This window comes from Centruroides vittatus, unplaced genomic scaffold (genome assembly GCF_030686945.1).
Source record: "Centruroides vittatus isolate TY-2023 unplaced genomic scaffold, ASM3068694v2 contig_926, whole genome shotgun sequence".
Classification (NCBI taxonomy): Eukaryota; Metazoa; Arthropoda; class Arachnida; order Scorpiones; family Buthidae; genus Centruroides; species Centruroides vittatus.
In genome coordinates, this window is record NW_027122612.1 from 618,618 (window position 1) to 690,706 (window position 72,089).

General features: G+C 27.2%; 1 protein-coding gene across 1 annotated transcript; it reads left to right on the forward strand.

Moving 5' to 3' along the window:
* Positions 1-5,376: 5,376 nt before the first annotated feature.
* On the forward strand, positions 5,377-41,858 carry LOC136984644 (protein O-mannosyl-transferase TMTC1-like). Its single transcript, XM_067281711.1, has 18 exons — positions 5,377-5,767; positions 14,265-14,442; positions 14,773-14,846; positions 16,173-16,334; positions 19,109-19,172; positions 19,875-19,978; positions 20,910-21,096; positions 26,633-26,754; positions 27,292-27,456; positions 28,155-28,268; positions 37,122-37,265; positions 37,484-37,695; positions 38,327-38,462; positions 38,587-38,731; positions 39,590-39,724; positions 40,790-40,912; positions 41,025-41,102; positions 41,206-41,858. Exons 1-18 carry the CDS (start codon positions 5,505-5,507, stop codon positions 41,338-41,340), a joined length of 2,541 nt encoding a protein of 846 aa, XP_067137812.1. The 5' UTR covers positions 5,377-5,504; the 3' UTR covers positions 41,341-41,858.
* Positions 41,859-72,089: the final 30,231 nt, after the last annotated feature.

Consider the following 72,089-nt stretch of genomic DNA (forward strand, 5'->3'; position numbering starts at 1 on the left):
AAAATATGTTTTTAATAAGACTACAACTAATGCAATTTGTTGTCTCTATTCTTCAATTACATTCGACATTGGTTAAAATTTCTTTTAATAAATACGACTTACCTAAATATAAATTAATCAAATATGATTTACAAGTAGTTTTTTCCAATAAAAATAAACTTAAATATTAATTTCGTGCAGTGAGTTGAGGAATATTTATGAAGTAATTTTTACATACGACACAGTATCTTTTATACAATAAAATATTTATAAAAACGATAAATTTTTACTTTATATTATATATATATTTTTTTCAAGTAATACAATATTTGTGTTTGGACAAAATTCAGGGGAAAAAAGAAGGAAACAAGTATAATCCGTCTTGAACATTTCCCACGAAAAGTGCTGATGGTGAAGTCTGAGCCGATGCGTTTGCTATCTTTGATCCTCTTCTTCACTTGGTCTTCGGGTTTATGTCTTATTTAATTGGCTCCAACAATTGCTGAATAAGCGCAATTCGTTGGATACGACAAAATCTTTCTCTGCATAGACAACTTGTATTTCCTCTAACTGTTTTCTACCGATTATTAAAAAAATCAGAATATATTTTTTTCATAATATTTAATTTAAACTTAGTAATAAAAGTACTTATCTTACTTTCTTTATATATATATTGAATTTTATTTAAGAATTTTCTAATTTTATAAAGTAATTTTTCAAAAAATTAAGGGCCTTTTAACATTGATAAATCTGTTTAAATTATTTTAATTCCTTTCCTCCATTTATTCACGTTTACTATATTTTCTAATTAAACTCATATTAAAATTTATTTAAGAGTATACGGAATTAAATTACGGTAGAACTTCCAATAACAGTAATTTTTTTTTTATATTTCGATAAATGGACGTTGTTAAGAGATTTCACTGTATATAAAAATACCAAATTTCATGCTTAAAAAGCATTATAAAAGCATGAAATAATACAAATAAAATAATAATAAAACGAAATTAATACAAATTTTATAGTAAATTACTATTATTATTGAGCTGCAGTTTTCAAATTACAGGACTATATATTCATTCCTAGTGTCGTCCGTCTGTTCGTCCGTCCTTCGTTAATATCCAGAACGGAATTAGATAGATGAAAGTTGAGAGCAGAAATGAAAATATTAGGGACCGGAAGCACCAATTAACTATATAGGAACTTCCGGTATGAACCAAATGTCACGTGATTTTCATTCAAAGTTCTTACCTTACAATGTAGAGCGATAAATTTGGTATAGAATTGATCCTTACGATAAACTGAGATCAATAATATACCATTCGATCCTATATACTCACGTGATCTCACTTTTTAAGAATTAAGTTTATTTTATAATAAATTACAAAACACACTATATTGTATTTTACTTTTAATTTTTTTCTAATAAATAAACCAAATTAATTTTAAATTAATTAATTACACTCAAAGCATAAAAATTGATTGATAAATAGATCAAAATATAAGATAAGATGAGACGAAAACGTTAATATGACATATAAAATTTTTCCTATTTTTACAAGGCACCTCGTAAATGGCTATATTGAATTATAAAATTTTAAACTATTCTCGTAACGAAAATGTGTTGAAAATGCTAACATGTGTGTCATTAATGTCAAGTAGAGGTGATAAAAAGGCAGATAACGTGCAAACCAATCTCGGATGCACTCTGCTCTTGATAACCTTACAGATGGGCGCACATCACCTTCAGAAATTGTCAGAATCTCATTCAACCAGGTCCTGTGTAACCCTCGAGGGATCAGTTTGCCCGTGACCTTCTCCATCATCTCTAAATACTCTTCCTGAATGAGCATGTGGAGCACTGTGTCGTCTATTACTCTACTTATCTCCATCTTCCCTAGAGGTATACTAAGTACTTGAAAGGCGCATATTATCAATGGGCTACATGCTGCTACTTGAATACAAGTTGCACTTCAACATTTGTTGCATAATACCACTCAGTTTGCCATTGTCTGTTTGTTATTTAAACTTAAATCAGTTTGAATTTCAATTCATTTGCATCTCTTTAATGAAAACATTTCAACTTTGAATGTGTTTTTATTCAAAACTTTCAGGAAATTATTAACTATTCTGTATACTAAGTAATTTTTCATTTAGTTTTTCTAGTGGAGAAGGGAAGAAAGCAATTTTAAAAAGAATACGAAGATTTAAATAATAAAAATATTAATCAAAATTAAAAAGGAAATTAGAAATATTAATACGAATTTAAATTATAACGAGTAAAAATTTATTTAATTTAAAATATATGCGTTCGATCTCAAAATAGTAGTGTCTTACCCCTGTATATCATGTTTTTCCTGATAACAGAGATATTTATGTAACGCCGTTCTGGGGGAAATTTTGAATTAAAATCACATGACTTTCGGTATGGATCATAAGGTTCTATATAGTTAATCAGAGTCTTCCTTTCCTGCGAATTCCATATTTATCTCGAATTTCATCTATCTAACACATTTCTCTAGATTAAGAAAGGACAGACAGACAGACAGCTGGATGGACGATAGTGGGAATTTATAGGTTTACAATTTTTTCACATTGCAGCCAAATAAACAATGTAATAAAGAACTAATTTATAAAGTAATTTTTAAAATAAACTTTTCTTTTCATGTTTAATTTTAATTATACAGTAAAACCCGTCTAAAGCGGAACCTAAATAAAACGGAAACCTGTTTAAGAGGAAAAGTTCTTCGAAACGGAGCGACTTTTTATGTTTAAAAATATCTGTTCAAAACGGAAACCTGCCAAACCGGACAAAAAAATTAAGTATCGTGCGAGTCCGTTTTACACAGGTTTTACTGTATTTTAAAATATAATATATACTTATATACGTATTTAGAAGTAAATAATAAAAATACATCATTGATATTTTAACAAGTACAAGTTTTAAATATTAAATATTATGAAAAAGTAATTTTTTCTTACTTAATCATAAAAAAATTATCTTATTTTAATATATTTATAAATTAAAAAATCTTTTTAATAAAATTTGGTATTAAAATATTATATTTGATTAGTTTACAACATATTTTGTATTATTTTTATATTAAAAAGCTATTTAAATTCATCAAAATTTTTTTTATTAATAGATTAATTAATAAATATATTTAAAATTCTTATTTTAAATGCCTGCATATATTTATTTTTTTTTAAAAAAAAGAAGTATATTTACGTTAAATAAATTAAATTAATTTTTGTTATTGAATATAAATATAATTTTTAATTGAATTTAAAAAAAATACTAATAAAAATACACGAGAGAGTTTAAAAAAAATTGTAAACTAGCTTTATAAAATAACGCAATTTTTAATTTATAATATTTATATAAGAAAATATAAAAATTAAACGAATTTAACTTTTAATTAATATAAAATTCCTATAGCTAACTTCATTGGTTTAGTTTAGATCAGCTCTTTTCCTTATTCACTACTCTGGGAATTGCTAGGAAATTACTTTCAAATAGGATAATATCAGATTAGCTCATGTAAATGAAATTCTTTCTTTACACTTCAATTGTTTCTTTCTAATTATTATGCATCAATAGCATGGTTGAACCCTTTCAACGATCCGAAACTCTACGAAAATATTCTTATATTACAGTCAAATTTTCAATTATATTTTATTTTTACATTTTACAATTAATACAATAAGAACTGTCCAAAAAAAGAACCTGTTTAAAACGGAACTTGCCAAAATATCCGTTGCCGTGCTAGTCCGGTTAACGCAGGTTTTACTGTATTACATAACTTTATAAATATCTATATTGAAAAAATAATATGGTAACTAAACACATTCACAGAGGCCCTATTAACGCGCATATTTAACAATTTAAATAACGTTAATATTTTCATTAATACGTAACTAAAACATAGTTTATTCTTTAAATTTCTTCCCGTGTAAGTAGAGTTGCATAATATAGCCTACCTAAATTATTATCATTGGATAAGCCCGGGAGAGATGCACCATAAGCGCATCTCTCCGGAACTTATCTGAAATTAATATGTATAGAATGCATCTATGTATATATAATAACATATCTCATACTTATTAATATATTAATAGATGACAGATCATAGAATAGATTGGTATAAAGTAGGTGTGGAAGAGATGCCCCGATAACCTACCTGGTGTATTAGATAAACTTGATAAGCACGCTTCTTTCGCACTTATCTTCTCTCTTTCTCTCTATCTAATTTACAATAATAATTTAATTTTTAATGTTTTAATAAATAAATTGTCTTGTAATTCTCTAAAAACGTGAGGAATTTAATGTTAATTAATAATAATAATAATAATTATTAAGAATTGAAAAAGTTGTTCCTCGTCTTAAATGTGTATTGTTGTGTTTTAAACGGGGTTGATTCAGAAATACGTCATTAGAAAAAGTATATATGTAACGTTAAAAAGTTGAAAGTGTAAATTTAATGAAGATTAATAATCATAATTATCTCGACAATTTAATAAATTAGTCTCATTATCAGCAATCGGAATCAAAACATTAATAACTTTGATTCATTAATCTTATTTAATGATCTTATCTTTAATAATTAATACTTATTTAATTGTAATTCAGTGGAAAATAATAAGAAAATTCGTATTAAAATAATTCGTATTTATATTTATAACTTAATTTTTATTTATTAAATGAAATTATATAATATAACAGATTATTATTATTATTATTATTTTCTTTCAAATTAATTTATTATCGAAAATAATATTAGAATTTTAACACAGTAATTGTTGTCATCTGTGATTGTCTAATTAATTAAAGTCAGTTAGTTAATCATTTAAATAATTAAGTAATCTTTAAGTAATTAATTTTCGATTTTTGATTGCTACATCATTGTTTTAAATTAAGTATATAATTTTTTTTATTTCGAATATTTTTTTTAATTTTAATTTAGAAAAAAAATTATTATTATTATTATTTTAAATTTTGTAATATTTTTAATTTAAATAATTTTTTTTTTGTGATTCACGATTTTAATCTTCCTTTATTTAATGTTATCCCTTACCTTTTAGCCCCATTTTACATGTAAAATTTATTAAGTTTTTCTAGTTTTTAAGTCATTAATAACTTTATTTTTATCGTAAAAAATACGACTTTTTTAAATTATAAGGAAGCTAATATAAAAATAATGCTAAAAATTAATTTAAAGTCACAAAGTAATTACACTTTACGATTTATAGTAAAAAGTTTTTCATCAGCAAGGTAATACTAAAACCGGAACTGACGTCACACACAGCTGTTAGAGACACATACACGTGGCGGAGATCTTGGGCACGCGCATGAAATTCTCCCCTTACCGAAGAATCGATCGTAGAAGATATCAGTTTGGGGGTCTGTGCCCAGTATGCCAATCTCCCTCGTGTGTGTGGTGTGTATAAATGTGTGTGTGTGAGTTTGAGGAAATGAGTGAATGTTTAACCACTAAATCGAACATAGCAGAATCAACAACACTATCATGGGACATACGTTTGTGGTGACAAGACACAACACAGTAACGGTGCTAACTTACACTTCTTTAACTGTTATCATCCTAATGAGTTACGCTAATAGCTTGGAAGGTGATTTTGTTCACGATGATATCGTCGCTATTATTAGAAATCCCGATGTCAATGGAAAGAATGCTTTATGGGAATTATTTTTCAACGATTACTGGGGAAAATCCATGGCTGATTGGGACAGTCACAAGTCGTACAGACCTTTGACTATCTTAACGTTCAGGCAAGTCATTCATTTTATATTTAATTAATTATTTATTTAACTTTATTATAATGTATATAATATATTGTTTAACTAGTATTTAAACTGTCAGCAATTTTCATGAAAGTATTTAATAAATTATTAATGTATAAAAATACTTTTACTTAATTTCCTGTTGATGTAAAATCTTATTCATTTCTCTAAAGTATTTTTATTTAATTTTATTCTCTAATGATTACAATATTGTAAATATCATTATCAAGTTATTTTAATTAAATTTTACTGTTTTATTTATTTATAATAATGTACAGCATGTATAGTATATAATATAAATATTAATAATAAATTAAATAAAAATATTATTATTATTTTTAATAGTAATAGGTTTTTTTTAAATAACAATACTATTGTGGAATATGATACTGCTTGAGCAATACCATATTAATTAAATAGTTTAGTACACAATTGAATAATTTAAATATTTATATTAATATATATATATATATAATGCCCGCTATTATAATACTAAAATAGATTCTGTATTATATTATAATAATATAATAATCTTCCTATAAATATAGTATTATACATAAAATTTTATAATATATTTTACTATATACTAATTTATGTATAATTAGAGAAAAATACTTAATTACGTTATTATTTATATATATAATTAGCATACATAATAATAATAATATAATAAGATTTGATAAGTAAAATAATAAAGGCATGATTACTTGTTTGTTAAAATGAGAGAGGAGAGCAAAAACTCATCAATAAAGTTAACTTCTACGAAGGTCGAAGATTTACCAACCCATGCTTATTCTTAGATCTCTTGAGGATACAGGAGCTACCACTTAATTGTGTTCCTTGCCACAGAATCTTGTTTTCTCTCCGAGTCGTTTAGCACTTGGCAAAAGTTCGTTGGCCGAATATTTAGTATTACATAGAATCGTTTATGAGCACTAAATGACAACTAAAATAATTATAGAGATAGAATGTTTTACAAATGAGAAAACAACAATAAAACTCATTGTTCTATCGTTATTTTTCGTATAAATATAGTAACATTTAACAAACAATAAATGTAGAAGTTACTTATTAAGTCAATTTTATTGAAATTGTTCTTATTTAACGTCTTAAACATAAAAAATTCGTTATTTGGGGAGAATTTAATCATCTTTTCTACCTTAAAATAAACTTAATTGAAAACGTATATTTAATTAAATATTTATAGAAAAACATTTAATCATTTCTAATTATTTTATTTAAAAAATTTATTAAAATTAAAATATTTCGTTTATTTAAAAAACTAATTTAAACATTTATAATTTTAAAATTTTATTATTTCTTTTAATAAACGAATTAAGTAAATTTCTAATAAAAAATAAAATTAAAATTCTCGAATATTTTTAAATAATAAGGTAGTCGTGCTCTGTTTTTTACATTATTGTTATTAAATAAAAAAATAATAAAAATCGTAACTGATTACAGAATTATTATTAAACACGTTGTATTTAGCAATTAAATTAACTATATAAATAATTAATATAATTAAAAATATTTTATTTTTCTCTATCAGCTGTCTTTCATTCTAACTCTTCACATCATTTAATAGAAAAAGATAGAAGAGAGAAGATAAACAGATAATAAAGAACCTGGCATATCAATGTTTATAATGCTTTCAATTATGTTTAATTAAGAAATTTATGTGCAAGCTTTTTATAAAAAGAAAATAAATGTGTTAACATTTTATTAATTAACAAACTTGTTATACAACTTTATTGAATATTCTAAGGTTTACATGCTTATTGTTCTCTTCTATGTTTTTAGAGATAATTTTCAATAATAATACATACAAAACTTTACTTATTATAAAGTATATTTTCTCTATTATATTAAATAATTATATATTTCTAGTTATTTACCGTTATAAAATTATTTTTAGATAAAACAGACTTACATATAGTTGAGTTTTTAATTATATATATTAGAATTGAAGGCAATATGAGAGATTTATATCATCATATCTATGGTAAAAAATAGTTTTACTTAAAAAATTTCCATGATAACTCTACTAGACGATATTTTAAGCTGTAGTATGTAGATGCAGATCCTAAATCCGAATCCTTGCATCTCTACAGCTTCCTACACATTAAAGTTAGAGTGAGGAAAGTATCGCTGCTCCCCAACTTCACATTGGTTGTAAGTAGGTAAATCTTCAGGGAGAATAATTCACTGTAAGAAAGAAACTGTGATTTCTAATACATCGACAACATAGGTATAAAAAGTTAGTTCAGTGCTACTGTAATTACATCCAATACCGTTCTACTTGTCAGTAGAATGGAGAGGAAGAGATTAATAGCGGATGCCCTCCCACGAGAGAGGTAGAAAGAGATCACTGAGAAAGTTATTGACCTACGGATTGCTTGCTTCAATTGGAAGGACATTAATTTAAAATCCCTCGATACCGAGATGTTACTTCCGAATTTTTACTGCTTAATGATAACTGTCCATTTCTAAACATAAACAGAAACGTCTCTTCTATACTCTTAAATTCCCCGCTCTTAAACTTTAGTCATCACTTTAATTAAAAAAACGAAAGTAAACAATATTATTAAGTCTCATTAAACTGCTGTTTTTTTTACATTTGTGACTTTCCTAAATGCAAAATAACAATTTCTTCCCTCCTCCATATTTCTTGTGTTAAAGATACAGGAAAGCCTAATTAATGAATTTAATCAATTTTCAAAAAATAAATTAATAATATTTTATTTATTTTTTAAATACATCTTTTGAATAGGTTTAACAAAAAAATTGTAGTTATTAATTTGAAAACATTTATTTTTTTTATTGATTTAAATTTTATAAAATGTAAACAAACACCTTACACTTCGCTTCAAATTAGATATACAGTATTTACGTTTAAGTAATTAATTTTATCAGTTAAAACACCAGTTGTAATAATAAAAAATAGAAAATATTCAGTAAAAATTAGTAAATAAAATTATATATTTGTTGTTTAATTTCGTTTAATTTTAATTTTAACACAGACTCGAATGTATATCATACATCGAAGTTACGCTGATTTAATTGTATTTCCCTCTTTTTGATATATTAAATCTAAAATAACTTTAACAAAATTTCTCAGGATCATATTTTATATTTATAGAATTTTTCTTTTTTAAACTTATCGTTTAATCTCGACTGTTGTTCAAAATAGGAAAATTCGAAAATGGTTGAAAGATTGATTTTTTTCCTCATACACGCCTCTGGGGTTCGAGTGAATTGAACGATTTTGTTCAAATTTGGTAACATTTCTCTTATTCTATTCTTGTAATGTCCGTTAGGATTCTCTTAAATAAGTGGCTGGGAGACTCTAAAGGGATTCGACGGACTTCAATACCCTAAAAAGTCATTTCCTATAGGTTTCTGCAATGAACTTCTCCTCAAACTCTTCGATTTTAGCTTCCTGTGAAAGGAAAATATATTTTTAATTAGAATATATAAAATTTTAATTACAAATAAAATGAATAAAATCTCGTAATTTTAATCATTTTTTTAAAAGATTCTTGTTATGAGTTTTTCAATTTAAAATATTTAATAATATTTTTTTATTAAAATAGTTTATAAAACAAAAATTTCTGCTTAATTAATCGAGTTTTAAAGATCAAATTTCTTCATTTTAATAGCTTTATAGCTTGGATTTTTCGTAATATTTTAAAAATTTTATGAAGAAAGTTGCTTTGAAAATTTAACATTTCAGTGGTCTCGAACATTATAGTGTTTGGTTCAATGAATGAATGATTTTATTAATATTTTAAGCTTCTCTTACGTAAATAATTATTTTTATAGAATCTCTTCTCATAGAATAAGTTTATTTTCCTTTAATATTAGATATTTTATAAATACATTTATCCAAAAAATTAAAATTATCTCCGGATGTATAGGGTGGCCGAAGATAAAATTTTAAGAAGTAATTAAACCACAAACTGAGTTTTAATTATTTCTAAAATAATCTTAAGAAACTTAAACTGACTTTGGACCACCCTTCATATCATTTTATTTTATTTGCGAATAAAATATAATTAAATTAAATTATTAAATATTTATATTTTAAAATTTTAAAAATTTCTCGACTGAATTCTTATAGTATTTAATAAAAGTTTGCATTGTGTGACGTTTATCGTGTATTTCGATTGGAACCAACTTTATATCAATTGTAATTTAAATGATGAGAAATTATCATCGTTGCAATTATTTTGGGATGCAATTTAAATTGTATTCCTTTCATCATATGCAGATTTATTCAATTTAATATGTTAATATGTAGATAAATCAGTCTTCTTATGTTAATATATGTCTTGAAATGAATATAATTTCTTCCAAAAATTACTTATAAACACATGAAGTCCAGTTTCCACTTTCCTCTTCAGGATTTTTCGATTGCTCTTAAAAAATATCGATTTTATTAACCTAAACGCACATTAAAATTTAATTTAAAGAAAATATTCATTTTTATTCATACCTAAACAAATAAAAAAAAACTCAACAATCGATAATTTATTAATAAATTTTGTTATTTTGCACAAGATTTTATTGCAGTTTCGTTATATCTACATTATTTATATTTCCAGTTGCACAATAAATTTAAATAATTTATAATAAAGTTATATAAATTATTTAAATTTATAACTTTATTTTAGTTTAATGTAAATAATTTATATTAAACTAAATTACATTATCTTTATTGTAAGCATTTTTTAAAAAATATGATAATACTTTTACATACTTGAAACACGTGTCTTTATGTCTATAAATATCTGTTGCTTTATTCTAGAATTTCTAATACATATTTTCCTAAGAGAATTTTATTAAATGTACAAAAAATAAATGTTTTATATAATATTTTAAACGTTTATTTTAAATTTTTTATACTTTTATTAAAGTACTTTTATATAAACAAATATTGGTGCATTATCCTATGGGCAAAAAAAGACAATTGCCTGGAGCCTCTACCAACATGAGACCCCAAACCAATCTATAACGAAAAAATATTTCTTTCTGAAATCGACACTGTATATAAAGCTCCTAATTCAAATTTGCCTGGGCCCATGAAGCTATTACACTCCATTGTAAACAAGTAAAACAATGCGCCAAAAATATATATTAAGCATAGAACTGAAAAATAAATGTTGTAATGTTGTAAAATTTAATAAAATAGAAGAAATGAACAAAAAAAAAATACGGAAATTAAATTAAAAAATAAGTTGTTTTCTTTTTATATTTTTTACTTATAAAAAAATTAGGAAATTAAACTTTTGTTCTCCTAAAAGACAATAGATTTCTAAGAGAAACAAAGCTAAAGACCCGAAACAAAATGATTAGCTTTCAACTCATAATTGACCAAGTGAATGGGTCGGCGTCAAAAAGAAAAGAAATTTCATTGTCCAATGTCACTTTCTGTCATCTTTTATTGAAACTCAAAGAAATATGTCCTCAATTATCACAAAGAGCGACAAGCGTACAAATGTTAACTTGCCATATTAAACTGTTTGTTTGAATAAATTTATGAAATTTTAATTGTCATCTTTTAACGTTATGACAATTCCGACATAAATGAAAAATAGATTTTTGCATTTAACTTATTTTCTTTATTGCTTGTAACGCCATCGTAATGAAACTATTAAACATTTCTCTATCATTAATAAATTAATTCGAATTAAATTTTATGTGAATTTTTGAATTATATATATATATATATAAAACTCAGCAACGAGTTGCTTAACTTTCCCGTCAACATTTAAAATTGCGTGTGTGTCGCCATCTGTTATGATATTTTATTTTTAAAAAAGTTTTATATTTTAAATTATTATAAAATGGCAAAAAGCTTAATTTTTAGAGTAGGAATTGGTTTTATATATAAAAAAGTATAAATGCTAATAACGAGTAAAATCGTCATTAAGTCCGACACTACTCGATATAAGACACACGACCCCTGCTCTATCTTCCCACTCCCTCGACCTTTAACCACCAAAATTTAATAGCGTTAATCCTCCTAATATACAAATCGCCCAGCAAAATTTCAGAAATTTTCGACAAAATTCACAGAAGTTATTAAGCTTCAAAAAGGGTGAACAAAATCGTGCCCCTCACACACACTAACGTCCATACATACAGTTTAAAAAAAAAACCCGAATTTTTTTTCCATTTTTCGACGTTTCAAGGTGTCCTAAGTCCAAAAATGTAAAAATTTTGGGGGTACTTTTCCACCGTTTTCCATACTTTCTCTCAGTTATATATAACACAGTGGCAAAGTAATATACTATATACACTATTTGAATCATTAATAAGGTATATATATATAACTTATACACATCATTAATGATTTATACAGTAGAACTAACACTTTTAACCTTCCATAAACAATTTGGGTCACGAATATATTTACACTTAAGCTAGGAAAGGCGTTAAAAACTTTCTAGTATAAAAGCATTCCGGCGATAATGATATAAAAATAACCTCTTCAAAACTTTCAAAACAATAAAAAAGAAAGAAAGAAATTCTTTTTAGAAACTGTAAAATAAAGTTCTAGGTACTTGCTGACGTTTAGTCATGTAGGATTTCCATCACATTTTCGTCCGTTTGAGTGCAAACATCTAAGAAAATCTCCCTCCAGACATTACTTCAATTGCATGGAAAATAAAAATAAAAAAATAAAATAAAATAAGAAAAAAAAATTATTCCTTTTTCTCTAACAAAACTGAAAATGTAGCATATCCGCTATTTAGTATTCAGAATATTTTTGTAGGGAAATTTTCTTAGAAGATAAACGTGACCGTAAAGAATAAAAGGAATAAAAAGTGTATATATAAAAAAGCGTATTTTTCGATAGTGTTAAGATCTCGTTTATTGCCTTGTATGCCTTACAAATAAATAACATTTGATATATGCAAAATGTATGAGTTTTAAAAATCTATACCTCTTTGAATTTATTTCTTTTAACTTTGACGGATTGTTGCAGACATGCAGACAATAGGCTGAAGAACACATAGAGCAATACGAAAGTTGGTATTCTTTACAATGTCACTTTACCCAAAATTCGGGATTTCGTATTTTCTTAGTGATGAATTGCTTTGAGATACCAAGTATTTGATAGGTTATACTTTGGAGGAAGGGGGCAAAAATTTGATTTATTTTTTGGAATATCTTCAAAATGTGATGTTAAATAAAATCAAAATATATTAAAGATTTATATCATTTTTATTGCTAAATTTTATATCTCTGAAACATTACACTAAAGTGAGAAAGATAAATCTCTCTACATTCAAGAAATTTCTTAACTTTTTAAATTAAATTTTAATCTAGATTTTTTTCCTGTAATAATTTAAAATATATATAAAAAAAATTACACTTTTAGGATCATTTTTAAATGTTATAGTATTTCAATTTTTTTTTAAATTATTGTAATACACTAAAATTAAAATTATAGCAACTTATAGAGATAAAGAATGTATCTGTATAAGTTTCTATAATTTTTGAGTGGTAAAAGTTTTTAAAAAACTATATACAGTACAACCTGTGTAAACCGGAATCGCATGGTATTGAATATTTTTTCTGTTTTGAACAGGTTTTCTTTTAAGCACACAAAATTACTCCGTTCCCAAGTGTTTTAAGCAGGTTTCCGTTTTATTCAGGTTTCGTTTTGGACAGGTTTTAATATAAAAATTATATTAATTTATAAAAAAAGCACTAATAATAATAATTTAAATTGTAGAGAGAAAAGGACACCTTTCATTTCTAGTTTTTGCTATCTATTTTTCCTTTCTCTACTTTTTATATCCGTAAACTTTCTTAATTTTAATAACTTTAATTTGATAATATAACTTCTATTTAATTTTATTTTTAAAAATAACAAATATTAAACTTTGTAAAGAATTGGCAGACGTGTGATGTGAATCCGAAAATAAACAATATATACAACTCACATTTTCAAGTCATGTTATTCATATAAAACTTTTTTTTAGAAATTTAAATTTATTGAATAGACTCGATCATGTATTGAATAATGAATAAGGATTTTAAAATTTATAAAAAAAAATAATAGAAAATTGAATAACGTATTTATACTATAATAAATTCATTTAAAATTCGGCAAAGATGCAAACAAAATTGAATGTAAGAATATATTAAAAAAGACTTAAGTTATAAGTTATACGAGGATTATTTAGCAAATTGTATTTTTTTTATAAGTCTAAGCCCTCTATTGAGGATTGTTTAATGAATATAACTCATTCAATCACTTTTATCGGCTTACTTTATCCCTTAAACCTCAGAAACAGTATGCTTCCTATACATGGATTCTAGTAAGTATATGGGTTGTTGATCCTGGTTTATCCCATCAACTAGGACAGGGTGTAAGAGGAGAGAGATATTTTTTGTTAAACAATACTGTTCTGTTCTAATTTCTACTGTCCAAAATACATAAATGATATATTACTTTGATGTTTTTCAGATTAAATGTTATCTTGAAAGGATGGTGCGTTTGGTGGTTCCATTTAGTAAACGTTATTTTGCATACTATTGTTGTATATTTGCTGATGTATATGTGCAAAAATGTGCTTTCTTGGGATATCGAAAGTTCGGGAACTGCAGCATTGTTATTTACCGCCCATCCAATACACACAGAAGCTGTAAGTACGAAGTAAATTATAAAATCTAATGAATTTTCTATCGGTTTTTAATTTTTTTTTTTAAATGATTAACATTAAACTTTGATGTGGGGTATTAATAAATTTTAATGTTAAATACTACGCTAATGTATTTAACTTTTCAAATGATTTTTCCAGTGGAGAATTAAGTATAAGTTCGAATAGAAAAAAGATTAAGGGATCGAATTTCGATAATTGCTAATTACATTAGCGTTTAAAATTTTCTTCTATTGTAAAAAAAGAAGAAACAGAATCATAGAAAATGTTTATTCTTTCTGTAAGTTTAACGATTTCAATGAATATTTTTCTCAGGTATCGAGTATAGTGGGAAGAGCAGAGGTTTTATCAGCTGCTTTCTTTTTGATGTCCATGATTGCCTTCTGCAAGTAAGTACCACTCATTACCCTCTGTAATTTTACCATTAATATTGAATGAACCTTTCATCTGTTGAAATGCGGACATTAAGGAATTTAAATCGATCTACTTTTATAAAAATACATTGCAATTTTCAAAGTAAAAATCACTCGTAAACCTCATTTCTAATTGCGCCTTTCGGTGATTCGCAGAGCATTTCGTCTGAAACTTTTGTTCATTTTTTTTTCTCTCCCTCATCCTGTAGATCGTTGCCATTAAAATTGTTGCTGTTTCCCCCTTACAACGCATTTTAGAAAGTGCAGAAAACAATTATTTATTCTTACTCGTGACTGATGAGTTCCATAAATTGGTTCACATTTAATTTTACTTTTCAATAAAACTTAAGAATAATGCTTATTCTTTTATGATTTTTATTAAATTATAAAAATAAATTTCCTAAAAATATTATTTTTATAGTAAAAAATAAAAAAAATATATATATATAGACATTTATTAAATCAGTATTTTTATTATTATTATTTTCTCTCTTAATACGTTTTATTTATGCTATCCTGAATCATTACATTTGAGTAAATAAATAAATATTTTATTAAATTTTCTTAAAAATTTTAATATTGTTGATTTAGAAAATAGAATATTTACTTAAATAACAAAAATAAAATAAAATAAATATGTAAAAAAATTAAAAATTGATTATAATTATGAGAACTACACGTACTGTACATTACATGAAAAATTTTCTACTTCGCTAACAAATTTCATTATAATTATATAATTTTATCATAATAGAAACTATGTACATATTTATTGTGTAAAATATGTAATCACTACGCTGGAAATTATCTTAAAGCTTACAATAAATTAAGATTTCGCGCTCATTTTATCTATATAATGCTACTTTTAATAGCGTTATTTGGATAATTAAATCAGACTTTTGTTTTCCTAATTTTTTTAAAACTTAATCAAAATAAAATTCTTCAAAATCTTTTACTTAAGAAATTAAAAAAATGTTTCTATATTCTACTCTTCACTTTAAAGAAATCAGAAATTTAGAGGCAGGGTGGAAAGAGAGAGAGAGAGAGAGAGAGAGAGAGAGGGAGGGGGAAGGGAGGAAAATGAGACTGAAAAATAAGTTATAAATTTTATTCAAGGAATTTTAATTTAATAGAAAACTATCGTTTTCTTTAAGTATAAAACATTTTGGAAAATTGCATCTTTGGATTAAATTTTGATAGAAATTGCAATATTGTTTGATATATTACTATATCATAAATTTCATTTCAAGAACTTTTCTCTTAACTTTCTCAATGACAAAGTAACAACGTATTTTCCAACAGCTGTTACAAGATGGTACAGAAATCTGTCGTTTCAAAATGGTTGGCCGTTACTGTTATCTGTGCTACGTTTTCTCTTCTTTCTAAAGAACAAGGCATCACTGTCTTGCTAGTTTGCACCGTTTATCATCTGCAGCAGAAGTGGAGAGAGAGCCATTCTTTCAGGTAAACGTTTTCCTCCCTTTTTTTATGACTACACAGTAAAAAGGCATTATTACTAAAAAATATGAAGGTACTATTATGTAAATAAGCTTTCATATTTTATTATATACATATAATAACATTGTTTACTGTTAGTGGATAAGTAAATTGCGTTAAAATTTGCCATTTTTACTATGCCAAATGTCGACGTTTATTACCAAACTTATACTTTTAGACTTTGGTATAATTAAATGTTGAGAGATTTTATTCTACTCTTACCTTTTTCAGCTTTTGAATAAGTAGATGTAAAATCGATATAACGTTGTTGTTTAATTCAAAGGTTTATGAAAGAGCTAATATATGATTAATTATCAAGGATAGCTAATTAATCATCAATTATCTCGTTGTAGTAAACTAAAAATGTGAAAATTGTATACACGAAAGTAGCATTAATTATTAAATTTATATATACTAAGTTTTTTGTTTTTGTGAGTTTTTTTATTACTTAGAAAACTTTTTATGCGTATCTTCAAACTTTTATGATTTCTAAAGTTTTATAGTGCATTGTTTAGTCAATAATTTGGCACAAAACAAGTAGCGCGAGATCAATTAATTTTTGTTTTTAAAATTTTAAAGTTTAATTTACTCTATTTTAATTCTTTGTTAATTTATAAATAAAAGTTGAATATATATTAAAACTTTATTGAGTAATAAAAGCTTTTACTCCAAGATATGGCAGCGAATTAAATTATTAATAAAAAATATCTTCAAATTTGTATCGTACAGTGATGTCAAAACTTAATTTTAAAGGAATTTGATAAATAAAAATATATTTTGCATCATCGTGTCAGTGTTATAATAGTGTTAATTCATTTATTAAGCCTCAAAATAACGTATAAATTTAAGGCTGCGTTTAGACTATGTTACGTTACGTTACGAAAATTATACTTCCAGTCAAAGAAGCGTTATTTAAGACGTTACAAATAATACCTTCTTTCATTGGTAATGTAAGAAGAGCCTGCTTGAACACAGCGTAACAGCCTCGTGTGTTGTATCAAAGTAATCCTCCTTAAAAAAATTCGACAACGATTAGATAGTGAAGTAGCTATTTCAAAGATGGTTGCTTTTTTATTTCTATTTTTTAGTTAATTATATTTTTAAAAATCCAATCTTTAATTCAGTCTCTAATATATATGTAGATAGCTCCTATATTTATATTAAAAAATTGATTCTGAAATGGTGTCAGAGAGCTTCTCAAAAACTGGACAAAGAAGAACCCCAATTTAATTTTTTATATTGGAAAAATATTTAAATATGAAGTTAAGTTTCATTTAATAAGTGATAAAAATCTTTTTCATTGATTTTATTTATATATTTGTGTAACTTTTAAAGGGGTTGGCCCTACATTAATGACTGATTCAAGCTCATCTCACGTCTCTATAACCTTACCTAACGTTATTGTATTTTTAAAAATCATTATTAATATAAATAAATTGTTTCGTATTGTCATAATATTATTATTAAAGCTGTTAATTAAGTGTAGAAGCTGAGAAAAAACTAAACTTTTAATACTTTTATACGCCTTGCCGGGGTTGCGATGGCCGGTTGAGTGCCTTGGGAAGACGTGGGCACTTGATGTGTCCCCAGCCGGCATTGTAATCATCGTCGATGGTCGTCGTGTTAGCTTATATATACTGGAGGAGGCGATCGGACTGAAGGTCCGGGTAGCGTAACTGGTAACGTGTCTGCACGGATAGCAGAAGTTGCGGGTTCGAGTCCCTCTTCGGGCCGATTTCTTTTCCTCCAGTTCCAAATTATTAAACTTTTAATAATTTAACGTAATAATATTACTCAAATAAAGTTGAAAATATAAATCAATTTAATTAATTTTATAAATTGTTTACAAAAACTAAAACAAAATGTTTGTTAGTTTTGTTAGTCTTTATTCAATTATAAAAATTAAAACAAAAAAAAGTCGAGTAGATTATTTCAGATTTACAATAAATATATAAACAAATATATTTTTCATTAAATTTTTCAATTTTGTTTATACAGCGGAAAATGAAAACTTAATCTTAAAAAAAGTAATTGGATTTAGTTTCATAAGGTGGAAATAAAAATAGAAAATTTCTAGTTTCTATATAGAGATAAACAAAGGAAATTGGTTCAATTTCTACACCATTCATTCACACCGATGCTCATAAAGTGTACAAACTCCAATATCGATGTAGGCTACGTTGGAAGTGTATTGTCTAGTTCGGCAAAAGATCAACCACACTCCTTCAGTTTCGATCCATTCAGCAACCTCAAGTGATGTTGCTTTGTCGATCGTTCGTTGAATCGTTCTTAAATCCATTGATTCAAAATAATTCCCTCGAGAATTCCAACAATAAGGGAATTGTTTCGACTATCTTTGAAAAGTAATAAAAAAAAAAAAAAAAAAACAGAAATTTTTCAGGTATTTCATTCGGAAAATTCGTACTAGAAGTAAATTGTGATAAACTCCTTACAATTGAGTTATTGTTAACTTTCTAAAAAAGTATATATATATTGACAATAATGGCCGTTAAACACAATAGGAAAGATGTTAGTGAGTAAGTATGACTTTTGTAACTTTACTTCTGTTATAATGCTTTGAATAAAGTCTGTCGACTAATGGAGGTCGTTGAGGTTACATCGAATGGAATTTCAACGGATTACCCAACAATGTTGCAATTCATTAAGTAAGATCGTTATGTTTCAGAAATGCGGAATTCGTTCGAGTGTTAAATTCAAATAATCTTTCCTTTGTTATATAGGGAAAATCTTCAAATTGCTAAGGAAATTTTTAAGGATAAAAGATTTATTACTTCGCTAGTAACGGTAAGTTTTCATTTGAATATAATAATGTAATTTTAATAGTTAAATAACGATGTTAAGTATTTTTCTTTTCTGAATTTAATTATGTTACAACACTCGACTTTATTAATGTTGTATACGTCGGGATGTTATCAAAATGAGCTCCCCAAATGGAACGCCTAGAATTTAAATTTGTTTAAATAAATGATAATAAATGTTTATCTTAAACAGTAAACGTCATTTATATTATTTTATGACACTTTTCAATCATTTTCGGATCTGTAAATTATGTTTAGCATCGTTTAATCGTAATTTCAAATTAATTCGGCGTAAGAAACTACGTCAAAAATTTTTTAGTAAATAAAAATAAAAATCCATTAAAATTATTCGTCTCGAAAGCATTTTAAGTATCTTATCTTAGTTAAATTAGTCATAAATAAACGTGTTTTTAATTATATTTTGTGAATTTTTAATGTGTTTTAGAGTAAATTGTAAAATAGAGAGGAGATTTTTAAATTTATTTTCGAGCCAATAAAAGTAAATAATATGAAAATATCTTTGTTCCAATCTTTTAAATAGATCACTCACAAAGTCAAAAGGGATTTCTTTTCTTTCCTTTCATTTGAAGAAACTTTATGAAAACTTATATGGCTTCTTCACATTTCTATAATGCAGTTTAAAAGCTTTTTTCCGTTTGGATCGATTTTTTTTTATTTCTTTTGACAGATTTTGGTACTCTTGGGATTACGAATTTTGATGTTATGTGGATCCATGCCAAGATTTTCCGATCAGGATAATCCTGCTTCGTTTTCTCCTTCTTTCCTCACAAGGTACGCTATAATTCGTATTTTTATTTTCCAAATAATGATGATAATAATGAAAAAACTACCTTAAAAGAGTAGAAAAATTAATTTAAAAATCAATTTTTTTTTTGTATTTTAATTCAATTATATTAATATAACTGGCATAAAATCATTTTTAATAATTAATTTTCTATCCGCAAGTATTTTTGTATCAAATATTTTAATTTTTTTATACTAATTTTAATAGTATTTTAATTATTTTCTTATAAATCATGCAAATAAAAATGAATTTTTTTTGTTATACACTCGAAAATAAATTAAAAATTAAATTTTTATTTTTAATTGGAAATTATTCGTCAATTTTTAAAGTAATATTTATTAAAATTGAATTGTTATTCACTGAAAAATAAAAATTAAAAAAATATTAGTCGAAAAATAGCTTTAAAATTACTTTCAATTCAATAAATAAATAAAATTTAATTGCAAAACTTTTTAAAATTTCAATATAAAGAAAATTATTTTTTTTAACTACAATAAAAAAAATAATAATTAAATTATTCTTTCTAAAAAAAAGGCAGAAAATTAACGAATTTTTGCGACAAAATACACAATTTATTAATTTAATTTAACCTTATAATTTAATGTAGTATATATTTAATTATAATTAAATTTTTCGTACGTTTTATTGTTGAAACCATTTAAATTTTCACGCAAAATTTTATATACTTTTCAATAGTAGTATCGAGAGAATGTGAAAATTGAATTTTAGCGATAACAGATTGCATTATTCCCTCGATTAGTCGTACTTGGTAGCTAAACATAGGCTCATTTATCATCATGTTGGTGAAACAAATGCAAATGTCACATTGTTCGTGTTTAAAACATTTTCCGTCAACTTTTAGCTTGAAGGGGGGGGGTTTCAACTTGATAATGAATAAAATAAATGCATTTTGCTTAGGTTTCTAACATACACCTATCTGGTAGCTGTCAACTTTTGGTTGTTGCTATTCCCACTTCGATTATCTTACGACTGGCAACTAGGAAGCATCAGTTTAATCGAGAGTTTTAATGATATCAGGAATCTTGCAACTTTATTTTTTGTAACCGGATTATTTGTAGTCGTCGGAAAATCTTTTTATGTCCAGGTAAGGATGAGGTAGGTTTTAAACCTTATAACTTTATTTTACTTTAAGTTTACCGTTAAAATTTATAGAAAGTTCGAAGGTATAGGCTATTTAATGTGTTATTCCATGCAAAAAATAACTTCTGAGGCTCGTACGGGTGAGCCAAAAGCGAGTATATAAGTGAGTAAATTAAATAATATAAATTATTCTTATCAATATAAAATTTTTTCAGCATATTTAAATATCAAATGTAATGTATTTTAAAAAAAATTTACACTTTACATTTTACAAATATATAACAGAATCAAATCTATTTTATAATTTTAGTAAATGAAGAATAAAGTAGATTTGATTTTGTTATATATTCTTTTTATATTTTTTAAAATTTTTTCTTTCTTAAAACTTCATTTTCAATTTTATTCGCGTATAAATCAATATTTATTATTAATTTAAATTTTCAAATACTTTTATTGTCATTTATAATCATTTTTCTGTATGTTTTCCAATTATTTGGAAGAATTTATAGGCCTATATATTATTATTCAATATTTGTATTGTGAATTTCTGTTAAATTGAAATTATATGACAAAGTATTTATAAAATGGAGACTAGAAAATATAATAAATAAACAAATAAAATGAATCGAGTTTAGTAATGAAATTAGCAAAAAATAACAGTTAAATTTTCAATTTTAAATGTTTTCGTATAACCAATCGTCGTTAAGATAAGCATATTTTATAACCAATCAGCGTTAAGAGAGACGTATTTTTATAACCAATCAGCGTTAAGAGAGACGTATTTTATAACCAATCAGCGTTTAGAGAAACATATTTTATAACCATTATTTAAAATGCAGGTATTAATTTTATACTTGTTTCAAAGAAATAATGGCTAACTCTGTTAGATTCACTTGCAAAACGATGGAAGGTCTACCTTTATTGAATATATAAAATAAATTTCACAAATATGATGTCAAATTGCAGCTGAATAGGGTAATCTTAAGTCCACGTGATGCAGCGCGTGGTTATACTGTGATTACGTTTCATATTGTATTTCTGGCATCGTCTGAGACACGTGGACGTTCAAACGTTCTCGTCCTATTTTTAAGCTAAAATTTCATACAAGAAGAATGATGATATTTATATATATTATTTATAGAAAATATCTTTACCTATTTTTATCACCTCCATCTCTCAATGTTATTATATTGATATTTACTTAGGGTTTATCCTGTATATTAAATTTAACATTTCTTGCGGTTTCCACGCAATAACACGAATTTACACCGAGAAACTTATATATAAAGTTTGATATCAATCCTTATATTTTTAAAAAATTATACCTTTTCTCCCTGTTTATAATAATAATAATAATAATAATAAATGTTTATTCACAAAAAGGGAGAGTTTCCCTGTTAAGGGGGGGTGTTACATTTAATAGGGAAAATTACAAAAAAGGTTGAACAGTTTATTATATATATATATAAATAATAATCATTATAACATTAATTACAAGTATATTTTGTTGGATAATAACAATCAAAACCTTAAAAGTTATTAATACAGATAAAATCACAGTTATTTAGTAGCAATGAACAATGAATGAAAGTTGTTGATGTAAATAGAATATTTATTAAGGCGTATTTGTGCTATTAATTTTTTCACATTTAAATTAATTGATTTAGATATATATGGTTGTGAAGATGGTATACGGAGCAGGTTGGTGTACCAGGGACGATATTTACTCTGATTTAAACTTGTTCGATCCTTGTTAATAGACTGGGATATTGCATATTCGATTAATAGAGTATAGCCATATTTCCAGTCTTGCAAATTATCTTTGAATAACAGGTCAGCTACACCGAATAAGTTTAAATGTTTTTGAAACTTAGTTTGCCATAGTTGGTTTGAACTTATGTTTTTGCTTTTATTTTTTTTTGATAATTTTCTGATGTAGAACAATTAAATTATTATCACTTTTAAATTTTATACGGTGGTAGAATTTTATTATACGTTTGAGAAAAGAAGAGAATGAGCATATACGGTTGGATTTATTACGTATAACATAACCAGGAATGGATCTTTCAAGATGGAGAAGTTTACGAAGAAAATAAATTTGAAGAGATTCCAGTTTATATAAGTAATCGAGACCCCAAATTAGACTGGCATAGTATATAATGGGATTAATTATTGAATTATATAACTTTATATGGATATTCAAGTTTGACGTTTTCAGAGTAGAACATAGATACAAGAGATTGCCAATTGCCAGCTTTCCTTTGTTATTAATAGTAGTTACTTGTGCTTTGAAGGTAATATTCCAATCAAATATGACTTCCAAAAAATTAATTTCTTTAATTATTTGTAGGGAGTATTATTTAGATACAACTTCGATTCTGTTTGTGAAATTTTACAATTATTACGGAATATTATAATCTTTGTTTTAGCGGGATTTATTGTTAGATGCAGAGAATTGTTTTCTTCCTGTTTATTATAAACTGCATTATGATTCTTCAATAAGTAATAAATGAAAAATTGAATTTATAAGTTTGTTGAAACAAAAAAGGATAATAATTTCATATATTTTATATTATAAAGCATAAATTTGATAGATAAAATAAGAAAAATGTGTATTTTTTATATTTAATTATATGATAAATGCACCAGTTTGATAAAACCATATTAATGAGTAGGGCTTTAAAGAGATAGGGGAGAAAAACAGCTTTTTGAGGCTCCAGAATATTAAAAATCTAAAAAGAAATTAGAATTTTTGATTTAAAACAAGTGTTTTTTTATTTATAAACAAAAAATAAAATGAATAATTAAAAATATATATATCTAAAGTCACTATAAATGCAAGACCCTATTGACTTCCGTTTGATAGGGCCTGTTTGGTCCAAAATTAATATTTTTTCATGCATAAGATCCATTGTATATTAAATATAAATACTATTCTTAATTATTAAATACTCTTATATAATAAAATAATAAAAATAGTTTTTTATAACGAAAATAAAATCATATTTATTATATAGCCTATACAAAAATAAATAAATTTATCTATTGAATGAAAAAATTGGATTTTTTTATATGCAGATTATATTGGAAAAACGTTATAATGCAATTTTTATTTTTATTAAATTTAATAATTTCTTATAAACACTTACAAAAGTAAAAAAAAAGTAATTTAAGAAGTATTTACATTACGAGAAAAACTCATCATTTTTTAAATAAATAAATAGATTGATTTCATTATTTATTTATTTTCTTATCCCCGTTTAAATATATTATTTTTATTACATTTTTAAAGTAATTTTTTCTTTTTATTCGTGTTTAATTTAATATTTATTATTTATTTATTTATTTATTTTCTCAATTTATTTTTTATTGATATTTATCATTATTTTTCTGAATTTTTTCCTGAGAATTTAAAAAATAATGTTTAGAATATTATCCGATATTTGTATTTTTTAAATTGTTTTGTCTGTTTTTTATTATTTTTTATTGAGAACTTTTTACTAAATTGAAAATATTCTAAACAAATTTAATTAATAAAATTAAATACAATTAACTTAATACTGTGTGTCAGGATTTAGACTTTTAGCTTTAAATTGTAACATATTAAAGGCTCTCCCCATATAACAAGTTATACGTTTAAAGCTTTATAACATAAGATTCTAAAATAAACCGTGTATAGTTTATATCAGTTGTATCATTATATCTACGGCTTATATTACTTTTTTCAGTACTCTATACAGCTTATATGTATCTCGTACAGCGTGTATATTCAGTCCTTCTATGTGCATATGTGATATAGTATAGACAGTTGCGAATTAAGATCTTCCAGTGCCCCTAAGAACAGAAGAGTGAATGCCACTTTGCATAATTTTTCCGACTTCATGATCTAATAACGCCTAATTGTAGCTAAATAATTATTTATGTATTATGATATACAATTGAGACGGTAAAATTGCTTTATTTTAACAAATTTTGGGGCCGTGGAAACTCGAAGACCCTATGCCTAGTAGGTAATTCGACACTGAATACAATTAGGATTAAAATTTTAACGTTATTATACTTTATATTTTTTTATACATTTTAATAAAATTTCTACTGTTTTCTTGTCATGCAATCAATCGCCACAGCTAAACTTTACATCACGAACTTCAGACGACAAAAGTATGATAATTCATTATACCTTTAAAATATAATAAAGTTGTAAATTAATTATTTATATTTAAAAAAATAAAATATAGGAATATTCACGAAATATCATTAGTTTTGTCTTAATACGCTCTAGTTGCACCATATTACTAGAAGATTTATAATCAGAGGATAAAGTTTAACATTACACACACTTGACATCATAACCCGCGCCTATTAATAAAATTGAAATAATTATTTAACTATATTCATTTGAAAGAGGAAAATAATAATTGACAAAGAAATATAAATCATTAATTCAAATTATTACAATTATTTTTTTCATATTTATAAAATTATTTTTCATAGACATAACTCGTAAAACAGACATAATTCCACACGGTATTAATTTTATGATACTGTAAAAATTTTAATGTAATTACTTGTATAGATTAAATCTGAATTATTCAACTTTATGGTCGATTTTGAAATTTTACAATGTTGATAATAATACAAACAACTTTCAATTACCTCTACTTGTCAGTAAAAAAAACACACACACACATATAACACACACACATATATATATATATATATATATATTTTAAATTTAAATAATTAAATCTTTAAAAATTTGATTTAAAATTCTTCCTTAATTAAATTTAAATATTGAAGATATTTTTATAGAGCTAAAATTAATTATAGTATCAAAATTATGTTTAAAAATTCAGCCACGAGTTGAGTAATTTTTACGGCGAAAGATATTTATATTTAAGAAACACTAACTTGTTAAACATATTAGCACGAAGTTAAAATTATGCGTGGCATCATTCGTTACGAAACGTTAATTTTAAAAGTAGCGACGACTTTTTAAAAAATTTCATAAACTTGGAAGGTTTTTGAGATAAGGAGCCCACCCCCTTAATATCTCCCCAACCAATGGTCCGATTTTCATGAAAATTTCTAGAAAAACAACCCCCTAATACATAAACATCACTGCAAAATTTCAGAAATTTTCTGCGAAAGGCACAGGAGTTATTAAGATTTAAAAAGGGTGAAAAAATCATGCCCCCCACATACACTAGTATCTATATATAGAATAACCCCAACTTGTTTGCATTTGTCAATGTTTCAAGGTCCTCTGACTCCAAAAAAATGTTAAAATTTTGGGGATCATATTTTTAACAGATCGCCATACTTTCTTTGGGGAAGTAAAATAAAATGTAATATAACGTGAATGTAATATGAAAATATTAAATTAATTTGAATAAAAATTTAAAGATTATCCGATGCTTACGTTTGCTATTAAATGACTAAAAATAAACGTATAATTTAAATTAATCTTATTATTAAAAATTGTAAATAACTTTAATTTGTTATTCACAAATCTTATGAGAGATTTTTCTAATTATTAGAAATGCGAAAGAGAATCTTTAGGATTATCTCTCTCAGTTTTGATATTCTCCTTCCTACCTGCCACAAATCTATTTACTACTGTTGGCTTCGTAATAGCAGAAAGAGTGCTATATATACCCAGGTGAGTTGTACTTAAAGTAAACTGTAATTATCGCTTAGTTAAACTACAGTAAATTGGACACGCTGCTTCGTGAGATTAATTAGAAGCTAAGGGAATTTTAATAAAAATACAGCTTAACAATTATGAAGATAAATCTGTAAGAAATTAGTTTATTATGTGAGGAAAATTTCATCTATTCGTAAAACTTTAATGAAGATATTTCTCTCTGGTAAAACGTGATTTCACAAAATTCGATGCTTCTAGGAATTCTTGACTTTTCAATGCCGAGGGAATATTTCTAGTGATTTGATAAATTGATTCAATCATTAATCTAAGCAAAATTTAAAATTAGACGACCTACACAAACACTCAAGAATGAGGAAAGGTCATTAAAGGAAATATCGAATTTCGGTCACGGAAGTAACAAAGAGAAACAAGATCTAAGTAATGAGATTACGTTACAATGTGTTCAGAGACATTGTGTCGACTTGACAGTATAGCAGTCCTCGGCAATTTGGGTGCAGATGTACCGTGAAGTTGTACTTTTTTTTCTTTTAGTATTGGATTCTGCATGGTGGTCACGTGTGGCCTGAAGAGGATCAAACCACGTGGTCCTAGGATGGTATGGACCTGTAGGCTAGTCACGTGTTTTTTGGTAGCTCTTTTCGTTCTGAGAACGACCAAGAGAAATCAGGATTGGCTCACCAGGGAGTCTCTATTCAAGTGAGTAGATGTTTCTACGTTTCTTTTCTATTGTTTTATTTTCATCGATAAAGTTTTATATTGGACTGCATAGGCCGAATAAAAAAATAAATAAAAAGAAAAACTAAGAATTGCTGTGGTCAGTTCTTTGTTTTGGATTTAACTTTGTTTCCAATATAAAAAATAAATATCTGTCTTTGAAAGTCGTATTTTATCTTCAAGATTGATCACTTTTATTAAATTGTATAAATACATTTCACATATATAATAATATTTATAACTATTAAATACATTCAAGGAGTATAACTTATAAATATTGTTTATTCTTTTACAAAAATGCAATTTTGTTTGAAAAAATAACTTATAATCTTTAGTTTATTCTAGAAGTTGATCCAGAAACAAATCTTAGAGGGGCGATATATTTTTATCTAAAAATAGAACAGAGGTAGATCTGCCTCCCTCCAGATCCATCTCTATTCTATTTTTAGATAGAAATATATTTAAAAAAATTATTTTTAAACAGTATATATTACATTAAATCAAAGCCAAATTTATATAATATACAGTCTACTATTATTTGATGAAGGGAGATAGCTTATGGACATTAACAATCTCAAAATCTGGCTTTAAATTGTAAAGAATATATTAATATATTTTAAAATTTTAATTAAATTTCTGTACAAAGTTTAATTATTTTTTTAATTTAAAATTTTCTAAAGATCGGGACTTTCCACTTCTCCAAGCAATGCCAAGGTTCATTATAATTACGCTAACTTACAAATGGACATTGGGAATAAAGAATTGGCAATAAAACATTACAGAATAGCATTAAGGTAAGATTTGAGAAAGAAAATTATATAAAAAATTTAAAATTCTTTATAAAACAATAATTGAATTAAAGATTAAAATAAGAATTAGAAAAATTTTAATAATTAACAAAAAGTAAATTTTCAGCGGTGAAATAATTTATTTTCTAGTAAAATTATCTCAAAATCTAATTCTTGTATATTTGAAGAAAAAAGTACTTTTATTAAAAGAATTTTCAAATTTAATTAACTTAATAACAAACCAATAATAACATTTGTAACTCAGAGGTTTCCTTTTTATTCAATGTATTTTTACTCAAAATTCAATTACAGAGAATGGAAACAGAAAAATTAAATTTCCCTTTTCAATCTAAATTGGATATTTATCAAATATTAACGTTAAACTTTAAACATTTATTTAATTTATAAATTTCTTTTACTTAACCTAAAAATTTCAACAAGAATTTTTTTAAAAAAATTATCCATTAACACGACATCATTTCCACCAAAAAAATAATAAAATAATAATAATATTTCAAATTTATTTTTATACAGGATAATAAATATTTAATACACTTTCGAAGTTATTAAAGTCTTATATACTTGTATATGTATATTAAAAAATTTATTAGATTTTAAAACAAATTTTTAAATCATAGTAAATGAGAAATTTAAAAAAAAATGTATAAAATTTGATAAGTTTTAAAGGATATTTTACTTTAAAAAATTAAATATTAAAATTATTGTCTTAAAAGCATCTTAAATTTTTTAATAATGATTGAAATTTTAGGCCTTAAATTTAATTTAAGGCCTAAAATTTGTTAAAGTCTCCTCCTATGACAGGGAAATTAAATATTTGTATAATAAACTGAATAAAAGTTTTTTTAAAAATAAGTTTAAATAGTAATTTAAGTTTATTAATTCTCAGCAAATGATTATTTCTTTTTCATGGAGATGAGAACAATTTTTATAAAATAATAATTAAAATAAATGAGTTTTTCTTTGAATTATGTAAAAAGATGAAAATAAAAAAATTAATTTATCTATTTTAATTAATAATTCTTCATTTTTATTTACTTTCCATTAAATTTTAAGGTATTAGAATTAAGTTTTGTAATATTTCATTATTTAAATCATCCCATAGAAAAATTTATCTGTGATATTTAATAAAAATTTTTAAAATTATAAACAAATTATAAATTTATATAAGAAAATTTAAATTTTTATTAAAAAGATATGATTTTATACTTTAATTTTTTATAAAAAGATTAAATAGACTTTTAGGAAAATATATTGACTGCAACGTGAATTTATGAATTTTTTTTATATAAAAATAATTAAAAAAACAAAATAAAATTTTGTAATGGTTAAAATGTTACTTTTATAGATAGAATTTTTTAGAATTTAAAAGTTTTTTAACCCAAATTTTACAATTGGTTAGTTTAACTATTTAAAATATCAAGAGAAAAAGAGTTATCTAAAATAGTTTTGGGATATAAAAATAAAGCCTCAACAGACATAATAAAGAAAAGAAAGGAAAGTACAAGATATCATGTAATGCATTATTGAAAATACATTTACCGATGTCACTAAAATTTTCTTTCTTTGTAACCTGGTTTAACGCGTTTTTGCTATCGTAATCCAGTGTAAACAATACAAAGAAATTATTGAAGTAAAATACTGAGTCTAAGTAAAACACTTGAGAGAAAGAAGATATTCGATTTGCTAAGGCTTAGATATCTTCTTCATAAAATACTAAGAAGTTTTGATAGCTTCCTGACGGAATTTCGATTATGATGAACTCCATAGGAAGTCGATAAAGTCACATCAGTGTTACATCTCTTCAATATATTTCAATCATTGAAGTAAAATGCCTCTAGCAAATTCAACTAAATTGAAGAATTTTTCAATTCCATTTATAGACCGTATTTGTTCAACGAATAAAACAGTTTTCTCTTGTCTGAAACTATTCTCTCGAATAAAAGATTAGGAAATAAATGTTTTGTATTTACACACAACTCTATGTGTACGCAATGACGATGCTTTGTAATTTGAATATAAAAATTTGTGCAAAGTTTTTGTACGGATTAAAATAACACGATCGTGTGGATAACCATTTTCTTCATAATTCTTCAGATTTGTATAAAGTCCAGATGCTTTATCAATAGATGGTGCACGTATTTAGATCTACTTAGGCAATAGATGTATTCGAAATGCTTATGATACTCGACTACTATATACAGTAAAACCTCTTTAAAACGTCCACACCCACCTCCAAAACTTAGGAAAACTGGTCATCTCAAGATGGTCTTGTACGGGTGGTAACGAAAATAAAATGAATACAGAGTAGTGTATATAGTAATGTGTCCAGCAATACTACATGATATATGTAATATTCTAATGTGGCACTATCCAGATTAATATGTAGGCAATATAGCAAAAGCCATTTAATAAATACTGTGCATTAATTAACACTATGCTGCTATTGTTATATGCCGTCGAATCAATGCCGACTCATAGCAACCCGATAGATAGCAACCCTAAATGCTGTTTAGACGTTAATACTACGCCGAAAACAATTATTTAATAATATAAAATGTATAATTTTATATACTATAATTCATACATTTTTAATTGTTTGATGCAAAGTAATCTGAAATAGACGTTTGTGTTTTCTGTTTTAAGATTCTTGAACAAGATGAAGCCTTCAGTATTTCTTTTTTATTTCATCAAACAGACTCCTCTTTAAGACCAAATTAATTCCAGAAACCGCCCAAATTTGTAGTCATTAATTATCATTCTTATTAATGGAAAAATAAATTTATTGGCTTTATTACATTATTTAATTTAATAAGAACAAAGCACGGGATAATTTGTTATTGAGGATTTTAACAGCTAATTATGTATATTCTATATGATGGAATAGAATAGGAGAAAATGGAGATTGTGAAATTCCGGGAAAATGATTGAGACGAACTTACTTTTTATACCTAACGCTACAGTGAACATGTCCAACGTTGTACAGTATATTGTACTGTACATGCCCATGTTTCCGATTTCGTCATTCTATCCTAGGTAATAAAACTGGTCGTATCAAAGAGGGTATTTCACACAAAGGGATTATCAGACCGGTACTCATTGGTTGAGTAAAAGGTAAAGGCTTAAGAGGGATTAAAAACAATGAGTTCCATGGAATGAAAATTTTGTTCTAAGAAAGGAACTTTTACCATTTATATATATATATATATAACTTCTTTGAGTGATTGACTTAAAGGAGGTTTAACCATTCATATGTATATGTAAATGGTAGAAACCTCCTCCTTTAAGTCAATCACTCGATTAGATGACCAGATTTTTTAGAACAAAGTTTCCATTCCATAAGACTCATTGTTTTTAATATATATATTTATTTATAACATATGTATTTATATATCTGAAGTATTAACTATTACAAACACTAAATTAAAATTAATGCGATTAAATTAAATAAAGAATACAATTGTACTTTTACGTTTCCATCAATTTTATAGTAAATATATACGCTGCTGTAAACAAACTCAGTTTACTTACAAATACTTGTAAAATATAAAATACTATAAATACTATATAAAATACAAAATAGTTAACTGACATTTTGGCACTATTATATACTTAATTTTGATAAATAATAAGAATAATTTATTACAAAAAAATTAGCCACCGTGAGCCACCAGGAAAGTGATATTTACAGGCGTAACGCCTGTAAATATCACTTTCCTGCAATACGCAAGAACATACATTGGTTGCTTCCATTCGTTCGATCAGTATTATAATTAATATTTTATTTATTAATATTTAAGATTTAAGAATAAAAATATATATATCAACAATAAAATTTGATTATAAAATTGTTCAAATTATTTTAATTAACTCAGTTATTACATTTATTCTATTGGGATTCATATAGAAGAGTCTATAAATTTGTTAAAATAAAAATTTAAGATAGTAATAATATAAATGATAATAAAAAAACATTGCATAATTTGAAAAAGAAATTCTCATTTCGCAAATAAAATTTCATGAAATGTTATTTAATTTACTTATTAAATGATAAAATATAATATTTCGTTTAAAAAATGTTTATATAAATATTACAAGTCTTAAATATTTCATAACATTAAAAGCTTTAATTTTAATTAATTATTTTAATAATTTCTGTAAAAATACAAATTAAATACTTAATATTGTATGATATATTAAATCTTTTAATAAATTGTCGAATAAATTTTCAAAGTAAACAATGAATTATTTCACAAAATATTACAGTTAATTAATTTTGATATTTTTATAAATAAGAATTATTAAATATAATTATTTAAAGTTAAAAGTAAATAATAATTAATTTTACTTAAATTAAGCGTAAAATTAAATATAAACTAATTTTTTTTAAAGTTTTATTTATTTAGGGATTCTCTTTTAAGACAAAATTTTAAATTTAAATATGATAATATTTTTTATATAAAATTTTAAAAAGAGAGTTCATTATGGAGAGTAAAAGTTTGTATTTTTTCTGTATACTTTAAAAATAGAATGTGTTTCTAAAATATATATTTATACAGCACGTCACATATATATATATATATGTATGTATGTCGAGTTTGACGAAAAACACAAATTTTATATTTACAGTAAATGTACAAAATAATCCAAATTAGAGTTACAATTAAATATGCACAACACTAATTCCAACAACAACCGACTATTCCCGTACAAATTCGTCGAAAGAACTCCTTACGAACAAACAGACTTGTAATTAACAAAACCTCCGAGTCAGGAACAAGTTCGTACACAAACACGTAACTTCCCACGAGAGAGTTAGTTAGCACCTCGATAACGACGATCTCCCTTGATCCGATCCGATCCGATCACCTCCGATACGATCACACCATCCAGCCGATCGCGATACGAACTTAAATAGTCGACGGCGTTCGAACCCTGCTCCAATCAAATTTGAATGTTCCCGCAACGGCCGCCAACGGTCACTTCCCGCCGGCCAATCGTCCGATGGTTGACGATTCGAAACTTAACGGTTCTTCCCACGGAAGTTCCTAACGGTCGTTTCCAACGGCCGATCCTAACGACTTTTCCGTTATGACAGTTCGTTATAACAAACAGGTGGGAATCGCGCGTCTTGGCGATTCCATACCTTACACCTCCGCGGCCAAGGATCAAACTGAGCTTAGCCCAAGCCTGTTTGATCCAACAACACTCAGCAATTTTACAAATGTCCGTTCGTGCGGACTGACCCTTACCTCCGGTACAACCGGGCAAACTCGCTATAACCCGCGCACAGAGATGCCTCGCGATAGTGTAGGACCCCTTGGATCCCCGAGACCTATCCGCGCGGGTCCCCCTACGAGGAGGTCGTCCCCGTCGCCTTCGGCGCGTCATCCGGTTTTGTTGGTCACCAGATGTCGCTCGGCCCTTCTCACGGAATTTGGGTTTCTTACCGCGAGCTCGGTTGTGACCGTTGTCCGTCGTTTTCCGGACCGGCGATATGCCTCCCTCCGGACTTAGCACGTGTGTGGGTGGTTCCGATTGGCCACTGGCCGCGCCCGCCGTGGCCCGAGACCTCCGGGTCTCTTCACCGCTGTGTTTTCTTTGAACCCGAGTGACGGTCGCCAAGATCACGTTCGCCTGTTGCCCAATCAATCCGGCCAAGTCGTCCACGGAATGACACTCCTTCGTAGCATCCAGGGGCTTATCCCGTGTCGCATTCGGTAACCCTAGCAGCGGTTCGCTAGTTTCCCCGATCGCTCGTCTTTGGTCATCGGCGTGTTGCGCCAACTGAGTCGCGGGTTCCCGGCCGATATCTCCCAAGTCGATTATTTCCCCGACGCCACAATTTTGACCCTGAGGCGTCCCAGCTACCCCATTCTTTACTGCTCTGACTCCCGGCCTCCCTTCATCAGCGTCCTCGCCCTCCAGTTTCCTGTTCGCGGCGGGTCGTTCGCTTCGGCTATCCGATTCGCTACCGGAATATCTCCTCGCAATAGGAGTCGCGTCCCCTGCTTTATTTTGCTCAGACTGCGCCCTCCGCTCACACTGGGCCGTGCGCTGCCGCCCTTGTGTCTGGTCAAGCGGTCCTATGACCATCCCCCGGTTTTTGTCGTCGGGCGGCTCTCGTTTAACCCCCTCGCTCGCTTCCACGAACATCCCCGCTACCGCACTTAATATACTCTGCTCCTCAGCTAATTCCCTTTTTCTTGCCTCGGAATCCGCTTTCTCTCTCGCTTCTACCAGCGCTCGGAAGTCCCTTTCCGTTAAGAGGGCGTCTGTCGCTTTCCCTAACCTATTGGTGATCGCACACGTCACCCGTGCCGATCCTGGCGTTTCTTCGCGTCCTTCCTCCCACAATCCAAGCGGTACTGACGCTAAGCCTGCCTCTACCCGGTGACCGAAGGCTCCAACGAGTTGCCTTTTCTCCTTCGTTCCCGTCACCGCTTTAGAGACCCATGACTCCCTTAACGCCGACGCTTCCGTTCCCGAAACGTCCTTAACTGGGGGACCATTTCTGCCGCTTACTGTCTCAGCTTCCTTCAGCGACCTCCCGACTTCGGGTTGGATATTATGAACTGCCTCCTCTCGTCTTGCCGCGACTCCACTAGGCTCCCTAATGTCCCGGTCTACCTGTGAGCTGCGCCTACTTTCTACTCTTAGCATGGGGACTTTGGCCACCCTGACCCCAGCGGTTCCCGTCCTCGATCCGGCTACGTACGTGGGCCTCCCTTCTCCCCGCATTGCCTTGACCCGATCCTTTGCTTCCCCGCTCCCCGGTGGGCAAGAGAGTTTGGATGCTCTCACCTCCACCACCACACGGTCCGCTGCCTTGGGTCGCATGCGTTCGGCCTCGTCGTCTACCCGCCTATCAGGACACCCTCTTTTCTGCCGGTCAGTTTCCCTTGGCCTATCCAATTCCCCCTGCGGCTTGTTTCCCGACAAGCTAATTCTATCCCCGAAGTCGCGGTTCCCCTCGACTTTAAGTCCTTCGGATCGTGTTTGCTGTTCCTGCCTCCTCGTATCGTCTAATATTCCGGTGATCCCCAGCCGTAACATAAACTGTTCCAATCTTATCTCTGCTCTCCTTACCTCCTCTGCCCCTGCCTCGCTCGCCGCCGCGATTTCTGCTCTTCTCGCCTTGCATTTTGCTATGTTCGCCTTGGCCTCGATTTTCGCGAGCTCGATCCGCAACTTCAGAGCTTCGAGGTCGTCTCCTGATCCGCTTGTCCTACGCGACGTTCCCGGCTCGTCATCCTCCCAGTCCCTAGCCTCTAGCTGCCGCGATTTCGCGCGTCTAGGCATCTCTGTGTGCTAGCGAGAAACAAAAAATTTACCTGGGTCTAATTGCTGGTGATGCTCTGTACGTACGTCTGCTTCTCTGTCGTAGCTCAGTTCTTCCGATTCTTTGAAGTGTAATCCAGGATAATCCAACGTAATCCAAAGTATCCAAAATATCCTGTCGACTGCGCCAGTAATGTTCAAAATAACCACTCAGTCGGTTTGACGAAAAACACAAATTTTATATTTACAGTAAATGTACAAAATAATCCAAATTAGAGTTACAATTAAATATGCACAACACTAATTCCAACAACAACCGACTATTCCCGTACAAATTCGTCGAAAGAACTCCTTACGAACAAACAGACTTGTAATTAACAAAACCTCCGAGTCAGGAACAAGTTCGTACACAAACACGTAACTTCCCACGAGAGAGTTAGTTAGCACCTCGATAACGACGATCTCCCTTGATCCGATCCGATCCGATCACCTCCGATACGATCACACCATCCCAGCCGATCGCGATACGAACTTAAATAGTCGACGGCGTTCGAACCCTGCTCCAATCAAATTTGAATGTTCCCGCAACGGCCGCCAACGGTCACTTCCCGCCGGCCAATCGTCCGATGGTTGACGATTCGAAACTTAACGGTTCTTCCCACGGAAGTTCCTAACGGTCGTTTCCAACGGCCGATCCTAACGACTTTTCCGTTATGACAGTTCGTTATAACAAACAGGTGGGAATCGCGCGTCTTGGCGATTCCATACCTTACACAGCACGTCACATATATATATATATATGTATGTATGTATGTATGTATGTGTGTGTGTGTATGTGTGTGTGGTTTTCGCGCACGCTAGTTAATATTTATGACAAAAAAATCGAGAAATATTACAATATATTCGAACAAATGACACATAAATGTTATTATTTAAACATATTCAAGATGTCGAAAGTTATTCAAGAGAAATATCGAAGAGAGATCTTACTTGACCCACTTCTTTACTATTGATCTTTCCTTATGTAGTGGTAGAACACAGGGAAAATATTCAGTCGATGGAAAGCAAACAATAAATTAATGAAAAGAATGCCGCAAAAATTAATATAAATGTGCATTTTTATCTTTCCATTTATTATTTTCAACATATAAAAGTAATTTTAATAAAAATTAATCCATATGTTGTTATTTATTCATACGTCTTCTGATATGTTTAAACTTTATCGATTTTTCTATGAAAATTAATATAATTTTTTACTCTTTCTTTATAATTTTTTTAAAAATAAAATAATGTTTTTTTTATCTCTTATAAAAAAATAATAAATATTTAATGATTTAAAGAATTGTTTTATGAAATTTTAAATATTTAATAAGAAAAATTTATTATGAAATGAAATGCTTTTTAAAAATGATTAATAATAAATTTTCTAAAATATAAAATTAACACTAGTTTTTATTAAATATTTTATTACCTTTACCACGTAAAAATTTACGAGGGATTATTTTGTATAGGTTTAATAAATGTTTAAATAATTTTAATTTGTATATAAAAATTTTCCAGTTTGTGGCCTAATCATGCAAGTGCCCACAACAATTTAGGCACACTTCTTCTGGATAAGAAGGAAGCAGAAATTCATTTTAAGAAAGCAATACAGATCAATCCTTATCATTCGAGAGCTTATTACAATTTGGCTGTTACTTACAGGTATCTGTTTTCAAATTTTAATTTAAGAAGTATGGCAATTTATATTAGACAGCACTAACCTATGCAAAATTTATCATTTAAAATGAGAAAAATGTCTTCTTGTCTAGTGATATATTGCACGAATTCAATTTAGTAAAACTCAATAATTCAACTTACTTTAAAGTACGAAAGTTATTTAGAAAACCAAAAACAATCATTTTTCTTTCTACAAAACGCAGTCAGTTGGGTAAAACTGAAGCGGCACTTAATCTTTTGAGAAGAGCCCTGATGCTGGATCCTCTGTTTTCTGAAGCATATTCCTCTCAGGCATACCTTTACTCTATCAAAGGAGAAAATAAAATTGCCGAATGTATCCACCGCAATATAATTAAACTAGAACCCGAAAATGCTAATTACCTTAATAATTATGGAAGTTTCCTTCATAAATTAGGTAAGAAAATCATTCATTTTTCACTATTATAAATATTATCTTACAGCACATAGATGTGTAGAATCATAAATATATTTGATATAGTATTCGTGTATGTTAAGATAATAGCATTTCCTTTATTCAGGAATAAACTTGAGATACGAAATAGAAAATTTATATTGAGATGTTATGTGTGGAACATTTATTTATATATATATATATATATATTTATATGTATGGTATATATCTTGTAATAACTTTCTTAATGTTTATATAATATTTTCTACGTGTTTATCTAACACCTCTTGTATATTTTGATAACAATTTGTCTCCTGTTTGTGAAGATTCATATCATTACTTATAGCAACATCTTTTACCAGTGATGTAGCATATCTTATCCCGCATCCCTAGCATCATTCTAGTTTCATGTTTAATATTCTTAAATACTATAAATTTATCAAAGAAAATTATTCAAAAAATAATTTTAAAAATTAAACGTAATTTATAAATAAAAATAAATACAGGAGTTTATATATTTTTGTTTTAAATAGTTAGTAAAAATGATTGAGTATCAACACAAAAAGCTCTAAATATAATGGAAAAACTTTTTCAAATATTAAAAATTTAAGTTTTTATATCTATTTTTTATAAGGACGAATTGAAGAAGCTTCGGAATTATATCAAAAAGCTTTAAAATATCAACCGAATCATTTTAAAGCCCTTTTAAATATAGCAAGAATTATGAAAACTTTAGAGAAAACTCGAGAAGAAGAAATTATATATAAAAGGTAAAGGAACAAACAACAACAAAAAAAAATGTTCAAATAAAAGAAATTATTGTAGAAAAATAATGTAATTTTCACAATTTAACAATCAATTATTAAAATATTTTGAATCTTTTATCTTCAACAGAATTTTAGAAATAACAGAAGATCCAACTGTTATGGATAATCTTGGTTTATTGTACATCAGCACAGGACGCTTCAAAGAAGGCAAAATAATATACGAAAAGCTAAGAAATAAGTTTTCCAACTATATTTACGGGAAAATACATTTTGTGAGTCAAAATTTCATTTTTTATTTGTCAAAATATAAAGGCTTATAAATGCATTTATCATCTGTCGCTCCAGTTGCAAAGTCCTGTCTTGCTAAAATTTATATTCGATTCATTGATAATCTGAGCCTTTATAATAGGATATAAATAGAAAATAATAAATTCTAACCCATAAAAATGTTAAATTATACTATAAATTATTATTTAGAAGAGATTTTTCATTTTATGTAACACGTTTTATCCATCCTCCAGTTATGTGATTCATGCCTCTTATCAAAAATAATCACTCAAAATCAAAGCCATTTTAGCATAATTTATAAATCATAAAAAACAATATTTTTATCTAGTTTAATATTTTAATAATTTTTTAAAATATATTTTATATTTTTATTACGAAAAAATTTATTAATTTTAAATTATAATTCTAATAAAATTATGATGTAAAAGTACACGTGTTTTTATCCATAAATTTAAGTAAAAATTTAGACAAAAATAAAAAAAAGTAATCATTCAAGAATATTATTTTTTTATTTTAAAAAATTATTTATAAAATTTAATGGGTTTTTACTTTTAATAAATTAATATAGAAATGAATTTTAAAAAATTATAAACATAAACGAGAAATACAAACATTTAAAATGCAATTTTAATATATTAAGCTTTTTAAAATAAATTTTTATACTTTAATTAAGTGATAAAATATATTGAAAAAAACGTTTAGTATATGTTTTATTTTAATAATTTATAAGCATAATTATATATAAAAATTCTTTACTTTAATTCTATTAAAATAATAATTTTAAAGAATTTTGTTGTTGTAATTTTAATAAAGCCTTTTTAAACATTTTTTTTTCCTGATAGGCGGAATTATTAATACAAGAAAAATATTTTAAACAAGCGGAAGTATTATTATCAAGTATTCATTCACGTGTAAATCATAGGGATGCTTTACATGAAATCTCATTACTGTATACACAAATCAACAAAACAACAATGGTAAATATTGTTCGTTTAATGTCTTTATTATATTATCTCAGTTTGTTAACACGCAAATGTCACGTACCTTATCACGTTCTCGGATTATGTTCTAGGAAAGTGGATCGTGAAACTATGTTCGAGACTTTACTCGATTAAAAATGAACGAGACAATGTACTTCGTGGAAAACCCTTTCATTGATCGCCTGACCTAAATTATAACCGTCGTAATCATTCAGATTTGTAGAAATGAACGTTTAATTTTATTAAAATGGCTCTACATTCGTGTTTATGGAACGAAAAACATGCTTCACTTTAATAATCTTCTCCTCCTCTTCTTTACGCACTTACAACAGCTAATATACATTAATTAACGGCTGGAGTGTTTTAAAAATAAAATCTAAAAAAATAAAAAAATGAAGTTTTCACCTTTAATGAGATGATTAAATTAGTAGTATGAAAATTATAATTAATTCTAACGTTGTTTAATGAACATCATCAGAACGAATATTATTTTATTGATCTTATTTTGTATACAGATTTAAATAATTAAATATGAAGAAAAATAAAGCAAAATTTTATATATTTATTTATTTATTTTTTAATTTTAAAATTTATAAAGAGATTAATAATATTTGAATTGGTAAATACGAGACGTCTCGACATTTTACTCTCTTACGTGAAGAGCAATAAAATAATAAAGAATGTTTAATTAAATATTTCATATAACAATAATTAAAGAAACTCAAAAAAATCTTTTATTTCTATTCTGTTTTATTGATTTTTTCACACAATTCGAATGCATTGTTATTTTATTTTCTCGTAAATCTGATTCATTTGTATTTCAGTACCATTCCAGTATTTTTAGGTTAAAATTTATATTTAATATTACTAATTATTTAAAATTTTGCATTTATTTCAAATATTAAAACACTCCTTTCTTACGTTTTCATTAATTTAACACGAGTTTACTATTAAAATATCTGTAAAAAGTAACAAAAAACAAGACATAAAATATAGAATTTTCTTCGTGTTACTACTCTCAAAGTCTAATATCTGTTTTGCTTTTTTCTTCTTTATACAAAGGCTCTCAAGTACATCTCCAAAGCATTGACTTTGTGTGGTAAGAGTGATAAGAAGTGTGCACAACTTTACAGCTACCACGGTGATATATTGAAAGATATGAAGAATTTGGAAGCATCAGCACAGGTAGCTTTACCTTTTTCTATATTGCTATGACATAAAACTTTGCTTTAAAAATCAATATATATGTATATTATGAATAAAAAAACCCTGTAATTTTTTTACGTATTAATTACAGAGTTACTCTACAGCTTTAAACATGGATCCAAATTTATCACACGCTCACATCAATTTGGCAGTTATACAGCATTTACAGGTAATATATTATAAAGATAAAAATAGAGATTATTAAAGCATCGACTGATTATTCTATGTGTTGAGGTGTAAAAAAATTCTTTTAATACTTTCTTCGCTAATAGGGTAATTACAGCGAAGCGTTATATCATTACCAGAAGGCTTTTAATTTGGAGCCAGATAATAATATCTTACTGGAGAATATGCAGAAATTAAAGAAAAATCTTTTGACATCAACTAAGAGTTGCCAAATGCGATAATAATTATTCAAGTAGATTATTAATTGTACTTTAGGGACCAGTGAAAAGATTCGATATTGTGTGATTAGAATGAGTTAGTAAAGGGGGGTTTAACTAACCTTTATCTCAGGCTTGGAGAGCATCTGCTCGGTTATATACAAGTGATACACCACTAAATTATGAAGTATCTTTCAGCTAAAGTACTCTATAATAAGCTGTCGATCCTTTAACATATCAAAAGATTTTCGAAAACATCTTTAAAAGCTTCTTAATGAGGTGGCATATGTCTAGTTAGAGCACTTAGAAGTGCATTGTATCGTGTATGAGTGTTGTAAAGTATAATTTATTCTATATTATCTCGGCTAATTAAGACAATCCTCAGAAAAGTAATTAGTATTTATTAAAAAGGGGAGAAAAAAATGTTAATTAATTTCTCATTTGCTTTTATATATTTTTATAATTATTTTGATTTAACGATGAATTTTTATATACATATATATCGTGAAAAGATTTTTCTTAAAAATAAAAGAAAATGAAAGAAAATGGAGCAAATAAAATTTTGTACTGTAAAGTTTTGTAAAATAAAAATAAAAATAAAAAAATGAAAATGTTTCGAAACGTGCCTTGTGTGTCCTTTTTTTAAAGAAAACTGTAAAAAAAATCACATAAATATTTTTTTCTCAAAGAAAAATATTTAAAAAAAATTGTAAATAAAACAACTAAATTAATTGTAAATAATTAAATATATCGTTATATTTTCATAAAATTTAAAAACAAATTATATATTTACTTTATTTTATACTTTTATTAGAAATATATTTTATTAATTTAATAAAATTTTAATTGAAAAATTAAATTAACTTATTTTTAATTATAATCATTTATAAAATATTAATAACATTATGGGCCACCCCCTTATAAATATAAATTGATATAAAAATACTTTTTAAACTTCGTCAATACAAAAGTTTTCGTATAAGCAGCGTAAAACTTCGAAAAATTAAGCAAAATTGAGAACTTTATCAGCTACTAGACATAGGAAAGTATAATAAAAGTTGAGATTATAAGAGAAAGATAAGTCGAAAATAATTTATATGGATAATTATCAAGCTGCATCTATCCCTTTTTATACGATATAACATATCTAATAAAGAGATGAGAGATTATGACAATAAATTTGACTGGTCAACAGCTGCAGGATCAATAGTACACGTTGTGTGGTGCCAGCAATCAATAATATTAATCCCACGTTGGCATAGTTTCCAAAGGATTATCGTATTATTATATTATTTTATATTATCAGAGTATTATTATAAACAATAATTAAAAGCAGTTTTTTGGAAAGTTTAAATGCTTTTTGAATTTATAGATACTTTGAGGATTATTTTCAATGGCGCTACTTAATCAGGATTTATTTTACTCTGATAAGAGCTTAAATGGTGCATAAAAATCGTGAATCATATTTTTCTATTAATAGTTTTTAAAACCCGAATAAAATAGGCATAAATAAAAAGTTTTTTATTTCAAAAAAATTCAGTGAAAAAAATTGTAATAATGATAAGATTTTTGCTTTCTCCATAAAATATTTCAGTGAAAAAATCGATATTCTGATTCTGATTGAAGCACGCTTTATGTGTCATAAATACAGTATAATTTAATCCTTTTTTCTAAAAAAAATTATGTCTGTTTGTTTGTCTGTACGTGCATCTACAATAATTTTATAATTAAAAATTGTTTATTTTAAAACTTTTTAAAATATTTTTGTTTTAAAGAATAAGTCAAATTAAATGGAAAGAAAAATTGAATTTACTTTTAAAATGTTTCTACAACATAATTTTAACGAACTTTTTATCGAACGAACTTTATCGAAAATTTTATTATATTATATGCAAATTTTCTGAAATTATCTAAATTAGTTCTTAGCATTTTTCCCCCTTTAAGAAAATTTTTCGCAATCTCTATAGCGTGACGGGCGTATATATAATGCATACTAAGAAGAAAGTCGTGTATTGGCTATTATTTACATACCAGACTTATTTATCCTTTTCGAAATAACCTTCCTTACAAAGCGATTTATTTGCAGTCTGTCTTTGTACTCAGAATTTTTTATTACTCAGTACTCACCTTTTTTATTATTATTTTCGTTTTAGTTTTGTATATAAACTTCACTCTTAATGTCTATAGTCTTTTATAAATAGCTCCGGGTCGCATCTGGATTACTTCTTATAAAAGATTACATACAATTTCTGTTATATATTATCTTATTTTTGTATATTTGTTCTGCTTCCAGATTTATCATCCCTTATTCTCCCACAACTGTATAGTAAATAGATATATTATGAGCTTATATTTATCTAGGAATATAAATCTAACTAACTATTTACATCACTTTAAATCTATGTAATGTATCTTAATTATTTACATTGTCACAATACCAAGCTTCAATTTTTAATTATATTTTTAATCTATTTAAAATATAGGGCTTCATTTTAATAGTGTCTTGCCCCTGTACATCGTACTTTATCTATTAACAAGAAAGTCGTGCCGGTCATCTATCTAGCTCTGTTCAGGAGAAAATTTTTGAATAGAAATAACGTAACTTTCGGTGTAAACCGGATGTTCATATATAGTTAGAAGTTGAATTCCTATATAGTTATAAAGTCGAGATCAGATATATAAAGCTTAGGGGCAGGAGGCCCTAAGCTTTCCATATCTTGTCTCTACTTTCATTTATCTAACACCATTCTCGAGATTAAGTTAGGACAGACAGACAGGCAGATAGTGAGAATTTACACGTCTTCAATTTTTTTCAAATTACAATTCAATAATATTAAATGTCGGATCGTATTAATAAGTGATGAAAATTATAATCTGGAAGGTACCTAAAAATATTTGTTAAATTAAATATTTATTACGAGACATATATATATATCAGATTTATTTATAAAGAAGTATAAAAAATATATATTATTTTATGAAGTAGACATAAAAAATATATACAATTTGGCAACATTGTTTTTGCCACGAAATTGTTTCATAAAGTAGGATACAGTTCGTGTTAGTAGTACAGTAGCAACGTTCAAAATGTTAGTTTCTCACGAACTCCGATATCTAGATTCTATTTTATTAGCCCCTTGTGGTAAGGGATTTCCAGCGTGTCCTGATTGTAGCACCCAATAGGGATTCGGAGTATTCTGTTGGCAATCTTCTGAATACGCGGTCGATTCTCAATTGTTGCATTTCGTGCAACTTTCTCTCCATAATGGAAACACTGATCCTTCTGATTCACCAGTGATCAAACTATCCCAGCACATTTTCAAATTACACAACATTTAAATTAAATTCTCTGCTTTGATTCTCTAACATTAATTAATCAATCTCGCCATTTAAATTCAACAATTTCTTCTATAGTTTTATTTATTTAGAAATTAGCTGTATAAAATATAGAACAAGTTCAATTTTTTTAAAAAATTTTAGCAAGAAATAATAAGATTATAAATAAAAATGTTCTTACATTACAGTCAAAGTTTAATTTAAAAATTTCTATCTTTTTAATTAAAAAAAATTAAATATAATTAGTATATTTATTTATTTATTTATTTATTTATAGAATCCCTCAAATTCAGATAAATATATTTATAAAATTAAATATTTACGAAGAAAATAAAGTAAATGTGAGTTTAGTCGAAATTGGATCGAAGAAAAAAAGTTATAAAAAAATTATTTTTAATAAAAAAACTTTTAAAAAATGACGTGCTGTTTTTATACTTCGTTTTTTTATGTTCGGAATAAATTATATTTTATTTTCATGCGCACATCTCGTTTTATACAGAAGAAACATGCTTCATTCGGAGCAATCATTTTAATGGCAGTTCTATAACTTTTATAATCAGGAAGCTGCATGTTCGATCAGTTTATACGATACCAAAGTCGGCTTTACGTTGTGCAATCCATCAAAATGCAAATATTCATTCGTGTAAACAGCTATAAACTAGTGAACGGCAGAATATTTACTGATTTTAATGGTAATTTCTATTCTACTAAAGTTTCAATAGAATTTTTAGATTGTTGAGCTTGTACTCGTGTTTTACTTTCATCTAATATTCATATACGAAGAGAATTATGTAGATTTTGATATGAAATGGTGTTTTATTTATCAATTAACTTTATACATTAAACTTTACAGCTTATGAAAGCTATTATATGTATTATTCATTTCGATCTTCTCTACTCGAAATAAAATTTAATATATTTTTTAGTTTATTCTTCAAATTAAAAATATATATATATATATATTATATTTTAAACTTTATTTTTGTATACTTGCTTAGTTTTTCTAGTGGTTAATAAGAAAATAAGTTTTTCTCAGATGGAATATTTTTATTAGAGATATAGTTTCATTTTGTTCTGTCCCAAACTACTAAGAAGTTTCCGGTCCACTTGTGCAGAAAATTTCTGGCCTTTTGCCTCCTTACAGAAAAGATTAAATGTATCTTTCGGATATAATCCCCCCATAAAGTACACGGGGAAAAAAAAAACTTTCCAGACACTCTATACACTTATAATGTTAAAAAAGTTATATACTATTATAAACTTTTACGAATTAATTCAATAATATTTTATTAAATAATTAAAGTAATAAACTCAATCTCATCGAACCTCTATATAACGCTCTCCTAATTAGCGCCATTCGTCTAAAGCGTTAACGAATTTTCTATAAATGTAAAACAGAATTTATTTTAAGTCTTCTAATTAATTAAGCATTTTTTTAAGTAATTAAAAAGTTTCTACCATTTATTAACATATCCGAGATAATTTGGAGTGTATATCTGGATATTCTTTAAAAAAATTGAATAAATAAATAAATGTTTAATTAATTAAAAACTAATGTTTTTCTACAGTTATTCTTATAATATATTTGAGTAAATTTCTTAAAATTTTAAATTAATCATGTTTAAATTTTTATTAAATTTTATTTTATAATTAAAATTCTTAAGTAGAAACATTTGAATTTTTTTTTTACTTTTATTACAGTAAAAAATATATAAAATTGTGTAAAAAAAATCTTTATTAATTACATTTTAAAAAAATAAAAAATAAATATATATATTTTTAAAAATTGTTCTAGAATATTTGTGATTTTATAAATAATTTTTTAAAATATTTTATATGAGACTAACTTTACTTCTATAATATTTTATTGATAAAAATCTCGATTATCTACATAACAGAATTCAGAAAAATGTTTTAAAATGGATTTAATGTTCGTCAGAATTTTTATAAAAATAAAAATAAAATTCCTCTATCATTCATTTTGTAGATCAGATAATAAATTTTTAACGTTTAAAAATTTCGTTAATTTTGTATTTTTATTCAACTGTTTCATTGATAAGTCTTCTCTAAAAGTATAATTACTCGAATTTTTTTAATAGTTAAGATAAATTTCTGAAAAAAAATTGAATAAAAAAACTAAAATTACCCAGCGCTATAATCGATTATATAAGATAATTCTTGATTTTTGCATTTTCTGAAAGTGAAGAATAGAAAATAAATTGTCTTACTCTCTCGTTAAAATCAATTCTATCTCTTTAGTAATAAATAATAATTTTTTACATCAAACATTTTAAAAAAATATATACTTTTTTCCCCGTTTATAACGAAGGAATTTAAGTTATATTAAACTTAAAAATTCGTTAAAATTTTAAGAATATGTGCGAAAAATAAATAAATTTATACATTTTATTGAGTGAAAAAATAATAATTGCAAATAGAAAAAAAAATTAGGGGGAAAAAACGCCAGAAATTTATATTAAAATCAATAAATTCCAAAGACATTTTCGTTGTATGAAAGTTGACAGTTCATTTCGTCATAACGAAGTTTCGTCACGATTTGAAATATGTAAAAATTGACGTCAGTTTTATTCCCTAATTCCCAACGACAATCAACTGGGTTCTTGTTGAATAATGAATGCAGATCGGTGATAGTTTATTACTGGAGAGTTCATTCGAAAATTCTCTAGGGAACGATCAGGAGAAGAGTCCAAACTTTTAGGATCATCAGGCGACCTTATTGATATGATGCATTGTGCAAGTTTGACGCAAAATTATCGTCAATGATGAAGTGAAAGATGTTAATTACCTAAGGCTAAAAGATTGATCTTTCTTGTTTTATTATATTTTGCCATGTAATTTTACTAGCTATAAATGTAGTGCGTATTTTCTCTTTAAAATGTTTCATTTAGGCTACTAACTTCTTAACTTAGCTAATATACCTTTATATAATAAATCTATCCGGTTTTGTAGTTTAAGTTGATAAAATTACGTAATAATTATTCTTAAAAATATTAAAAGAACCGTTTAATAACGATAAAAATTACGTATAGGCCTATAATAAATTTTGTCAATGGAGATTGTCAATGGTTGGATCATCAACTGAGAAATGTTGTAGGGTTTTATCGTAAAAAAAAATGCCAAGAGATAATTTGTCTTACTTTAAATTACAGTAAACTAATCGTTGTAATTATTGGAATTTAAACAATTTCACGGAACTGTTATTTAAAATTAAAAATTCCCTTAATCGCGACGAAATTAAATGAGTTGTGCATGTTTATTATTGATCGACAATGTGTTATTTGAATGTATTTAATGGAATATTGTTCCAAGAATATATTTAAACTGATTTTTATAAAAATATTTGACTTTTTATAGATGCTCGGTAGGCAATAATCGAATTATTATCTACAATTCGCGATTTATTAATTTAATTATTTGAATAATCATATAGAAAATTATTAGTTTTTTTTACATCCGTATGATTTCGAATAGTTTTATTAACTTGAACCGAAAGTCAGTTTAGTTTTAGTTTTATTCGTATATGGCAACGTGATACATAAGGAGAATGTCTCCCGGGAGGTCTTTTATGAGAAACTGGTCCTATTTAGGTGTTCCTAACGTGGGAAACTCTACGTGTCCATTTTTTTTTTCATTCATTCATTTTAAGTTTATTTAGTACCAATTTTAGTACATGTCCCGGTTCCGCTTTAGGCACTACCGGGAATAAAGGCAGGTAAATTTACAGGTATGCTGATATATAAATTTTCAAAGACATAAATGAAAGAATTGAGAGTGAATTAACAGTTAACCGCGCGACAAACTTTGCGCGTGTCGGTAAAACCGTACCAACAAACAACTCTACGTGTCCAGCCCGTTCGCGAGGCACGAAACCACGACCTATGTTCAGTAATTTTATCCATTGAATACTGACAGTTAGTCGTGGGTTCGAGCCTCGCCAAATATTACTCTCTAACTAGTAGGCTCCAAAAAGTCAGAGAGTAAACATCAAATTATAAATTATATGCCATTTAAAATTGTTATCATCTTTATTTATTTGTAATAAGAAATCTAAATGAGAAAATAAGAAACTATATAATCACAAGTTTTTACGTTACTTATGCTCTTTGTATGTATTATAAAAACTTAAAAATATTTTAAAATGCATTAAAATCTTCCCATCTTGCACGAACTAAAAAAGACATTCTAATTGTGATCAAGTCTTTAAGGAGAAATTGCTGACGAGGAAAAGGTCAAGTTACGAAAACTTCTAAGGTTACGAACCCGGACACCTCAAAATACCAGGAAAATATTTCCAAAATATTCGAGATTCATTATTTAAAATAATATTCTATTAAATATTAAAGAAACAAATCATTCGTTACACTATATCTCTTCAAGCGTAAATATGATAAATTATTTGACGTTTGCGTCATTTTTATTAGGAAATATTTTTCAACTGTTTATATTAAATAAATAGTATTTTGTAGATTAAATCTTTCTAATAGATTAATCAAATGTCATTTTTCTGTCAAATTAAAAAGATCTTTAATATAATAAAAAAATCAGTCGATATACAAAAAAAAATCTTTGTGAGGAAGCTTTAAAAGAATCTTGTTCAGTTTAATACAATGAACGAGTGTATGATACTTACAAAAGAAAATGTAACCTTTAAATATCTTTGTTTTGAATATTAATTATATGATATGTTATAAATTTTACATTTTACTAATTATAATTTTAAGTAAAATTATAAAATTTACAGAACAATATTAATTTTATAGCTTATTAGCAGATATGCCCGGCAAAAAGTAATTTTTGTGTATGTTCTACGTTTATTTACTGCACTATATTTATGATGAAGTGTGGCAAGATAATAAAATCTGGGGAAAAAGTAGGGTATCCGGGTTTTATAGTGGAGTTCTATGAAAAATTTGGCTTAGAAGAGCATAGAGAACAGACAAACAGGCCGTTCTAATATTATATATATATATATATATATATTTAAACATTTTTATTATGCAAAAATATATAAGCAATTATATTTAAGCACAATTACGAAGAAACTTTGCAAAAGTTTTAATGGTTTTCCAACAGTTCTTTTATATTTTTACTTAAATTTCTCATTAAAATATAAATTTTTTTTAAAAATAAAAAATAATTTCATTCTATTATTTAAATTTATATTTATCCTATAAGATATTGTACACGAAATGAAGCTTTATGTATAGTACTGTACATTATCTCCAAATATCGTTCTATTGTTAGGCATGATTCTCATATAAACAATAATCCAAATTCAATCAAATGAATACGTCACGCACAATTCAAAAAGTAGTTTCCTTTATGATCATAATTCTGAAAAACATGTTATCTGTATAGGGTTAGTCACGGATCAAAAGTTTCCTTTTATTATTAAAATTCTAGTCGAGTATAAAATGAGAAAAACGAAATATTTTATTTTCTAAAAAAAAAAAAATAAAATAAATCTAAAAATTATATAAATTTTTAACAGCAATATTTTATTATTTTTCCTTAAAAAATTAAATTATTTACTTTAAAAAAGCATGTAGATTAAAATGTATAATAATCAATGTTTTAATTATAAAAAATATCTGCAATATTTTAAAATTATTTACATTAATTTATATATTTTGAATTTAAAATCTAATTTATTTTACTTAATCTTTAAGTCAGACGTGTATTTATTTACATGGCTAAATTTAATTTAACTAATTCGTACGTGAATTATTTATATTTATATAATTTTATCTGAAATAAATAAGTTAAAACATTTTTTTTAAATATATAATTATATTATTATTTAAATTATGAAAATATCTAGTTATTATTATTATCTTTTATATTGTCTTTCCTCTATATATTGTTATTTTACATTGTTCTTCTTCTAAAAACAGCTGTCACAAAGAAAAAATAAATAAATTGAAGTGCTTCTAGATACAAGAAGAAACAATTTTTCTTGATCCCCAACAAATCTCCGAGCCTTAATCTGAGCTAAGTTATATTGAAACACGAAATTGGACCCCTTACAGAAAGTTAATAACGTGTTAACGACAGAGATGCAGCACGCAACACACTCCATAAAATCAACGCTATAAAGTGATTAAAGTACAGTAAAACGTTCAAATTTTTATGATTTAACATTTAAAAAACGAATAAAAAAATATTTAAAAATAAAATTTAAACAATTCAACAATAAATTTTTAAGTTTTTCTGCATTTAAATCTTAATTATCTACAATTTAATCTTTGTTTTAAGGTTTAATTATTACATTAATTTAAAAATAACCAATATATATATATGTATAAATTTATTTGACTTATTTTTCTTTAAATTAAATTTATCAAAGAGTAAATATTGAAATTTATAATAAGTGTAGAACTTATTATAAAATCTAAATTATTTATAACGCAATTTATTAATTTAAATATACAATAAAAATTGAAAAATGTTCAACATTTATAGCAAAGTTACATTTAGAAAATGAATGTTTTTTTTTTTTTAAGGTAAAAAATAAATTTTCGGAATTTAAGATATTTTTGGCTTGGAGAAATGCAATAAAGTACGACTCATCATAATTTGTTTCAGTTAAAAGTTAAACTATTTTCTCCATTTATAAAAATCTGATAAACTGTCTACTCATTTATTGTTCTTCTTTCTTATCTTTGAAAGAATAATTCACTTTTTTTAAAGGAAAATACAATTAAATAAATATCTTTAGTGATTTTTAAAAAATTTACTTATAAAAAAAACACTAATTGGAGATTCACTCTGACTTATAAAATAGATTTTCAAGGAAAAGTTAGTTATCGTTCTATTAGAAGTAAATATATTTTTCCTGTTAGCAACTCTGTAACTCTGTTCTGGGGGAAATTTTGAATTGAAGTAACGTGACTTCTGGTGTATACCTGGAGTTTATGTATAGTTAAACTGGTCCTTCTGCTCATACACCTCCATATCTGGCTTGTCTCGACGTTTATCTGTCTAAAACTAGTCTTGAGATTAAGGATGGACGGACAGACAATGGACGACGGTGGGAATTTATAAGTCTACCATTTTCTTTTTCAAATCGCCCAAAAATATCAGATAGATAAGAAATACTAAAAAATATTTATTACGAATTTCAGAAGAGTGATGAAGACTGACTGAGGTTTAAGAAGAATCCTAACTTTAAACACGTAAATATATGGAAAAATACGACTTTATTCGATGTGTTATAATATATACTATAAATAAATACAAAAATGTTTATAAATATATATTTTATATACAGTCAAACCTCTTATAACGGCCACATCCCACAATGGCTGCAAACAACGGCCATTTTTTATAGTCACGTCGGTGGCCGTTGCTCAGAATTTTGACTGCGGTGATAAGAATGAATAAATAGTAAGAATGCAAATTTAAAGAAAACTAATAGGAGTAAAAAATGATTACTTTTGGTTTTTTCACATGTTTAACATCTAAACAAGGGTCAATGTCCTATAGAAATTCTTCCCTGGAGGTAATCCCCAGTTGGCAAGTCTGAAGTGTTGCTTTGCTTTATTCCATCAATCCAACATTTACAAGAGCAAATTAAATCAAAATATTTACAGGAGAATAGAAGTAATACACTTTAAAGATTTAAAACTTAATATAAATTCAATCGATTTTATTTAATTATAAGAATTATTAATGCAATACAAAAACGTTATATGCAATTTTTATAATGTAAAAGAGAAGAATACATAATGAGTAATTACATTAAATAATTTGCATATAAACGATACCCATAAATTTCGATTATAAAATTGTAATCGATATATCAATTTCCGTGCAGAATAATGCAAAAGATTTAATATGTAGATAATAATTGATTTCTGATATTAGTCATTTACTGATGCATAATATTTAAATTGAAAATCGCTAAGTATTCGGTATTGTAATGTAAACATTAATATGAAATTTTATTGACTTTTTACATTTTATATTTAAGTTATTTTTAAAAGATTTATTTTTTATATAAACAAGCAAATAAATATTATTTTTGTTATTTCTTTAAAGTTATTTAAAATTTATAGTCCTATTTTCCAGAATTAAAATCAATTATGTAAGAGTAATTCTCGTGAGTTTTTACGCTTGTAAAACAGAAAGATTATTAATTATACATGAAATTTTATTATATATATATTTTTAAAATGAATATAAAAAGTTTTAAGCAACGTTACAACGTAAATTCTGGTGTGATACTGATGACACAGAGGGATCAATCACGAGAAAATCTCGCTTGAAATGCTGATTGTGGTATTTGTCACAGAAGAACGAATAGGAATACAATCTGAATATAAATCTGATAAAAATAGGCATTTATTCACAAATAACGAGACAAAACAGAATAGAAAAAAAGCATCAAACCAATTACAAATAAGTCCACTACTGAAAATGACGTTTGGCTTTCGGTAAGCAGCAATCGTGCAGTGAACATTGAACAGCTGAAGTCTCGGATGCATGGCGAAAGTATGCAACAATAGTAACAAACGTGACAAAAACATGTTGTAGAAGAAAGGCAACTATTAAAATCTGTGTGCAACGTACATAAAAGAAGAAGAATTTAAACTGAAATTACATTCTGAGCGTTATTAACATTATATAATTAAAATAATGCTCCAAATAGTTCGCATTTTGTTTTGCTTCTAGTCCATTGATCATACACTTTTGGCATTCATTTTCTCGCATTTTGCAGGGAAATTGCCATTATATTTTTATTTATAGTGAAATTATAATATCTAAGATTATAGAGAAATTATAATTTATCCTAATATTTAAGATGAATAAAGCAAAATAGTGTGTATTTTTTCTATTATTAGAATTGCAGAAATGAAGTAGTTATTTTCAGAGCAAATTTTATAAATTTATAATTAGAAAAAATAAGAAGAAATTATGAAAGTCATTAAATTTTATTTCAACTAACGAAATATAATTAAACGTAAATTTTAAAATGTTGCTCTTTTAATTTTTAGTTTATTATAATTTTTAAGTAACGATACATTTTTCTTAAGAAATTGTATTTTTTCTATCAGTCGAAAATGATGTAACATAATTTTATGCAATGACTGATATATAAAAGTCAAAATATGTATGTATATATAATTGTTTATTTGTTTGTTAGGATTCTATACCGTTTATCCTCACCAAATTTAGCATGAATATTCTTTGACGCGTTAGAAAAAATACTGTGGGGTCCCCACCTCAGCCACATGTAAAGCACATCCCTTCTTAACTTTTGTTAGGTAAAGGGTTCTATATCATTCAACATATTCCCACCAAATTTGACATAAATATTGTTTGAAACGGTAGAAAAAAATACTGTGGGGTCCAACTCCCCGAAACATCCCTAAAGCCTACTCCTTCCTCCCTTTCAACTTTAGTCCTAGCAATTTTCTTGTGTTTTGCCGTATCATTATTGAATATACTCAGGTCAGTAAATGCACGTTTTATTTACCTTTCCTGTTTTGATGAATACGTAATTATCAAAATATAAACACGGAATATAAATTACATAGACACATTTTTAGACATTGAAATCTCGGCTTTTGCTTAGAAGCCCCAGATACACACAAAATATATTGGCAAAGCAATAAAAATACTCTTTAGTTTTCATAAAACTAGCTTCAGATCTAATGAAATGATTAATTTAATACCTTATATAAGGAAGTAAATTGTAATTTAGGTATAAAAGAACTTTTAGTACCTGAGTATAATTGTGTTACTTTCCAAGAACAATTTAGTAGTTTACTCCTGCCAAAAATGTTGTTCGGAGATTGAAAAAAAGCTGTCTCGTAGGATCAATAATTGGCAAATCAAGAAGTGGTAAACCTGCAATCTGATGGGATATTTGTGAAAAGGTTGAAGTATCTGTACTTAAGTCTTAAAGAAATCAATTCGTATACGATCATCTATGATATACCTCGAAAGTAATAAACACTATTCTTATTGTTTATATTATTAAAAATATTCAAAGTTAATTATATTAAAACTGACTTTTTAAAAGGGATTTAATCAACATGTTAAAATTTAACGGGCACTTATAATCTTCTAGGAATAAACTAAATAATAAAGAGAATTTTTAGCTGTTAACGTAAGATGTATATGGTTATCGAGTGGTCACTTATAAAAAAAATTTGAGTTAAAAAGCCATATTAATTATTCTAATTATTGATAACTAATTTCAAAATTTGTAAGTAATTTGTATTCCAACTTTTAAAGTTGTAAAACAAATTTGTTGAAAATAATTTTAAATTAAAGCAGCTTAAAATAATCAACAATATGTAGAGGAGACGTGGGTATTCCCGAATAACAGATTAAAAAAAAGGTTGGCAGCACTGTCATGTTGTGTCATGATTTCCATTAGTCAGGTACTATTGACATGTTATTCTCTCATGTTTTAGCTCATGTTTTTGAGCTAACACGTTGTTTTTGAAAGATTTTTCTCTTCCAGCAAGTGCTTATTACAAGTATCACATAAAGTTTTTAGGTATTTTTATAGATGTGGATATAATGCGTTTTGTGTTATTTATTTACCATATACAGTATCAAAATTTAGGTAGGGTAACGTCTCTCTTTGCAAATCTGATTAGAATCAAACATGGCGATTTGGGACATCCGCAGACAACTTATATAGTGTTCGGAATTGCATCGCGGTTCACTTATGTACTCGGTTTTTCTCATAATATTCTAGTTTTGGGTTGCTTTGATCAGAAATAGATCCTGACTATGCAACCCAAAATTGTAGTGACTTAATATTCGAGGTATTTATTTTATAAACTAGTGAATTCATTGTATTTCAATATGAGAAAATAAATTATATTTAATTTTTTTGTTCCCTTTATCTGCATTTTGGCCATTTTCTATCTGTTTGTGGTTGCTCCAGGTACTGTACTGTTCGTATTACCTCACGCCATAGGGATATACTGGATATTGAATAATTATCTAGTTTTATATTTTTAGGAAAAAACAGGTTAGATTTTTTAATGCCGTATAACGGCCAGTAAATTGGAATAACAGTTTATATCAAAAGACCTAAGTTTTCTCTAATCGGTCTCGTGATACAGTCTAACAAAATCTTATGTCCTCGATTCTTTCAGTCTCCGCTATCTATGTCAAGTTTCGAAAAGTAAATATAAAATCATAAGATGAGATAAACCAGTACCGAGTTGTTCAACTTTTCCGGCAACATTTAAAGTTTTAGTGGCGCCTTCTGTTATTATATTTTATTTTAAATATATTTTAACTATTATAAAACGGCAAAATACTTAATTTTGAGATTAGGAATGAGTTTTATAAAAAGTTATAAATGCTAATAATGAATAAAATCATCATTAAATCTACTGAAGATACACACGACCCCATTATCTACCCACCCACTTTTAACCACCAAAATTTAAATTAATAGCATAGACCCCCTAATACACAAACCTACCTGCAAAATTTCAGAAATTTTCGACAAAAAAGCACAGGAGTTATTAAGCTTCAAACAGGATGAACAAAATCGTGCCTATCACCACACACACACACATACATCAATATCCATACACACAGAAATTACCCCCGAATTTTTTTTTTTTTTTTTGTTTTTGCATTTCTCGACTTTTCAAGGTGCACCTATACCAGAAAATGTAAAAATCTAGGGGTCATTTTTTGTCGGATCGCCATATTTTTCCTCTGTTATAACAGCCGGGAAAGTAAAAATAGTATTTTCTTTTATAAATAATCAAATCAAACTATGGAAGAAAAATTATGAACATGCACAACGAAAGAATTAAGATTAAGCATTTAATATTGATTCAAATAAAGCAATCTTTGCTTTCAAAATTGTTATTAAGAATACACAATTTTCACGTTTAAATTCTCTAATTCTAGCAATAATCAGGATAGAAATAAGAAGATAAATGTGGTTACAACTGTTCCATAAGTAAAAGCTAAAAAAGTTCACAAAAATACCATAATTGAAAAATCACAAAATGCACACTTAAAATTATAATTGTTGTATTTAATAATATTAAAATCATTTTCTTGATTAATACAAATTTAATTTTAGAGTTTGATTACGTAATTTACTTTTCGTTGAAATCAGTAATCGTAATCACATTATCAATAATGCACAGTTCCATATATTTCATTTGAAACCATAAAATAATAGTGAGTTAAAAAAAAAATAAAATTTATTTGATAGAAAAATCGTAAATACGAGTACACTAAGCTTAACTTTTAAATGTTTTATGAGAAAAATTGAAAAGGGAAAATAGCAATAAAATGAATATACTGTAATAAGAACTATTAGCTATCACCATTCTTAAGTACTTCTTTTCTTCAATGGATTCTTGTTTTTTTTTCTTTACAAGAATAAAGAAATGGTTCGCTAATCTAAAGGAACTATTTGACAAATTTACTGTGAGAAATTAAATAAGAATTGATATATTTTAAATGATATTTGTGAGACTGTACAAATGTAAACAAATAAATTTTCGTCGCATCCCATTAAATTAGAAATCTTATTTTTCAACCGTATGATTCTTATTGTTTATTCGATATTATTTAAATTACATATCTATATCAGATAAAAATATTAATAAATTTTTAAGAATTTTAATAGCGATAACAAAAATAATATATTTATAATGAGTAATGGCTCAAAAGCTAAGCGAAAAATGAAATTTAAAGAAATATTTAAATATTCAGAATAAAAGTTTAATAACAATTAAATAGTTTTTACTGCTAATTTCTGTTAGCGTAAATAAATTAATATATAACAATTATGGATATGCAAATCAATCACATTTATAAAGGAAGGTAATTTCGAAGAAAATATCATATCGTATCTGCATCGTAATTAAACAGTAATGAGATTTGTGATTTCATTGTGATTTCATTGTGAACAGTTGCGATTTCATTCTTCAGATGCTATTTCATTAAACAATTAAATTACAGATTCATCTGAATACTTGAGGCTAATCGAATACAAGTTGTGTTAGCCTCCAGATAGCTTAACATGTGTTCTACAGTTCTTGAATGCCACCAGTGGCCGAATGGATGAAACCATTGAACTCAACTGTAGTAGTTGATCGCGGATTCTACGTGGAGTTTTCCGGGTTTTATTTACCTGTGTAATACCAGTTTTCTATATAGAGTATTTCCGGAAGGGACCTCTTTGGCAGGTCCCCCAAGTATTACATTGTTTTATCCTATCAATCCACTGTTCTTCAGATCTGAGAAAAGTTTTAGCAGACATCTCTAGAATTTAGCAAAGGAAAACTTCACATTATAGTTCAAAATAATGAGAGAAACACGTGTTAATTACTCAATCAATCGCAAGTCATATGCATTATCTTAGCAGCAATTGAAATGTTAGTGTATGATTCTGCAGTATTCGGAAAACCTCATAAATCTAGCCTTTATGTTATTAAATCGATATTGTGTTTTTAATCTCTGACATAAAAGAAAACGTCTTTTTCGATTTGGGCTTCGTGGGCTTTATACTCTCTACAGAGAGAAAATGAATCTGCTTTTCAAAGCGACTCTGGAAGACAGTTTATCTAGATAGAATCTAAGACACGCTATTGCTCCACAATTATCGCCAAAGTATGTCTTTGGTAATAGCATTGTTATAGCTTGTGCAATCATCTCCTTGGATGGCCACATAGGCCGTTTACTATAGTATCCATAGCTCAACGAAAAATTAGTTCCGGATAAGAATGTCGGACCTTATGCATGTGATATATGAGAGAATATTAATATATAAAACAGAATTATTGTTTCCTTTGTTCTGTCAGACAAGTTGAACAATACTTTCATTTGAATAGTAAGAAATTGCATTTATAGTTTATCTTCTGGTCTTCATATTATTGAGCATATTTGGGTGCTACAGAAGAATTTCTTTGTTTCAATTTCTTTTTCTGAACATGAATTGTTTTAACGTTTGATAACTTCTTACATTTTACTGGAAATTTTATTAAAATATATGTATTTACATATAAAAATATGTTTAACCATACGGTTTGTTCATTTTATGTCGATACCATTATGTTTCTAAGCAATTCTTAAAATTCATTTATTATTTTTTTAATTTTATGGAAATTAAAAATAAACAGTAGAAGTAACAATTAAAAATTTATTGTGGAGACAAAATTGCATGAATTGTCTTTTTCTTTCTTTTTTATAATCTCTTCTCCAACCGCGAAATTTTAGAAAATTTGTAATATATTATTATTTTAAGATTTTTACGAAAATATGTCAATAAGAATTTTAATTTACCTCTCAATGTAATTATATTTACTAAGACTTCGTCCTGTTGTTTTATCTTAGATTTATAATAAAATACTGAATTGATGTTTATTTGATTCTTCTTCAACCATAATACTGAATATTTGTTGAATATATAGGCCTACATAGAGTAAAAAAGATATGTCTGAATACATTTGGTTTAAAAAATCTATAAGAAAAGTAAGAAATATACAAAAAGAATTTTGCACAAATAACACAAATTTTAAAATAATCGAGAAAAGTAATTAAAGTATAATTTTAAACAATTTGGAACGATAGTAATGTTAGGTTAAAATCGGAAAGAAAACGAACGAAATCACTAGATAGTTTGAAAAGATTGAGCAGTTAATATATATATATGTATCATGTATTTATCTATAAATATCACATTGATTTAAATAATAGTTATTGTATTTTATTTATAAACTAGCAGGTAGGCCCGGCGTTGCTCGGGCAAAAGTAACGATAGCGAAGATTAGGATTATTACGTTATAGTCAACCTTACCCGTTTTCACAGAATGCAAGAATTGGGTCCCTCTGTTTCCGGACTAATTAGAAAATTTTTAGATGGCTCTAAAAATATCTTCGATTTCCCGCAAAAACGAAAAAAAAAACTGCATCTGCGTCTTGCACGTCGCTTTCTCTTAACAATTCCATTGTTACGTAACACTTCCATTGTTGATGGAAGTGTTAAGCCTTAATCCTGTCCCTCTCCCCGTGGGGAGGAATTTCGAAAAATCCCTTCTTAGTGTGCGTTCTCGTGACGTACCCTAACTGTGTACCAAATTAACTTTCAATTTCTAACCGTTTGGGCCCTGCGCTGATTATTATTATTATTATGATTATTATTAACTCGTCTTGATTATATATATAGATATATTTGATTTTATATTTATACTTTTTCTCCGTGTGGTAACATTTTTCTATACATTAGCATTAAACAAACTTCTATGCAACTTAAATCTGCAAAGGATCATTCATAAAATACGTAACATTATTTTTATATCTATCAGTATCATTCCATCCCCTTGTATCGCTCCGTAACACTGTCGCACATATCCAACCCTAAAATATTCACGATCAACCTTTCTAATTTTACTAAGGAATAATACACAGCCCGAGGCACCGAATATTACTTTACTAATTAAATGCATAACGTACAGAGCAGTGACGTAAACAGTACAGTTCGCTTATTCACTCCATCGGAAACAAAATGAATTATTATGTTACTGGGACTAACATTACATAACGTTTTTGTAAACACTCCCACATCCTTGTAATGTATCGTAACGATTAAGTGTATAATCATCCACCCCATATCTGCGTTACGTAATTTATGGACTGCTCCTAAAGTAACTGACATTATAAATGGGAGTAACTTTTATAACATTTAAAATCGGTGACAAAAAGACAATGGCACGTGAAAAAATTATTTTTGATTCCAAACAATGAACATTATTCGCTAATAGCACGGCGTAGCAATTAAACGTTAAATTTAATATTATATTAGGCAATAAACACTCTACATAACAATAACTCGTAAGTTTATTCATGTTTATAACTCGGGTTCGCATCATTGGCACCCGAAAAGCGAAAACGAAATGAACTTTCTGTGCAGTTGCTCATTCTGGAATTATTATTTAAATTCAAATTTTATAAAACAGTTAAAATGAATTAATAATAAATTAAATTCATTAAAATCAAATCAATTCTACGCGAAGATTATGATATTCTCAGTATGGTTTTTTGAACGTGGTTGATCACCTGCGAGTCAGTGAATCTCTGACTAATAAAATACCATAATTAATTCATTAAAACACCTTCTTCGTGTAAATTATTCAATTAATATGGTTATTAAGTTATCATAAAGATAAGTAATTATCTGATTACAATCAATATAGGCTACTAATATACATAAGAGATATTCTACAGGCTTTAAAATGCAGCGTGACCTTTAAATATTCCTTTACAGGCTGTCTTTGATTTTCGGCCGTATTTCCTTTTATAAAGTTATATACAAAAGTTGAATATTTAAAGAGAGTGAGACAAAAGTGAATATTTAAAGAGAGTGAGAGATTTGTATATTTCTTTCCTAGAGAGCTTTAAAAAAACTATAAAACCTCATATTAAGATAAGAAAATTTTAGTTTTTCGAGTGAATATGTCATGTAATAGAGTATAAAATGTATAAAATATTATTCTAATGTTAAAAACCACATATTAAACAGGAAAAAAAAACAAAAAAAATTAATTTTCACAATTTTCTTATTACCGAAACCCAAAACTGACAGAAAATGTCAATAACTGTAACTCCAAATTCTTGTCTATCGACTGAAAGCGTATGAAAGTACTAATTTAGCACACGAAGTTCGAGTTAAAGTATGAAAATATCGTATACAAAACAATGAATTGTACCAATGAATTGCTTTTCTTATCATTAATTTACTTTTCCGGCTGTTATATATAACAGAGGAAAAGTATGACGATCAGTCAAAAAATAGTTCTTCCCTAAGATTTTTACATTTTGGACTTGAAACGTCGAGAAATGTAAAAACAAATAGGGGTTTTTTTCTCTGTGTGTATAGATGTTAGGGCATGTGTGTGCGCACGTGTATGTACAGTACGTAGCACGATTTTGTTCACTCAATTTGAAGCTTAATAACTCCTGTGCCTTTGATCGAAAATTTCTGAAATTTTGCAGAGGGGTTTTTATATTAGAGAGATTGATGTTATTAAATTTTGCTGTACATAGAGAATCAAATAATAAAATATAATTCATATGGTAAGTTATATTGAATATTTAATATTGCATCTACCTTATGAAATAAATTAGACAGAGTTACAGAAATGTTTCATAGATAGTCAATTCCGGATATGTATGACACTGTTTCTATAAATTCAGCCAGGCCACTCCTAATTGTGGCCTGGCTGAATTTATAACGGGTATTATTAAAAAGGCCTTCTTAGGCCCACATGGAAAAAAAGATTTAAAATTGAGAAATGTGAATTGAATTATTTTAAATTTAATAAGTTTATTAATAACTCATTGAATTCTTTATACAAATGAGGCGTCTCTTTTCTTTTGTATCTGAAATCAGAAGAAAATGGTAGAATCGAGAAAAATTCACCAACATTAAGTCTTTTATATAAACATTTAACTTTCGAATATTATTTAATTTTAAATTAATATGAATTAATGAACAGTTTAAGCTTTTGTTTTTTTAACCTTTTCGTCTTATAGGCACTTTATCATGCCCATTATAAGGCCTAAAATGGGAGCAACCGGGTGGTGAGGAATGAGACCCACATATCATGAAAAATTCCTGTCTTTTGTGAAATAAATAAGGTGCATTTATATTTATTATAAAATTTAATTGCATATCCATTCGCATAGGACAAAATAGAAATGCTTGGAAGAAAATTGTTTTCGTATTTTCACATTTATACTATATTCATTTTCTATTTATGTTTATAGGAAACACTACCACTGCATAATAAATTAGTTGCTGAAAACCAAATTTAGCTGTCGAATCTCTCGAGAAATCGACGTGTCAGTTTTACTGTAAAAAATTCGAGTGACTTTTAGAATATTAATAAATTGTAATAAATTGACTTACCAATTCTTTCATTCGGGAAAATTTATCTAACCGAATTAAAGTATAAAAGTTTATACGAAATATTTATAACTGTGATATTTAACTTGTGACATGCAATATTTTCATTGACTTTTTTGGGATAATTTATATAAATAATGAATCATTTTCATTTGAAAATTTAAAATCTAAATAAGTGTATATACTATGTTACTATCGATTCATAAATATATTAAACAAATAAGCTGTTAAAACTTAAACATTTCTAATTAAATTGAAAAATTCTAAAAGTATTTTATATATATCAAAGTTGCATAAACTTGATTATTTCAGCAAAAAATAAGATGTTGTTAAGTGATTTCGGCTGATTTTGATCAATTTTTAGGATATTTTCCGTTCATCGTTGATAAAAATATAGCCCACTTGTAGCATTTTCCCATTAAATTTCTTTACGCTCTACTGACTGTTAGAGGATATACATCGCGAAGGAGAAAGGGGATATATTCTTCCCTCTGAGAATTCAACTCGAATTATCTTGGTAGCAATTCAGATTATTGCTTTTCCTATCCGAACTGCCATAGAATTTGTATTATCGACAAATTTATTTCTGATACAGTCATCTAGAAATCCAAAATCTATGGATTAGATATCAAATTTTTCATTAAAAGCATTTATTTAAATTTTAAGATTCTAATGGCATTTGTATTATTTTTAGTGTATTGTTCTAGTATTAATTAACAGTTTTCGTGCTAATGACGTGTAACAACATTCATGTTGAAAAAGTCTAAATTTATTTATTTTTCATGTATTCTAGCGTAATTTTTTAAGCAACATTCATATAATTTAGTAAAATTACACAAATAAAACACAGAAATAGGCCCTAAATATTTTTCTACTCAAATTTGAATGCCAACTTTCGTGTTCTGTATGAACTAATCTATATACTAACTAACTAACGAAAAGTAAAAGCAAATTCTCTATTCAGTAAAGTAAATAATGAATAAACATGCTCAAAGAATGGTATAACATTTTATTTATATTTAATGTAAGAAATTTGGTTAAGTACCATAAAAGACATTGTAATATTTGTTTAGTCGACAGGTAATTTCTTTTCTAAAAATATGTTTACATCAAATGTATGTACAATATACACATATATATACACACATACACATATACTCTGTATACATAGTGAATGTATTTAAGGTAATATAATTGAAGCTTTTCTACTTTAACATTCGTGTGGAAAAATTATCTATCAGAAATGCTTTCTAAGTTGATAATTTTGTAAATTTGTCATGAAAGATAATCATGCAAACAAGAATAATTTGAAAAATGAATAATTTAAAAAGTGATTTGTATATAAATGCATTTTTTTATCATCAAAATTATCAATTATTTTTTAATCATCTTAAATAAGTGATGTCTCTCTCTCATCCAGAGATTCAATATTATTGAAATTCTTTCACAAAATACAGTATAGTTATATTTCACGAGTTTAAAATATTTGAAAATATTCGATTTCTTATGGTAAGCTTGAGTAAGAATAATAAACCGTCTGTAAATAAATAGTGGGATTTTATGATAGGGAAAGAGGAATGTGTAAAGAAAACTCGTGCATATAGTAATACTTGCTTTTGTACTTGTTTTTAATTAATTATTGTAAGATAGCACAAAATATAAACAATAATAGTATTATTGTCATATTCAGTAATGTATATATCACCACCAGTAACCTGGTAGGGTGACATTTCATAACACGAGGAAGGTATTTCTATAAAGAAAAACAGTAGTACTAAAACTCACCATTGTGACAGTTTTTGCGCTGCAAGCAACAGACATTTTAATTGTACAAGACATTCATGCTGTACAGAGACTAACAATGCAATACAGTTAATCGTGGTTCTCATTCTGAAAGAGATGAACTGTATTCAACCGCCGATCGTAATTTATTTGCTGTAATGCTTCTCACATGCAGTGTACAGTACATGTAGAGATACTGTCTTTTAAGGCTTCCAAATTTACAGCATTTATGTGCATGGTTGGTTCATCGAGTGACGTATGGTAAATAAAATCTGGTTTATCTCTCGATGAATCACACTTTATTCGCCATAGCTATACATCGTTCAATAAAACAACCACGCACAGGACATGCTGAAAATATGGCACTCCATCTTGCTTGAAAGTGGTCAATTGTACCCTCAACTGCAACAACGACAAGGCCTTTGCTTTGCAGTTAGGATATGACAAAAATTTTGAGCATCATTCGGTATCTCTGAGCCGGCCACAGGACCATTTGAATTAGCTGCTTTGAAGAAGAATGGCTCAACAATAAAGGGGCTATAAAGCCACATCAGACTGTAACTTCAGGCGAGTGTATTGAAAGCTCCTGGTAAACACGAGGATTTTCTGTGGCCAAAATGCGATAGTTACTGGTGTTTACTATTTCACTAAAATAAAAATATGTCTAGTTTTATGCTATTTTCTGTGTCCACGGCAAGTTTAATTCTATTCTGGCAAGGAAGGTAATGCAAACATCAGTTTGGCAACTGCTGGTTGTAGATGATCTTAAACGGACGACAATGCACCGTATTTCTCAGTAACTTTTACACTGTGTTGTGTAATACACCCAACTACAGTGACTTACATATGCAAAACTGAGTGTCCGTAACATTATTCATTGAATGTTCAACAATAGCTGGCGTCACAACTTCAACACCTTGTGAAAAGATGGGTTAGTGCCTTTGACCGTGTGAGTTTTCAGACGTCTTGTTTCCGCGAATAATGTGAGCATTTTTCTCTGAGCGTATTATGTTAATAGACCTTGGTAATAAATTGTTACGATGGCAAAATTTCCAAAGTGCAGCCGTAGCATTGCCATTGTTTTTATAAAACAATTTTTAAGGCTTAACGCGCACCCTTGAGTTCGAGGAACTAACGTTGACTGAAGAGCGAAATGAACAATTGTGGCCACTTTTATATTCAGAACATGGCTCCAAGACGTGTGCGATTTTATAAAGCCAAATGTCATAGTAGCAAATCTTTGTATTAAGATATTTTAACGGAAAAGTCTTCCGCATGTTTTAAAGTTACATGCCAGGTTTATTTGCATTAGGACTTTTAAGCATCTTCGTTGAATAGGGATGCTTTAATTACGATTATCCGATACTTCTGATATGAATTCATGAAACATTTGATTAAGACTTAGATTTTAGATTAAGAAATTTTTCTTTTCGATAAAAAATTTTAGTAAGATTTTTCACTAAACCATCACATATTGATAATTTATTTCAGAAATATTTGGTAAGGTTTGGTTTATTCCTTTTGCAACGACGTGCTGATTAAATTTTATGATGGCAAATTGATATTTTGAATATCTTTTATTTGACAAAAATTAAAACATTCGAATTATTATGGAGAATCGATTTTAAATTGTGATAAAACATGTAAATTTGATTCAACGAAATTCTACATCCTACATTATAAAATATCGATTATATAATTTTTTGTATTAATCTATTGAAAACTTTATTTTTTAAAAATATTTATTATACGGGTGTTTATCCATCAAACGGGCATAAAATTATTACAAAACTATTCATATTCATCTCAAACATTTAATATACGGTAGAATCAATAAACGTTATCCAAAGTGAATTGCGGAAGAATATTTTCATTAAAATAAATTTACTTTGACGTCCCATGACATTACAAATCTTAAAGAAATTTTAACTGTAACCATAGATTTACATTTGCTTTCATAAATACAGCTGTAAAAAAATTAAAAGTGTTTTATTGTATAATTTAAAAGTTATAACAGTAAGTAAATTTATAATGCAAATATAGTTTATTTAATAATTTAAGGAACGTTCTGTGTTATTGGTGTTTTTGATTATGTGTGGTGCTTTCGCGAAATCATTACTTTGGATAATCGGGATTTTACTGTATTTAACTGAAATTTGTGTCTTATATTAAATTGCTAAAAAGGGTTATTTTAGATTCAACAGTTTTATTTTTTATATTACTTTTTATGTACAAACATATTTTTGGGCGTTTTATAGTCATAAAAATTGACCATTTGAAACTTTTGTTCATTAATAATTAAGCGTTTGGCAAACATATGATTAACGTGAATACTTTTATTTATTTCTTTCTGATAATACTGTAATTGTTATATAAGAATACGTCCACACTAACAAAAACTACAGATATATCTATATAAGGTGTCTCGTAAAAAGTGATCCGTATTAATAACTGAAAAAAAACTGTCAGATTCATGTATACGATGCTTTCTTTCATACACTATTAAGCTTGGGTATTCATTGGTACATCAGTGAATTTCCCCAACCTCCAAAAGATGGAGTAAATTTATCACAATTCCTATTACAGAGAGAACTATAGTTCCGTCTGTAAGGTTGTAAGCAAGTAAAATTGGTACATTCCAGATTTTTCCATTAAAAAAGGATAAAGAGGGCGCGCCAATTATTCCCGAAATTTGAAGAATTGTGTAAGTTCAGCTTTCCTGCGATGCTAAGCTGCTTTGTGTTTGCTCAAGCTTTAAGTAGTTTCTGGTGAGGCTGATAGTGAAGAATACATTTCGGTTGCATTAAAGATCTCACAGGACAGAAAGACTATATTTTGGAGCTTTAGCATTTTATTCACCCAGCGAGGGTAAAGAATAAAACATTCTTCTAGATCACATACTAGTACACCTAAACAAACAAGAGCTTTTTCACGTTCTATGTCAAAATACGTAAACACTTCTATTCACGTGAAAGAAATCATTCAATCTGTCTCCATTAACAGCAACACATTTGTATTCGTCCATTGTTGAATCATGAACACGGAAAATCACGTCTAGAGTTAGTATTTGATAGGCCTCCACAATTTGCCTTTCAAGATCTGCAGTGTATTGGATTATGCAATCAAATACATTGATCGGCACGTAACAGACACTGCGTTCTAAGAACACGACATTAATCTCGTTTTTCTTTAAGAAACAATCGTCTCATTGGTCCTGTTTTCCATCGAAAGACACTGAAGGAAGGTATCTGCATTTCTTGGCAAACTGTAATTGATAGATGGTTGGACAACTTCACCTTACGTCAGCGCCAGCATGATTGATTTCAACATGATGGTGTACCACCGCATGCTGCAAGAGAAATTCAATAATGGATTAATGACCACTTTGGAGAATAGTAGATTGGCTCACACTTCAATGCCCTGCAAGATCTCCTGATCTTACTCCTATGGATTTTTTGTGGGGATATTTAAACTTTATTATTATAAAAAGTATTTTTGACAACTCTAATGCGTTAGTCAGATATCAATTTTTTTCATTGATACATTAATAGTTCTAATAAATTAATAATTTGTTTATAGAATTTTCCTTCTCACAAGTTTTAATTTCTGAAGTAAAAAATATCAAAGCTTAGCTTGGCTATAATAGGACCACATACCTTATTATTTAAATTAATATAAATTTATTTCACTAAAACAATTTGAAAAAAAATATTTGCGTTATGAATTCATGTTCTTAGAGAATGTTTATATAAATTTTTTAGTTGATTATGCCATAGAAAAAGTAGAAAAAATATTTTAATATTATAAATAAATTTGTCCTTAAAATGCAATATATTTTATATATTTAAAAATACAGAAAATTTCAACAAATTAAAAAAACAGAATGTTATATATCAGGAATCTGCGACTTTTTTTCACGTAGACCAAACATGATTTGCAACAAAACTCCGAAGATCACACCAAACAAACAGCAAAGTGACACGTGGGCAATCTTCCGAGAAGAATGCTCCCCGGGAGGACTTTTATGGGAATGTTTAGGTGTTAAACAAGTGAATAAAACCCGGGAATCTCTACATGGTCAGTCCGATGGCGAAACTCGAACCCAGAACCAAGTACTAATGTCCAATGGTTTAATTTGCTGGTTCATGCCATAGACTGAAAATAGTTGTTATGAATAATTATGTCCAAGACCAGATTTACACACAAGCTAAACATGCTGCAATTTAAAGTCTCACATTTTTGTGTCTCATATTTGATGAATGGGGGAGGTCTGTTATATGTTATAGCTTAGGATAGCAACAAATCAACGTTCAGCTCTGATTATGCTAAATAAAAATGAAATTCTATTTAAGTGTAATATAAATAAGAAAATAAAGAAGCCAAAATAACTCATTAACTAAAAAAAATTGTATTTAGAAAAATATTCATCCTAATAATTTCAATAGAGCATTCAAATGTATATTTGTATGAAGTAACAAAACCTATATAAGAAAATATTTTAAAAGCATAAATCAATTAAACTATAATAATTAATTTAAAATTATATAAAAATATTTTCTAAATTTTCTTAAAAGTATAACAAATATTAAATTTAAATTAAGTATATTTATTTCAAAAAATAAAACTGTATTTCTATACATTTAAGAAAATCAATAGAAAAGTTTTTTTATATATATATTTAAAACTGCTTCTGTTCTTCCATTCATGTATTCAGTCAGCGGTTAAAATAAAACTCCTTTACTGTTGAAATTTAATGCCTTTCAAAATGTTAGTCACTGTAAAACAAAATTTGCAACATCAGTAGAAATTCTATGGTAAAAACTATAATATAAAATTGGTTTTTCAAAGAAGAACAATGTAAAAAATTTATTTTCTTTGAATTTTGTAACGTAACAATTTTTTTTTCTTTCCTGGTTAAATATTTTCTTGAAATTTATTAAAATATGACTTGATAAATATTAATTCTTACGTCGGTGGTGTAGAAAATTTTATAGGAAATTATTAATTATAATTTATAATTAACAATTATCTTTATGTAACCGTCTATTCGAAAGTATGTTACATAACTACAAGAATTATTACTGAAAATATAATTAATCATCATCAAAATTTTATACAGTTTTATTTAAAATTTAATTTAATCATTTTTCGTAATAAATGTTATATAATTTAAATATTTTATTTAAATAGAATTAATATTTAAAGTATTATTCTAAAGTTTAAATTTACTTTAAATTATTGAGATCTGACTTTCCAAAGGGAGCACTTTCTATAGGAAACTCACTTAAATGATCAGTTTCCTGTAGAAAGTTTCATTAAAAAACCCGGAAAACACCACGTAACCAGCTCGCTGATGAAGCACCAACCCACGACCAGTGTTTAGTGGTTTATTCACCAAGCCTTTGGTGGAAAAACTGACTTCAAAATTTAAAAATTTTAAATTAAGTAAAGCATTTTGGAACTGATAAACAATTCACTGTGGCTTTCTTAAAAGATAAACAAAAATAGCTTTAATTAAATATAAACAGATTATTTTTAAAAGAATGACTTGAGAATTGGGAATTGTCTTTATATTGATTTAAAAACAATTTTAATAAGTTGTTTTAGAAAAGTTTTTCTTCTGGAAATTCTTATAAGATAATATTGAATAGAAGTATAACCTCTCATGGATAGAGTATATCTTGATAGAATCTTTGAATTAGATGAATATTAAGGTATTAAAACTATTACATTGATCTGTAAAATCGTCACAAAAAATAAAGTAGAATTAAAGTGGTGGCATAGGGAAATCGTCACGAAATTTTTGATTAAGTGGGAGAAACGAGTGGGGGAGCGAGGCCCGATAGAAAATTAAATAAAACAATAATTTTTAACATTCATAAATGTTATAAAAACTTCTATAAAATGCATTGAAATTTTTAAAAATAAAATATTTAATTATATCCACAGTTTTCACATTCTGACGTCCTCAGTGTAACAATGCTGTGAATAACCCAGCAATGCAGAAGCCCCAGAAGTTTGGAACCTCCTAGCTGTTTGGATGTTTTTAAAAATTTATATCAATATTTTTAAAATTACTAAGATTATTATTAAATAAACATCGTCAAATAATAATTTTCTATACAATATTAAAAACCATTAAGAAAATTACAATTTCTAGATTTCTTAGATTGAAAGAGGCTTTCTTAAATTATAATTCTTATTATTATGCTCCGCTTAATATGACGCTATACAATTCTTCGAGCTTTCATACTTTAAATAAAAAGTAAATACAAATATTTACAGCTTACTTTAGAATATTTTATAAATATTGGAGAAAAATATGTAAACTTTTGAAAACTAAAATGATTTTTGACAAAATCGATTCGAATCCATAGGCCTACTACGAATGTCTAACATTCCAGTACATACTTCTGATGTCCACCGTAAGTAGACATACGCAATATTATTTTAACTATGACTGATCAAACTTTATTTAATGTGCTTTAAAAATTAATTGCTCAAATTATCCTCATTTTAATTTAGCAGATGATGATGTGGACTGGAGAATTTTTGAATTCTCCAAAAGGCTAACTACTCAGAAGAAATTTTCAGTGTTTATTTCCACCAGATAATAAGAGATAAAATTCCATTTCAAATAATGAGAAAGTTGTAAGTGTAAGTAATTATTATTTATAATTATAACAGAATATAAAGTTAAAAATAATTTTTAACAATGGGAAATAAGACACCATGCTGAGCTTCATAACAACATCAAAACTTTTTAAACGAGCCCAAAACACTGTTTACAAGTTTTTCGAACTCTTTGAGGAAGGTTTTTTTTCACGATAGACAACTACAGAAGAATCTTTACGGAGTATCAGGCAAAAATACATTGGGATTTTATTTAGATAAAATTCGAATGTGTTTTCGAATGTAAATTTGTTTATTTTTTTAATATCGACCAAACATAATGCTCTATTTATGAATTAAAAACAGTTATACATGCTTATTTCTTTAAAAACAGGATGCCGAGAGTCTATTTTGAAATACCACAGAAGTCCATGAGAATCAGTTAACTGGTCAAATTTAATGTATGTTCTGACATACGAGGAGATAATTAATTTTTAAAAAATTCGAGAATTTGAACGCTTCAAAAAAATTCAAATAAGTTTGAAAGAATCAGGGTCTATATAAGAAGGTCAGGACACGCGTACTGGAGCCGCCATTTTGGGCCTTTTTGAGTCGCATGTTTAAAACAAACTTGTACGAGCAGTCAGTTTTATACGACATTAATTAAACTAAAATTGCATAAATAGACTTAATTAATGTCGCATAAAACTGACTGCTCGTACAAGTTTGTTTTAAACATGCGACTCAAAAAGGCCCAAAATGGCGGCTCTAGTACGCGTGTCCTGACCTTCTTATATAGACCTTGGAAAGAATGTTTTCCATTTATCACTAAAAATAATTAGAAAATTTCACAATTTTAATGGAATGCCTATAAATAATGAAGAAGTAAACATTTCTACTCGGTAATCTACGAGCACTAACTGATATTACATTATACATTTATAGCAGAAAGAAACTCTCTCACGATTCATTTTAAAGATTCAAGCGGTATCCCCCTTCAATACACTGATCAAAAGAATAACTAGAAACGGATGCATTCTGTATTTCATATAAATTTATTCACTGTGGTGACCATTACGTTTGCATTTTATTGGCACAGGAATCTGATTTTGAA

Bases quoted from the DNA above. Each gene is read 5' to 3' on its own strand.
- LOC136984644 (XM_067281711.1), top strand. From the start codon at position 5,505: ATGGGACATACGTTTGTGGTGACAAGACACAACACAGTAACGGTGCTA. The intron at 14,847-16,172 runs GTAAGTACCACT...ATTTTCCAACAG, and splicing joins TCCATGATTGCCTTCTGCAA to CTGTTACAAGATGGTACAGA. The intron at 26,755-27,291 runs GTGAGTTGTACT...TTTTTCTTTTAG, and splicing joins AGAGTGCTATATATACCCAG to TATTGGATTCTGCATGGTGG.